The sequence below is a fragment of the Pezoporus wallicus genome, unplaced genomic scaffold, assembly GCF_028554395.1.
Source record: "Pezoporus wallicus isolate ANWC-B61680 ecotype Strahan unplaced genomic scaffold, APGP_CSIRO_Pwel_v1 contig_7237, whole genome shotgun sequence".
Classification (NCBI taxonomy): Eukaryota; Metazoa; Chordata; class Aves; order Psittaciformes; family Psittacidae; genus Pezoporus; species Pezoporus wallicus.
Genome location: NW_026635802.1, coordinates 971,107 through 1,035,724, shown reverse-complemented (window position 1 = coordinate 1,035,724; position 64,618 = coordinate 971,107). Strand labels below are relative to the sequence as shown.

The 64,618-nt window shown below is 37.9% G+C and overlaps 1 protein-coding gene across 1 annotated transcript; it reads right to left on the bottom strand.

Moving 5' to 3' along the window:
- Positions 1-5,991: 5,991 nt before the first annotated feature.
- On the bottom strand, positions 5,992-40,677 carry LOC130593273 (sodium channel protein type 5 subunit alpha-like). The gene is made up of 27 exons (XM_057398300.1): positions 40,423-40,677; positions 39,301-39,419; positions 38,185-38,292; positions 36,496-36,624; positions 35,624-35,715; positions 34,747-34,968; positions 32,456-32,513; positions 31,622-31,763; positions 30,928-31,125; positions 29,791-29,967; positions 28,850-29,251; positions 28,037-28,166; positions 25,931-26,169; positions 25,391-25,591; positions 24,251-24,604; positions 22,111-22,548; positions 21,013-21,159; positions 19,823-19,943; positions 16,215-16,369; positions 15,347-15,520; positions 14,977-15,084; positions 13,073-13,351; positions 12,080-12,133; positions 10,559-10,700; positions 9,880-9,980; positions 9,207-9,477; positions 5,992-7,789 (listed from the first exon to the last, which is right to left on the bottom strand). The coding sequence occupies exons 1-27, from the start codon at positions 40,675-40,677 to the stop codon at positions 6,591-6,593; spliced, it is 6,015 nt and encodes a 2,004-aa protein (XP_057254283.1). The 3' UTR covers positions 5,992-6,590.
- Between the last annotated feature and the right edge of the window lie 23,941 nt (positions 40,678-64,618).

Here is a 64,618-nt window from a genome sequence, read left to right as displayed (position 1 = left end):
TGACATCTTCCATTTTAATTAAACATTTTGATCCTTCAGTTAATAACAACAGTGCACAATATGATACCTGACCCACTGAAACATTAAAACTGTTAATGACATATGTAAGGGGTAACAGACCCCTAAGTCACTGTGCTGTACAGGTGGAGCTGTACAAGGGCACACTGATGAGGTAGCCCTACAGCTGGGTATCAATGGAAATGCTGTCATTGCATCATACATGACCTGGCATCCTTTCATAATCCAGCTGCCTCACAGTGTCACTTCTCAGTCAGTCTGCTGTGGCAGAGCATTGCTCCTGTGTTGAAACCTGCAATGTAATCCAGAGTAAAGGTTGCAGTTTACACTAAGAAATTTTAAAATATAACTTGAGCCTCACTGAGGTAAAAGATCTGCCAAAATCATAAACCCGAGGCAAGAGCCACATCATGCATGGTACCGAGAAATGAACTCAAGACCTCAATGCCCCAGAGACTCACAACCAGCACTGGGTTTACCCATTGAGAAGTGCCAAGCCAGAACAAGGGAACAGACCTATTCAAGACCTTCCCACCTGGGGGAGGGTTGGGTAGGGTGTAGAAGCAACTCTAAGCAAGTGCTCCCTGCATCAGGATAGATGCTTCCTTCCCAGAATAAATGTTTATTTTAGAAGAAAAAATATAAAGCAAGCCAAACTTTTCCAGGCTACTAATCTTATGAAAAAAAAGATGCTGACTGACCTTTCTCCCTTTAGAAAGTGAAAAATACACATTATTTTGACAAGCAAGCCCAGCTGCCTCTCCTCAACATACTGCCAGACATGCATTTTCTCACTGGGCCAGATTCAGCCTGACCCCTCTCATGGCACAAGGTCATCTCCTTTCCCCAAGGAGTTTGACACCTGAATAAAACCTCAAGGTGACCCCATGGCTTACCAGAGTAGATGCGTCACCTCATGCAGATCCTCCCACCCACAGAAGCTCATACCTTATCAGAAATCACCCAGTCATATTAAATTCATCCAAGTCTTCCTACAGCTGTTAGTCCTGAAACCACTTATTTTACCCCTGCCTCACCCCCAAAACAATACCAAGCTCTCCCATACCTCACCTTGACAGATCTCAAACATCCTCCTCCCACCTATTCACCCCTATCCCAAGCTATCATCTCCTGCCTTATATCACTCTTTTTATTATCTACCTTTTATATCTCGCAGCTGGGTCCTGGTGGCTGAATGGGTTAACCCTTTCCCTGCCACATCCAGGAAAGCTCCTGACAGTCAGTGTTTCAGCCCCCAGGAGAAGGAAAATTGGCTGCATACCATCAGGGCTATAATGACAGGTTACAGCTGTGGCAGTGCTGGGTCAGCTATACGAATATGTGGAAAACAGCCAAAAGATTATTTGATTGATGGTAAAAATGCCTGTGTGAAAGGCTTTAAGAGGTCATTCCACATCATTAAAATAATAAACAGAGAGATGATAGCGAATAAGTGCTTTCATTGAATGAAAATAACAAGTACTAAATATTTTTTTAATGTAGCATTAAAGGTATACCAAGGACTAGTGGCTTGGAGCTGAAATCAAGCTAATTTAAATGAGAAGGTAGGCTTGTGATTTTAAGTGTAAGCCTATTTAACTGTGAAACAAAGCACCAGGGGGCAGATATTCTTTGTGGTGTATATACATATATATAACATAGCAAACTGCACTAAGGTCGCTCAGTTGATCTGTGCTCACACTATCCAAAAGCAGACCCTCTGGATCTCCTTTTCATATCAGCTCGCACAAACCTTAGCTCAGTACTTGTCCAACAACCTTCTGCATTTATTTTCCTGCAATTATACTAACACTTGTCCTGCACATGACTTGTGAACATGCCAGCCTGCTCTGCTATATGCTATACCTCCTGCAAAAGTTACTTTGCATTTGTTGCTGGAAAATATCCTTCTGTCTTCTGGCACTGCTGTCCCAGCACATGATGTCTTAGTTAGGGACAACTGACTTAGTTGACTGGATGAGACAAGCAAACACGTTTTGGATGATTGGATCTTGCTGTTTTGGAACAACCTGTACTTTGAGACCAATACAGTATGGATGACCAATTTTCTATGTGCATTTTCCAGCTTTTCTCTGTTCCAGAGCTCTGGCTTATAGCCATTGGGTCATGGAAAGCTTTCACAGGGAAAACTGCACCCCTCCTATACATTTGGGAGGAAGGGTCATGGTTGATGCAGGCTGTATTCAAAATAAGCATTGTTTAGTACTCTAGTTTAACCCTCACTGACATTTATTCCCTTTTAGGAACAGTCATGTCTCTCCTCTTGACTTTCATTTTGCAGGATTAAACAAGCTAGGATTCCAGGCCTCTTCCTAAAGCCCTTCTAATCCTCTATCTTAGAAGCTCTTTAATTTCTTGAGCATCAGTAACCAGTGCATATATAGGTGCAGAGGCAACCTCACCCATGTCTTCCCATTACATTAGCATATCCTGTCCTCCATGGATTATGTCTCAGTTGGTAGATCTTCCCTCACAATTCTCTATTTCATGATTGCATCACACTACACATCACAACCATTCTGTTTCAGTAGTTTATCCTCGTCTTCACAGTGCTTTGCTGGAGCCCAGTAGAGGGCTTTCTTCTCAGCCCTATTACATTTTGTTTGTCAGAGTACCACTAGAGAAGATCAACTATATTCTTCTTTCTTAGTAAATAGATTTCAAACCTATTTCATTCACTTTTACACTTTCTTTCAAGTCTCTCATTATTTCCCTTCAAAATCAGTTCTGCAGCCCTGCAACATACTTAGTTCAGATTAGCAAACCTCTGATTCCTTGAATGGCTTGTTACTGCCTTTGCAAATAAAAATATTTTGTTTGGGTTAGCTTTTATGGAGTGTTTTTTCCCTCCTGCTACCTTCCCTAATTTAACAGTGTTATAAAACCTCATACCTGTCCTATTTTATGCCAATCCCACATCTTCTTTATTTTAACTTCTACTTTCTTATATAGTCAATGAGTTATTTATTATTGTTCCAGCTTCCTACTCATGGTCTAATTCTCTTTTACCCTGGAAATTTTCACTCATTTTGTTTTCTGACCTTTAAACTACAGCTTTCTTTCCTCACAACCCTTTCACTCATTCCCTCTAAGCTCTCTTCTTTCTGCTAAAACTCCTTCTTAAATTATTTGTTTAGGTTTCAATCTCTATAGTTGAGATAGAGGTCCCAACTTTTTTTTTTTTATGCTTCCATTATGTAATTTGGATCTAAAACCACTAGGAGGAAGCATTCAACAAGTTTCACTGTCCTGCTGCAGATCCCAGTCTTAGTTTTGCTAAATTCAAAGGGTTTGAGCAGGAGCCAAGGGGCCTGCTGCATCACAGATCCCCTCGAAAGAGCCATGGCACATAAGCCCTTGAAGAATGTTTAACTATTCACCTTTCAGTCAGAATGGTTCCTTTGCTCCTTATGCAAAGCGGCTTCACAATTCCATCCTCTGAAGAACAGAAGCCACTTCTAATTTCCAGGGTAATGTATGCACTTAAGGTAGTTAAATGAAGCATGCTACAGTTGTCCTGGTATTCTCATGTACTTCACTGGTATATTTATTGTGCTACATCACTATCAAGGGAATAAACAGAAATACATTGCTGATCTGGTGTTTCTCATGCCTTGTCAAAGGGAAAAGCTCTCACCCCTCATGTTTTTATTGTCTCTATTCATAATGTCTTCAAAAAATGAGTAATTTGGGGTAAAATTTGTAATACAGAGATTATGGAAGAGGTAAATGTTGAAGAGACCAAGCTGTTAATGCAACACTCTCAGAATAGTGGCTAAAAGGGGGCAAGCATGTAAGGTGTCATTCTTATGTGTGAACGGAAAGACAGCAGTGCATCTGGAAAAAAGACTGTATTCCACATCCCAAGAAACTAGGGTTTTAATATGGACATCTGTAGTAACCAAGATTAAGAATGTTCAGATAAGATGCAGAAGGACTAAAGTACATGGCAAGAGACTTGCCTTCCCCCAAACATATCACCTTTACTGAGAAGGGCTTCTGAAGAAGGTAAAACTCACTCTAAGAGGCAACTGCAATTTCTTGCACCAATAAACAGCTCGCTAGGGTAGAAAATGATCATTTGCACCCAATCTCCTATGCTGGACCTCTGACTCAGCTTCAGGGTGGCCTTCCCAGGCAGATGGACTTCAGTGAAGCTTCTGTATGCGGCTATCAATAAACCATTCTTATCATTAAAAATACCCCTTCCTGGCACACAGACTGACAAGGATGAGTTGCACCACCTTTAAGTATGGATGTGTTTAAACATATAATCTCCTGAGCGGGTGTCAGGGCTGTCCAGTGCACACTCAAATTGATGGGAACATCATTACTGCTTCTTGATGGGTTCTCTACATTGTGGGAATCAGACATTGAACAGGCAGGACTGGGAAACAGCATCTCACAAGCGCCATGTTGTCAGCTCCTGAACTGTGGTGGGTCACAAACTGGACAAGTGGTTTAAAAATAATTTTAGTCAAAAAAAAATTTAATTAATTTTTTTGTAGCTGTTATTTTTATTTTTTTTGTCATGAATGAACAGAGTTCCCTGGATTCCAATAGCACAGAGCTTTTGACTTCTCTGATAAAATACAAATTCACAGTGCACCTCTTTTAAAATATGAGGGAGTCAAAACTAGTTAAAGATTCTATGATGTCATGAATGGCTAGGAGAAGCTAAGTGAATACCACAGAGGAAATTAAAAGATGCTATAAATATTTATTTGTATTCAGTGTTCAGACAATATTAACTGAAAACAGAGTCTCAGTAATAGGTGTAATTTACCTTTCATAGTAAAAGAGAATTTCCATCCAGAAAGCACACAATCTGAAGAGGTGAAAAAGACACAAGAAGGAAATGATACAAGACAGGACATGTAACTGCCACAATAGAAAAGGGGTGTTGAAGAGAGTAGGCAACTTGCTGCAGGTTGCAAACTGTACAACAGGTCCTACTCAGTTACAAAACCTGGTTTCCTTTCTGGCAGAAATCAGTGCAGAAGGAAAAGCTCACTTGAGCCTTTCCAGAACCTGCCAAACCCAACAGTCAACACACAGCTATAACATTGCAACTAGGTTGTGTGTAATGTGTTTGAAGTTTAAGAAATTAAAATGTCATGAGTAATTAATGACTATGTCTAATGCATGACAAAGGATAGCAGTCATTACACAGCAAAGTGCATCAGCTGGAAGCATCTCCAAAGTACATGTACAAAGGACAAAAAACAACACTGTTTGGGTGTGTGTTTTTCTGAGAATCCCAAGCCAGTTAAGGACATGAAGAAAGATAAAGAACTTCATAAGGAAAATGTGGTAAGGATCATGAGAGACCATGTGCACACAGAGTTTCAGACGTAGAATTTGTGATTGCATTCTTAGTCTTCTGTTAACCCACAGGCCCAAATGCTTCAACCCAGAATTCCTGTTTGTCCATATTCCTCGCTCTTTGGTTTCTTCTCATCTTTGAAAGAGAGAGAAAACTGGTCCTCCCATCAGAGAAATACAGGCTGAAGGGGGAAGGCCTCCTACCACCAATGGAGCACGTCCACCTTAGGTTAAAGTTTCATCCCATGGCCAGGGATGATGCTCACCACCATGAAGCAGCTCATATGGGGCCCATATAGCACTCCCCAGCCTGGGTTACTGAAACCTAAGGGAGCAGTTGAAGCAATACTGCCAATTTCCACCCAATTTAAATGCTTACTTGTGTCTCTCTTCAACCACCACAGTGGCAGGAATGAACTTGAGCATGATACTTAACCATTCTGTGAAGTCTGACAAAAGGATGTAACAAACACAGTTCGTTATAGAGTGCCTTCACTTTGCTGACAAAGGAAACCAGGTTAAAAAAGTAAACCTCACAGACAAAATATGAGGCAAGGTTTTACTCGGTTCAGTAAAACTTCTGTAATACTAAGAGTTGTATTTATTATTTCATTAAGCTGCAGCAACACAACTACAATAGCATACATGCCATGACTTATTCTGTGAATTGATCATAATGGAAGAAGTCCACTACACTGTGGCATACCCGTTGCTCATGCAGTGGCTATGTTTGAGGTACATCTGTACCCAAACATTAAAAAAAGGAAAATCATCAGCCATTTGCTTAACAGGCTCATAATAACAGTATCAGTTAGGAATGGACTAAGGGTAAAATCTAACTCCTTTCCCTTCAGCAATTTATCTTAACACTAACATTCTTTTTCTGTTCTCCAGCAGATGCATTGGTGCTTGGGCTTTTCTCTGCTTCTTACTCCAGGGGTAACGTCAGCAGATGTGAATCCACCACAGCACTCAGGCACTGTGGGACCTGCTTTGCAGTGGGGTGCCCTCCACCAAACAGATCCCAAACCTTTCTCTACATATGTAAACACAGAGCAAAGCTGAACACAGCAGAGCAAAAGGCTACAATTTATCTGATACCCTAGTTAACCAATCATGATCAAAAGACTTTGTTTAACAGGGAAACTGCCTCAGCTGACAAGTATTTACAATATCAGCCTCTGTGAACGTTTTAAAATATTCTTAGTAACATAGTCACTGACAAACTATTTAATGTCTGGAGATTGTTGATTACCTGTAATTTCTCCATTCTCAATCACGAGATTGCTACTATTGGCTCTTGTGACACTGTCATATGATGGAGGGAAGGATGCTGAGGACAAAGTTTCAGACTTGTCAGGACTCCTACCATAGTTTTCACCCATCATACATGCAATAAGTCCTTCTCTTTCTGGAGCAGCATCTCCAAGCGTATCAATACTGCAAGTTCTGCGATGGTACAGATAAGAAGCCTGCTTTATAGAGCGCAGGAGCAAATGACTCCTGTAGGCACGCTGGATGACAGTGGCAGATGCTTCTTCTTGTCTATGTCTGAGCGTAGTAGAGATTGGCTCATAGGATTTTTTTGATGGATTGGCAGACATGAACTTCTCTTCCATTTGTACTTTTAGAGTATCCAGCTCCCCAGAATCTCCTAACACTCGTTTGGTAAAAGCAAACAAAATGTCCAAGCAGTGGATCCTGTCTCCACTGACCATAGGCAGATCCATTGCTATGAGTTCAACTTTATTTGGTTTTGGTACCCGTAAAGGTTCAGCCAGAGCATCTGCAAAGTCTGAAAGAGCAGAGAAAGTTATAAACTGAGTCGCCTCAGGATCAAACTTCTCCCAGATTTCATAAAAGATGTCAAAGTCATCTTCCCCTAAAGGCTCTGTACTTTCCTCTGTAGCAGCATTGAAGTTCTCCAGAATAACAGCTATATACATGTTTACAACAATAAGAAATGATACAATGATGTAACTTACAAAATAAATAATACCTATGGCAGGTTTACCACATTCGCCTATAGTACCATTTATATTTGGATCACAGAATGGTGGCCCAGTGTTTAAAATAGGACTGAGAAGACCATCCCAGCCAGCTGACGTGGTGATTTGGAAGAGACAAAGCATGCTGTTAGCGAAAGTTTGGAAGTTGAATATATCGTCAATGCCGTCTTCCATCTTCACATAGGCAAAGTTAGCCATGCCAAAAATGGCATAAATAAACATGACCAGAAAAAGCAAGAGGCCAATGTTGAACAGAGCAGGTAGGGACATCATTAATGCAAAGAGCAGTGTTCGAATTCCTTTGGCAGCCCGGATAAGTCTCAGTATCCGTCCAATGCGAGCCAAGCGAATGACCCTGAAGAGCGTAGGTGGTAAGAAATGTTCAAATGCTTTACCAATGCCAGAAAGCAGTAAGGCTAAAATGGAAAGGATAACAGCTAGTTAGAATTCGCATTTCAGCCTGACTAGTAAGTAGGATGAAATTACAATATCTGTGCAGTTGAAAAAATATCTGATGCATGTGTGCTGAGACCCTAACAGAACAACCTTTAATAGAAGTTAGATTCAAAAAAATAGCTGTAGAAAGCAGCAGTTATGAACTGCATTCCTCAGCCACCAGAATATAGCACCTGTTGCACTAAGGATGGTAAGCACATTTCCATATACAATTTCAAATATCCAAATCAGTCAACACTCAATGACTGATGGTTTTCTTTGACACTCATTGCATGAATACTTCAGCAGGTGCAAGTTATGCACTTACCTTTAAATTTGACTTCAAATACTGACATTACGAAGCTAAACTGAGAAAACAAGACATAATAATAATGTCATGGTCACCATTTAGATGATATAGTCAAGATATGCATAAACAAACCCAGCAATGGACACTGAAGTTGTGCATGCCTCTCGACAATTACTTTTGGTTCATTAGGGACATAGCTACACAAGGATATTGTTTTGTCTTTAGTTTGCATGAAAAATGACAGACCTAGTAGCACTAGAAGAGGTTTGATTTTTCTAGGTTTTGATGTGTTGGATACATCTTTCTGGATTTCCATTCCAGGAACTTAATTTCTCAAGGAAGAGACATACTCTCTTTGGAATCTTGCTTACTCAAAACATAAGTCATACTAAAAAAACAAAATATTTTTCTTCTCCTAAATGCCTTCTGCTATTTTGGCAATACAGGAGTTAGGAGTTGTTACATTGGCAGAAATCTCAAATTCGCCACAGCTCTTTACCCCATTCTTCCACTGCAATCACTTCAAATTGAACCTGTGATACATTTGAGTTGTTCTTTTCTGTTCTGTTACACAGTGTAAACCCTTATTCTCAATCAGCCATGCCTGAGTTTCCAGAAATGGAATTCTATCATCTATAATTTGATTCCAGTCTATTCTCTATATACCTCAATTGTTTATTACAAACACAGATGACAAAACCCAGTAATTTTTGTCTGATCAAAGATTTTCTTAGCTCGCATTAAACCTGTAACAATGGAAATTATCACATAATGTGGTACTGGTATGATCAGTTATTCATTCTCCCTTTCAGAATAGGAAAAAGCAACCTAAAGAACCACTATGAAAGATTTTACATAACACAAGTTCTTTTAATTGTTAATACTTCTATTAAAAGAAAATAGAAGAAATTTTGAAAAAAAATTCTTATTATTTGAATATAATAATGGTGGGTTTCTTAGTCCTTTTTCCTCAAGAATTATGATTTCCATTGCAACATCCATTTGCAGTTGATAAGTTTTTAGTAATTTTTCTCTGAAAAGAATGACAATTGATTTAGCAAATAATTTGCCAAACAGATTTTACTTACCAACAAGTGACATGATCACAACAACTAAATCAAATATGTTCCAGGCATTTGAGAAATAGTACTGCCTCAGAGCCACCAATTTCAGTACACATTCTGCAGTAAAAATGGCAACGAAGAGTATATTGATTTTGTTAAGGATGTTAGTCTTTGTTTCACTTTGCTCATAGGTTTCCACCATCATGGTGATCATGTTAAGGCAGATGAGAATCATGATGACAATATCAAAGGCTTGATGTGTTACAATGTCAAACAGGAAACCTTGGTACCTGTTCTAAAGAAAAAAGAAATACATTGGGCATCAGATATGAAAGTAGGGAGTATTCACCTGTACATGTTTTATGTTGCAAAGCCACTCAACTATAATGAAGTCAGAGAAATTTAAGGCAGAACATAAAAATGACATTAAAAATCCCTTCCTCTCTTGAAATTTAACCAGTTCCAAGGTAAATGTAAAACCCAACATTATTTATGCAGACAACTTAATAAATATTTAACTTGTAAAATCTTTAAGTGCAACTTTTTGGTATGAAATTTACTTTTGAGCACTGTCTGAGTATCAGTATACAGACTGTATAAATAATTCATATGCAGTATATGAACACACACACTTTTAAGTGAATTAAATAGCGCTTTTGCAATCCATTTTTCTTTTGAAGGATTCAGACAATCTTACCAGTGGTCTTGGAATGGGTTTTTGTGGTTTCTTGGATCCCAGCTTTTTCATTGCATTGTAATATTTTTTCTGTTCTTCAGTCATAAAGATATCTTCCCCACCTAAGTATTTAAAGAAATGTCACTGTTAACTTAGTATGAAAGCAGCACAATGGTAGTTGCAAAATCTGAAATGCTGGAAACTAACATTCCTTCCTTTGTCATGTGTTGCTAGTACTAGCCTTTTCCATAATGTGTAACTGTGCCCAAAAAAACAGTGTCACAAACCATACATTCACAGAGCAGAAGTCCTGGGGTGACACACGCCTAGCTCAGGAAGCATGAAATCAAAGTACCTACTGAAGAGAGGAACAAATTTTTCCCTGGCTTCGCACATCCTGGTCTTGTTGAATATCCAGACTATTCATCAGAGTATCTGTACCAGATCACGTTCAAAAAGAGTTTCCTGGCATGCTCAGTTCCCTAAAATGAGCAAAATTTTAAAGGGCTGCAAAGAAGATGCCATTGCCTTCAAAACCCTGGGAAAGAGATAGGTGTTCTGATTATAGCAGAAAAGAATGGAGGCAGAAGCACACCCTGGGTGTTACTTCTGCCGACTTAATTACTAATGCTCAGACCATGTTCTCTTAAGACAGTGTTGCTCAAGATATAGTAGTTGCCTGGGAGCACAAGCAGTATACTTATCTTTTTTTTTTGTTGGTTGAAGTTGTCAATAATAACACCCACAAAGAGATTCAGGGTAAAAAAAGATCCAAAGATGATAAAGATCACAAAGTAGAGATACATAAATAGACTGTGCTCCATTTTTGGCTGCTCATTTTTCTGCAAAAATAAGAAGCAACATGAAAAATCACCAATAACAATATGGGCCCAATTCAGAATAATCTTCATATTGCAGATCTTCCCACAAATAGATCCCAGAATTACAGACCTACTGCTAGTTTTGACAAAATTGGTATAGTTTAAAACTACCAGTAGTGCATAACACAAGATTTTGTATGTATATGACACTTTTGGAAGGCAAACAAAATGGAAGAAAGTAACATTCTTATTGTGACTACATGATGCATCAGAATTCTATGCTCTCGTACACACATTATTGCTCAGATGCCTTTGTGGGTTGGGTGGGTTTTTTTTCATTTTCAAACCTGACTTAAAACCCTACAGTTTGCAATTGATTGAGACCCTAATAAAGTGAATAGAAACTGTTACTGAATTGGACATTCTTGACATGGTTTTCACAATCATTTCAGAAGAATCAGTTCAGCTTCTTCAGTAATAAGAGCTGTAAATTGCTCAGTGCTTGAAAAGTCAAGCAAACTATTTAGAAGTCTAATTCCAAGCTGTTGCCATTAAAAATCTTGGCAAGAAGTTTTTCAAATCAAAACACAAAAATCCACTGAAATACACACAAAATTCATGTATGGTTACTTTTAATATTACTTGACCCCTTTGAACTCATGATCAAATTAAGATAGCCTCTTCATTTCAAATTCTTTGCCTCCAAAGACATACCCCTTTGTTCTGCATAACATTGGATGATACATTTAATAAGACAGCATATGTGACTGACAATATAAAAAAATGACAAAATAGTACTCCTGATGCTTGACAATGTATTTTAAATGGTTGCTTAGCCACAATAACTCAATTCTTGGTGAAGATTGGTTTTACATTTTGAAGTGGACTATATTACATCAAAACATTCAGGTTTACTCCGCATTTGATTTTCATAAAAGAAGATGTGTAAAGGCAAGTGCTTTCATGTGAGTGGGAACTTTCAACTCCCCTGTTAGCTGATGGGCATCCAGTTATTAGTAGAGCCAACACAGTATGAAGAGGTGTTCAGCTGAGCAATATAGATATCCAACGTGAGCAGAAATACTGCCTAGGTCCCTCTGAGCATATTGACTAGATCTTCATCACTGATAGAGGGCATTTGGAGGTGAACTCAATTGGAAACCTTACACTGTGGTTAACTGTATTTAGGTTGGTGAGTGGATCTGGAGTTGAATTCCTCTCCCTATTACAATAGATTAGCTGTAATGAGTCATTGACAGATTAAATGTTTACATCAGATCACAAAACTAATTACTGGAAAAAACTGGCACAAGCAGCAGAAGTAAAAGTACAGAAATTATAATGCTTTTGCAGAAAGCAGTAGCATTGACAAAAAATATAGTTTAACTATAATGACTGACCTCTCGTGAATCTACTGCTGCATACATTATTTCCATCCAACCTTTAAATGTTGCCTAGAATGAGAGATTATAGAAAACATGTTGAACTTTCAGGGTAAAAGTCTTCACATAATTTGCAATATCTGAATGACACAGATTGGAGTAAGCACATGGTATGGTCAAAACCCTTCATTAGCATGGTCTATTAAAGGCTTTAACAACCCTCATGGCTAAACAATCTGTATTTTGGCAAATCAGGTCAGTATTTGCCCCATATTTCCTTCTGAGATAGACTCTAGCTCTCAGGTTTGTGAACTTGCTGTGGAATCAAACAGCACATGTATACCAGATGCTTACTTTATCACCTGGAAATTCTTAGAATCATAGAATCGTTAGGGTTGGAAAGGACCTTAAGATCATCTAGTTCCAACACCCCTGCCATGGGCAGGGACACCTTACACTAAAGCATATCACCCAAGGCCTCGTCCAACCTAGCCTTGAACATTGCCAGGGTTGGAGCATTCACAACTTCCCTGGTCAGCCCATTCCAGTGCCTCACCACCCTAACAGGAAAGAATTTTCTCCTTATATCCAACCTGAACTTCCCCTGTTTAAGTTTTCACCCGTTACCCCTTGTCCTATCACTACAGTCTCTAACTAAGAGTCCCTCTCCAGCATCCCTATAAGCCCCCTTCAGATACTGGAAGGCTGCTATGGGGTCTCCATGGAGCCTTCTCTTCTCCAGGCTGAACAGCCCCAACTTCCTCAGCCTGTCTTCATATGGGAGGTGCTCCAGTCGCCTGATCATCCTCGTGGCCCTTAGTGGGGTTTAATTTGTCCCCCTTTTTCTATTTGTGTGTACACACAGTACTAGCATTTGAACAGCCAGATACAAGGGAAGAGCCAGCTGTACAATACCACTCTCTTCCATCACCCGTAGATGTAAGTTAGGAGTTGACAGGAGGTCAAGCCCACACGGCATGGTGCTGGCTAGTGAAGGCAAGCAGCACTTACCACCTGAAGAAGAGCCAGGTAGCCAGAGCCAACATCATCAAAGTTGACTTTAACATTGACCCAGAATATTTTTCCTGTGTTATTATACATTCTACAGTCTGTTATGTCATTGATTGAATTATTTAATTCTGAATCTTCTTCTGTCAGATTGACACATTTCCCAAACTTCCCAGCAAAAAGGGTCACTCCCATGATGCTAAAGATGAGCCAGAAGATGAGGCAGACAAGCAGAACATTCATGATGGAAGGGATAGCTCCCAAGAGGGCATTGACAACCACCTTGGATGAAATAGGAGAGGAAAAATACACTTAAACAAAGATGGGCTCAAGAATCTGCTCAATGCAGTAAGCAGTCGCTTAGTCATCTCAGCAAACAGAAACCTAATGTTTTCCATATAAATACTAACCACAGTTGTCAGGGGTACCTTGAACGAAGATGCAGACCTCTATAGTATATTATAGGCTTTCAAAAGAATAGTTGAAATAATTTGGTCTGCTGCAAGCCACTACCACATACGTATAATACAGTGTGAGACCACCCCCTCTTAATGCCTTTCCCTTGGGTTTGGAATGGGGGATGCTTTGTTTGTTTTAAGCTTTCAAACATAAATTTTCTGAACTATTCATCCATAGGCACTGATGCAGAGGACTGTATTATTAAGACTGTACAAAGCAGTTTTTAAAAGTTCCAGTAATAACTATCTGTTAGTATTTGCTCAATCTATTATTTTTAGTGGATTATGATTGTGTTTGGAGTGCGTAACCATGAGCTAGGTACTTTTTCTGTGCTAGGTGCTGTACAATCATAAAAAATGTCTATATAGGTTTTAAGTGCATGCTAAGACGTAACAGACTGCTTCATTAAGTGGGGTAGTGTAAGGAAACCATGAGAATATGGTGGAGGCAGTCAACTCAGCTGTCAGGTAGCAATTGATCAACTCGATGGACAAGAAGAAAAATGAAAAAGCTTTGTGAATCCTTTTGGGCACCAGAAAGTATGATGGCACCCGTTTCAAAATCAACTCCCAATATGGAAATTTTGATACATTGTTAATTAATTTAATGCAATTTTTTCTCTGCCTTCACAGTGATAGGATCGCAATTGGAGGGCTTTCAGTCTCACTTCCAGGAGATATTCAAGAGCCATCTGTATTGCTGCATTACCATACAAGTGTGTGACAGTGATGCCATAGATATTTCTATCACCTGTTTTTGCATGCCAGAGTATATCCCATAGACCAGACTTCTGACAAAATGCCACTGTGATTATCATACTGTTTCACACTGCATTGTACAGTTATGCTTTGCATATGGCTTAGTTGAAACTTTCTCTGCAGTTGCTTAATGGTAGATTTGCAATTACATGTTATTAATGTCCAGCAGCTTCACATTGTTCCAGGTGTTCCTTTGATAGAAAAAGGCAGCAAATATTCTACAGACACCCTTGCATTTTGAAAGAAGTCTCTTTAGAACAATAATCTGAGCTAAGTATTTCTTAATAGTCTAAATTTTTTGTAAATCAATACAGTGAAAACTTGTGGAAGGGAGGTGATTCTTTCCTCTAAATTAGCTTGTCATCAGACTTTGAAAATGAGAATTGTGCTCACAGTTCTTATTCTCTCTTTTATTTTTGGCTACCTCAGTAAGACAGAAACACAAGAATGACTGAGCAGCAATGGAACAAAGTTCTGCCTAGTCTATTTTTAGTTTCAATGGCCCTTAGTATCTATCACTAGAGGAAAGTGTAAGTAGCAGCCAAGTACAGAGGAACCTTTTATAAATTCATTTCATAGGTTCTAAACTGAACTTGGGATAGACGTGAACTTCATAAAGACACAGTCATGAGTTATGAACCTGTTACATGCTTATTATACTGACAAGCTTTAATTTGTATTCAGTCTTACCCTCATGCCTTCAAATCGAGATAATGCTCTTAAGGGTCTCAGAGCTCGGAGAGTCCTAAGAGATTTCATGGGGCCTAATGAGCTGCTTAAGAGGTCTGTTAAAGAGACCTGAAAAGGAAGACAAAAGAAAGCATTAGCAATGTCCTGACACCTGTTTCCTTTATTCCTGTTTAAAAAACAAAACCCAACAAACAAAAACAAAAACCCAAAACCAAATCTCCCCATATTTTCAGCATCCAGAGTGCAATATCCTGAAACCACCATTAAAGGAGGCAGGAATGTTGTCTTAACTTTGTATCCAGAAAATAATCAGCAATTCTACTACATCCAGCATCACAACCTCTGTAGAAACACCGAAGGCAGAACTTACTCCTACAATAAGGAAGTCCAGCCAGCACCAGGCATTGGTGAAATACTTCTTGAAGCCATAAGCCACCCATTTCAGAAGCATCTCCAGAAAAAAGATGAAAGTGAATATTTTGTCAAGAAATGACAACATAGTTTTGATGCTTTTTCTCTCATTTATATGTATGTCTTCAAATGCCTGAAATTGTAACATAGAGATAAATGGTAAAAGTCAGAGATGAGCTTTATAAAATGGAAGTCTAGCATTATTAAGAACCTTTCATCATTCAGTAAGTGTCTTACACAAATCTAAATGCAATCCTTTACTCAAATCTATGTCAGCTGGTAAACCTGAAATTCTCCCTGTCCCTTCTCTTTCTTTTTCTCTATATACTAAAGCCTTGTACACCTCTATAGTACAGCCTATAGTACAGCATGATGTGGGGACATGCACACTGGAATCCTAGGAGTAAAATATATGCCTTCTGGGAAATTTATTTCAAGACTTTTAAACACTGAAGATAACTAGGTATTATTTTTTCTAACTGTTAAGAGTCATTTATTTCTTTTAATGATATAAAAACTCCTTTATAATTCACAAATGAGAAATAACTTCCTGAAAAATATCCAGTATACAACTAGAATAGAAACAGTTTCAGAGATTTATATATTTTTGGCTTTGCTCATGCTCTCTTATAATTTTTCATAATATGAATAATACATTTGCAATAATTACAATAGTGAATAAATGACTGCTATGTGAAGCCTCTTCTTTTTTTTCCCTGATGAGTTCAAAGATATTTGCTGTGTTTTCTGCTGAAAACTACTTCTCTGTGTGCAAATTAATGTTAAAAATGCCTCTAAATAAGTACATGAAACTGTGCTATACTAACCAGGGCTCCACTGCTCAAAAGAATCATGAATATGATAAAAGATTCAAACCAGGAATGTTCAACAATCTGGTAGCAGGTTTTTCTGAGATTCCACCATGTTTCTCCTCCAGACTTTATGGTACTGCCCACATAACAACGAAAGTATCGAACACAACCTAAAGTGAAAGACAACGATGAAAGTAAGGAAGGAATCTGCATGCATGTGAAGGGGTGCCCCAGAAACATTTGGGGGCAGGGAGGAGTCAACAGACACATTATCTGCATCACTGTTGGTCATTTTCCCTGTTCTACCATGAGAAATAAAAAAGGAAACATCTACTTTTTTTTTTGCCTTGTAACTCCTATTTACATAAAGTAGGTGGAGCCCTTTTCGACAACTTCCCATTATGTCATATTCTAGCTGATATATAGGCTCCCTAAGAGGACACATCTCCTTTCAGGCCCACCAGATTACTTTTTATATCAGACAATGACACCGGGGCCACTTGACATTCCCTGACAATCTCATTACAAAATCCTTATAAATTACTTACTAATTTTGCCAAGAATTAACTCACCTTGGCTAACATTTTCCTTCCTGTATGCTCTATACTAATTCATGTTTTCATTGTGGTGAAAAAAGTCAGAAGGCATCTGTCGTTTCCAAGCATGAAAAAAATAATGCATATATGTGTCATTTGTATATGATATCTTATACACATTGCATAGTATCATACATATAACTCATATATACAACAGGATATAACGTGTAAAAAACATCTAATAGTTTTTCTTTTAATAATCCCAGTTTTCCCAGTATTGTGCAAGATGAGGCAGGGATTGCACAAGATGAGAACTTTTTTTCTTGTGCAGACATCTGTGTTAGGTACAGCTCTGCTGCACCATCAGTTAAGTTTTCTGATAGTTTGGCCGCAGCAGGCACATTCCAGTCTGGGACTACAGAGCACAAAACATTTCACAAATCTTCTCTGAAGCAGGGAAAAAAAAAAACAAAACCAACCAACCAAAAAAGGAACAAAAATGTTCATTTCTTTTGTTCTAAGGGCTGTACTGGCAAAAAAAAAAAATGCCATTGATAAGGAGTTTTGAAAAAAAAAAACCCTTGTAGCTCAGAAACCTGGCATGTGTATTATTAATGCAATACTTCTGTTTTTTTCAGGAGAAATCTAACTGCAATGTAGGAATAGTGTATCTCCCTTACAATTTATGAAGAATAACACAACAGTAAAAATATGTATTAGTACACAGAGGATACTTTGCATTCAGGGACATCACCTCTCTAGCTTCAAATAATTTCTACATGCTTCACTGTTATTGATTTAATCCTAAAACTGTGCATTAGAAATTTCATTGACCCAGAAAGTGCACTGTTTAAAAAAGGCCAGCTCTGCAGAACAGGGCAAGGAGGTGAGGGGATGGGAGCAATTACAACCAGATTGGATTTATCCATGTTTTCACCAGATAAAATATCCAGGAAGTGGTGCTTAAATGGGAAAGTGGTGATGAAGGAAAGGCTTTGCCTTTGGGAGCGGAGGAGGAAAACAAGCTCAGAGAGCTGTGGGACCTGCTGCTGGGCTCCACACATGCAAGTCTGAGAAGTCCCTCCTGATCAATTTGTGGTACAGGGAAGCTTGAATGGACAGAAAACAACAGAATCAAAGAAAACTCGGGGGATGGGTAGAAATGGAGATGGAGCAAAGAGCAAGTTGTAGCACCAGGAAGAATTTTACTACGGTTATAATTCATTTAGTATAACACATGTGGAAGAAATGAGCCTATAAACTGACTTGATATAGTTTATTCTTTTGCAACTAATACTGAAAGTGCAGTGATTACTGCTGGCCTTCAGCAGTGATGGTTATTAGGGGAAAATCTCAAGAGCTATGTCTTTGCATCTTATGAAAACAACGTGTTGTTACACATAGAATCTTAGAATAGTTAGGGTTGGAAAGGACCTTAAGATCATCTAGTTCCAACCCCCCTGCCATGACCAGGGACACCTCACACTAAACCACGTCACCCAAAGCTCTGTCCAACCTGGCCTTGAGCACCGCCAGGGATGGAGCATTCACAGCTTCCCTGGGCAACCCATTCCAGTGCCTCACCACCCTAACAGTAAAGAACTTCTTCCTTATATCCAGTCTAAACTTCCCCTGTTTAAGTTTAAATCCATTACCCCTTGTCCTATCACTACAGTCTCTAATGAAGAGTCCCTCCCCAGCATTCCTACAGGCCCCCTTCAGATACTGGAAGGCTGCTATGAGGTCTTCACGCAGCCTTCTCTTCTCCAGGCTGAACAGCCCCAACTCTCTAACATGTTAGGGCAGGAAGAATTCAAAAAGGTACAGAACAAATTGTGAAACTATTTCTAAAGCTAGATGTTGTATGATGATTTGAGAAGGGATTCCCAGGTTATCATCTTACAGAAATTCCACTTCATCCTAGAAGCTTTTCTCTGCTTATTTCGTGCCTTTGTTTGCTACAGAGATAGTTCACAAAGCGCTATTTGAGGAATAAACATTCATACAGTTGCAAAGTTGTGATGGTTAGAGACCCTTTTTTGTGTTTGTCTCAAAGCATCTCAAAAGACAGCAGGAACTGTCAGTGTGTTATCGAGGGGCAAACGGCCGGCGTCAGAGCACTGATCCTGCTCCACCAAGGTGAGGGGTGCTTTCCTGTGTTTTCTGCCCCGAGGCCGTGAAGATTAATTGCCGGGGCAACAAACTGCCCGGAGAGAGAGACATAGATACAGCGGCACCTGCCAGGGCACAACGTGAATGGGGTCTGGGGTTTACCTGATACCCCTGCGGATGAGTCTCATCCGCGGGAGGAGTCCGAGAGGGCCGGACCCTATAAAAAAGCAGATGACCTTCAGCCAGGTGGTGCATCCCTCCACCCTGGATCCCAGCAGACTCACTGACCGCAAGGATCACAAGGACTCCAGGGACCACAGCTGAAAGAATTTCCACTTGCTGACCAAGAAGACGTGGCTGGATCCACAGGGTGGTGATCCTGTTTCTCTGTTTATTTTCCTTCCTCCTTTTTTCCTTCTGCTTCAGGTATTATATAAGACCCTGCCACCTCCTGACAGTTTTAGGGACGTTCACAATAAAATTGTTTTGGTTTTCAACCTCCAGAGCTCCCATGTTTTCTTCGGTGAACCGTGCTGAGTATAGCAAAAGAACACCTCCCCACACACGCGGACAGGACAACAGTACAAACAAATCTGATGTGCAAAGTGGTCATTGCCAGGTGAGACCCAATCACATACACTTTCATGTTAAACTCCAGAAGTGACTTGGATTCTGTCCAATAGAGTGAAATTTGCCTTACCTCACTATAATAATCTCCTTTTTGGGGATTGGATCTATGCCATTCCCCAGGTACCAGTTAGGAGCAGTTGGCATTACGGGGAAGGGAGGTTATTTTTCAGGTATCACGGTCTCTCCATTGACTAGAGAGGCAGAAAGATTTGGACTATTTATTCAGTTTCCAGATACCTAATATTAGCTGAAAATACCCAGACCCTACTGACTTGGTATCACTAGAGAAACAAGTTGGGTTTTGACTCGTCTCACTTCCCAGTAGTGAAGCCATGAGAGCCTTACCTTCTGGAAAACAGTCTTCTGGAGTCTTGAAGTCTTCAGCAAACTCTGGAATCTGTTTCAAAAGATCTTCAGGATTTGTCAGATCCACTGTGCTTCCTTCAGAAGAGCTGACACTGTTAAACTATGGAACAAAATAAGATCAGGTTTTGATTCTTTCTGCATTCAGCTCCAAATAAATAAATTTATCCACGAAAAAATAAATTTCAAAATTAAAACTTTGCTATGTACTAATATTTCAAATAGTGTGGCTAATTGAACAAACTTAGTGATCTTAAAAGTTTATGAACTTAGAATTGCCAATAGAGGCCAAATATAATTGCAATATCTTTCTACGTGGACCAGATGTAACCGTTACTTAATAAACTGGTAGATTGGAGATGTTTTAAATTGCTTATGATCATATATAGTCCTCAAAGCAAGATAAACTACTTGAGTTAAAACCATGAAATAATACAAAGATACATTCAAACAGGAGGAGATAAATATGTCAGGTTCTGAATACCCATAGCAGAATTTATGAAGTAGAAATTGGAATCGTGTATTCTCCAGTTACAAAGCTTTTTGCTATCCCATTACACCACACATAATGTATGATGAGTCAGCAGTTTCTTACAAATTACTTCCTCTATGCTTTTCTTTTATGTTTGCATATTGGTGTTTGTTACTTTTTTAATGTATTCTTTATTCAAAATTATTCAAAAAGTATTTTTAATTAAAAACTACTACCTTTAATGTCATAGTGAGAATATAATTTCACGTACAACTTTTCTTGAAATCAAGATACTTAGGACACAGGCAGACATGATGGAATTTCCTACTTGGAAGCATTTCTCTTTCAATATCAGTTTGGATTTTTCCCCTCCTCTTGTTTTTTTGTGGACTCAGGTTTCAATAAATGGAAAGTAGCAGAGAGTATTTAATAAATTATTTATGTGAATCAAATTATTTTGACATTTTTTCCCTATTAAACATTGTTTCCTATACATACTTCTTAAATATCAATACCTAGAAACAAGCACAGCTTTGATTTTATTCGCAGAATTATGACTGTCATTAATCAGCCAAACCGACTACTGCAAGCTCAGAGTTGCTTTTGCCACTGAATCCCACTCCAGAAAATTCTTGGACAGAAACGTACCTGTTCTGGGCCAGAGTTGGAAAGTAAATGCCAGAGGAAAAAAAATTGTTACCTCTTTTTCTTCTGGTGATGACAATTCAAACTTCCTATCCTTTCCTAAGTAAAGCACACTGAATTCTTCAGAGGAAAATCCTGATCCTTTACTCCAGCTGCTTGAATTTTTAGCTCTTTCTCCCCTTTGCCTCAGGTGATTTTCATCCTGAAAATAATCTGTGGATTAGAAGGGGTTTCTTTTTCCTTTTTATGAGGTGGACAAGTTGGAAGGGAAAGAAAGATGAGATATACATTTCATTTAAAGTAGGACTCTCCTGACAAAATCATAAGATACAATCTTTTTGATTTTCTGATTTTACCTAAAGATAGAGAGAGGGGAATTTTTCTCAGCAGACATGTGGCAAACTAATGAATTCCAGTGAACTAGCCAAAAGTTAAGTGAGAACTTTTCGTAAGAATTAAGACTGGCACATAAGGTAGAAAATCTTGAAACTAAACTGGCAACTTTCTATGGCTAAAATAGAACTGAAAAATTAAGAGAACACAAAGACATAGGATAACATATGCTAGCATGTAAAAAACATTACCTTAATAAAGCCAATCCACACTTATGCCTTCTAATTTTTTCTAATAATCACTACATACTATACACAGCAAGGACAAGTACAGAAAATGGACCAGAGCTATAAATTTGTATTATCAGCCTGTGACAATGTTCTTTATGCAGAACATGCATTTTTGCTCTGTTATATAAATAATTCCAAAATAGTTGGCATTATTCACATAATGGGGGGGGGGGTGTTACATAATAATTCCAAGTTCACCACAGACTGCCACAATTATCTGTGGGCAATCTATGAGCTATACAATTACATGTGCGTTACACAGCAGGTCAGCTAGGAATTCCTGCAGCAAACCCAACAATTTATGGTCTTTCTTTTAAGACCATGAAAGAATTCTGATTTTAAAAGGCTCCAAGTAATAATTTACCCTCACTTTAAACATTGTACTCTTGGTTCTAGTTCAAAATTTGGTAACTCTGGAAATAGATCAACATATGCCACCCTGCTCTGCTAGAGACAGTCTTCCACCCTACGTGCATCCGTCAACATACATATGATGCTACTGTTCCACTGTAAATGAAGAAATTTATTACCTGTTTGCTGTATTCTGTGTCTGTAAATGTGCTCAGCTTATCATCATCTTCAAAATCCTCACTTGTATTCTCTGCCTCAGCAATAGGGACGCAAACAAATACATTGGGATTGGTAACAAAATCTTCAAGACCTAAGCATTTGTCCCCATTTTTCTCAGCCCATTCATTATTGTAATTCTCTTTACAATTTTTTATTTCTTCACACTTGAACCCAAGTTTGTTCTGCGCAGTCAGTTTGATTTTCTTCCTGTGAGCTTTCTTTATATGCTTGAGCTTTCCACAAAAGGTATCCCATGTAACACTCTTCACAAAGTGAAATCCCTTGTGAATCCGAGCAAAGGCAATACGAAGGTTGTTCATCTCTCCATCATCCTCTGCTGTCTGAAGACAGTCAGCACTGAAGGAATTCAGCAGTAGTGCAATGAAAAGGTTGAGAACCTGAAAGTCATTGAAATAACCAAGTTAAAAGTCACAAGGGTAGAATTTGGAAAACTAAATTCTAGCAGATATTATCAAAGTTCAGCCTTACTAAGCAATCCAAACAATGTAATAACACAATTACTATGACTGATCAAGTTGTGGTTGATTAAGCAAAATTCTCCCTCAGGAATTTTAATGTTCCCATGATCCTTTCCCCCCCCCAGAAGTTATTTAAATTAGTAGCTAAAACAGATTGGTGTATGCCAAATGCATTAGTTGGCCAAAACAACTTTTCAAAGGTTACAGTAGTAACAAAGATTATGGTCATGGCTTGTCAGTTTAATAATGACTCTTCCTTCTTCAAACTAGAATTAAATCAGGCCTCTCTGGAGCTGCTTTCAAAATCCTGTGAGATCAGATTCAGGCCCAGCAATTCAATTAAATCTGCAACATTGTCACAAAAGTCAAAATCAAAAGAAGCTCAAAGTGAGGTTTCCACCCTACTTTTGAGTAATTTTTTAAATGGAAGAAGTTATAAACCTAAACAAATTTTTTTCTTTTTTTTTTTTTTTTAAGGGAATGGGAGGATTTAGATATTTTTGTAGTTGTTTCAGTTGTTTCAGTTTTGGGTGGGATCTGTGTGTCTTAAACTTTATTGTGTCAGAAGGGCAGATAAAACACCTGAGTCATCCAGGGACTATAGTCAGTAGAGAACATTCACCCTCCAGAGATTAGTTCACCCCATCTGTCTTAGTTACTGACTGTAGGTTGGAATAAATCTCACTCTTAGACACGCCTCTTGTTTACTTTCATAATAAGAAAGCCTAGACAAAGAATGTAGGCTAGACACTTAACTATTTGACAGTTAACATTATGTGATATGAATATAAGTCACAGCATTTCATCACTGAAATCAATCACAGAGGTGTAGAACTGGTGGAACTTCAAACCAGGGGATTTGGGATTCAGCCATAGAACAGCTATTTCCCATAAAGGGCTGCCTAAAATTAATTCTCTTAAATTAATCATGTAAATTAAGGGAAAATTGATAAATGAATGATACTAAGAATGACATGAGAAACAAAGATTTTTTAATGATTTGGGCACTAAGAAAGGACAGACCAGGACCAGGAAGTCAGTCTGCCTCTTATGCCCCAGCATGGGTGTGTAAGAGTGTGTAGTGTATGCCATAGCAGGATCTAGCTTTTGGATATAAATATACTTAGAGATAATTAAATAAAATCTTGATTTCAGTGCTAGGAGTATAGATTCTGCCACTTGCTGATAAAGAACTCAGTACTTGCATGAGCTCTTAAAAGAAAAGAAAAAATTAAAAATTGATTTTTTGATTTACAGAAGGACTTAACATTTAGCTTCATTAATTCAAGCAGATAAGCCATAAGCCTTACTGATTATTTACATCCAAATCCCAAGATGTGAAGAAAAATAGTTGCCTGCATTACATTTACTGCAAAGATATTCCTCATCACATTGCCACATGAAAAGGTCAGGTGATGCTGTGTGCAAAGCACACGAAATGTGAAAATATGGTTAGTGGTTCAAAGGCAACAGGCAAGAGGCTTTTGCAGACCATAACATACACAAGTATTTTTTCCACCTGTGTTTAGGGAAACTGGCTCTTGTTGGGCAGGGAGGGGATAGCAATTTAGTAGATTCGACTATAGACAGGATGAAGAGAAGAAAATACTGGAAAACTCACCACTAAATTTCCTATCACCATGACCAGCAGAAAGACAAGAAGGCACAGTGGTGGTTCAGCAACCACCATGCAGTCCCACATGGTCTCAATCCATTCTCCACATAGAATTCGGAAAACAACGAGGAATGAGTGGAAAAAGTCCATCATGTGCCAGCGTGGCTTGCCATATTTGTTTATTTTATGGCTGTTCTCCAGATAGCTTCTCCCAAAAAGTTGCACCCCTACTATAGCAAAAATGAAAACGATGATTGCCAGGACGAGGGTCAGATTACTCAGTGCTCCCAGGGAGTTACCAATTATTTTAATTAGAGTGTTTAAGGTTGGCCAGGACTTTGCCAGTTTGAAGACCCTCAGCTGCGTAGCAACATAAAACATAGTGTTAGACATCAGTAGAGGTAACCCATCTTTGCACCATTCAAATCCTGCAAAAAACACTTTAGATATTCTGAACTATTCCAGCATGCAATATTTGCAGCACTGTGACACTAAAACTTTTTAAAAAGTATTCATAGGTTTGTCTTGTTGGCTTTCTTTAATTGAGAAACATTGCAAACATAAACTAACCACCTCGTAAAGGACCAGTTTAACCAGAGTCCCTGATTAGTCTTTGGCCCGCACAGGTAGGTATCCATAAAATGCACCTGATGTAGATTATGGTGCCTAACTTGGGTGTATCACAAAGGACCAAAGCTGAGAGACCAACTACTGTATTATTATAAAAGGACCCTATATTTTGGTACAGCAACATAAATCAGTCCATGGTATATTATATGAATTCCTTATCCTTTCATATCTATTTTTAAGTATAGGTGTTTTTCTGTATTTGTACTCTTGACACTTTTTTCCTAAGTTTCCTGTGCTGGTTTTTATATTTTTGATACAAGTTTTGTAACATGACTACTCTGGAATATTTTTTCCTCTGCATATTTCTTGGAATGTTCGACAGAAATATGTCATTTAAGCTCTGGCTTTAATATCACAAGTAGTTTAAGAGTGTGCTTCTTATTCCTACAGCCAAGAGGAAGAAAAAATATTAAAAGTAATAATATATTTCCTGCACCCTAACAGCAGAAAACAGAAGCATTCTCTGCTATATTCACAACGTAAAGTTTTATGCAACTGATTAAGTGTGAAGCTTACCAGTCTGAAGGATCTTAAAACTGACAGGGTTCCTCCTTTTCGCCTTTCTTTCTTGCTTCTTTGTTTGGGTAAACTCAGTTCAATTAAACTCAAAGTGACAATTATACTGTCAAAAATATTCCAGGGCTGTTGAAAGTAGTAATAGGGATCTAAAGCAATGATTTTTAAAATCATTTCTGCAGTGAAGATTCCTGTAAAAACCTGTGGCAAAGAAACAGTAGCATCAGCCTAAAACGTAGCCATGAATTTATCTTACTCTTAGATCACGTTTCTACAAGTAGCATTCATGGACAGGTCAACAAGACACATTTTTATGGACTTCTAATACACTTTCAATTAAAACGGGAGGATTGATTTCTTCCTTCTCAGGAGTGTGTTAGAAGTATATTGATAAAATCTGGGTATTGTATATATTAGATATTCAGAGTTTATAAATGCAGAGTTTGCTAATCTTTAATTTTTACAGTTACTCTCTCTGTCTCAAGTGACCCATCAATCAACCCTTGGTGTAAAATGTCACATAGCTGAGAGTTTGCTTACCAAGTTGCCTACATTTAGCATTGATTTAAAATTATCTGACATATTATTGTGCTCCAGTGCCATGAACAAAGTGTTCATCACAATGCAAACAGTGATGGTGAGATCGATAAAGGGATCCTTTATGAAAGCAGCCACTTTTGTCTTGATTCTCACCCAAAGTGGGCAGCAGTCCCAAATTAGATACTTTAAAGCAAAATTATTCAGGCAGGGTGGGCATCTCCGCCGAGATTCTTCAAGTTCTAAATGCAAAAGAAAACCCCACTATAATTAGTTATAACTGAACAAGATGGTGAAATTACTACTTCAAGTATTCAAAAAACCAGAGAAGAAAAAGGAAACCTCACATCTCACACGAGCCCCCAAACTTCCCTCCACTTCCTACCATTCATGTAGTCCCTACATCAGCTAATAAACATGAAGATAAAATTCAGAGAAAATTTGATTCAAAATGCATTAATGTAAATATACTTTGTAAGACTTTTGACCAGGTTTTATTTGGCTTAAACCTGTATTACAATCATCTGACTAAATTCACATATATGATGCAGGGGCCAAACCACAGTCTGCAGAGGCACTTTTCATGTTATCCTTCCATAGATGCCTAGGACAGTGGTTGTATCACAGCCATCATCTTTTTGTCTCCTCTCTCAACAGAGTCTATAGCAGCCACAGGAATTCTGATAATAGCTGAGGCAAATGCAAACTACAGTGCCTAAAATTTGACCTTAGGCTACTTCTACTGGAAAGGTCATGTCTATAGTTTCTCGGTTGATACAAGTTGCCACACTTAGCCATTTTCTGTAATTAAAATATGGGACAGAAGCTGTTCTGGCTTTATCAATTTTGGTCAAATATAACCCTCATAGCCTTGAGGAGTCCTTCAAAATACTTTTGACTCTGCTGAAGTCCCATGCAAATTCATTGACAAACTGGAGCTTCAAGATAAATACAAGCGCAGTAGGTATTAGTAATAACCTGGTGTTCAGAGATCTGAACATTTTTTAGACATCAGATGAGCTGGATCTGAGTCATATCTTTTTCTTAGATGGACCTGTCCTTGCTTCTTCCCACTGTTTAGTTTTCACTTTTTCCCCTCCAGGCTCAAGTCTCAGATCCCACCCTACAGTGCTTATTCTAGTGTGACCATCTTGACCCAATCTCACTCCTGGACTAGCATTTGTCCTCTGATTTTCTAGATCAAGTGGTTTCCTCTTTATGTATACAGTGTGTATCCAGCAAAACTGGTGTTCAGATCCTATCAAAGACCTATCAGATACCTGTTGCTAAGTTAATCCACAGCCACACAGAGATACAAGTTTTGTTCCATCCCATTTCACAACTGAAAGTGTGCAACAAAACCCTGATCACCACAAAGCAAGGCTCCACTGGATGCATTGCAACTGTGATTGTCCCAAGAACAAAAAAAAAACCTAAAAATTTTATAAAAGGGACATCCCTGCCACAACAGATCCAACATTCACCCCACCACTGCTAAATCCCGTACTTGTGGTCTAAGAACTGGTGATAGAGCTCCTCAACAGGGACAAAACAAAACAAGATTGACTTTCTCATCCTGAACAACTTGGGCTGAAATTTTTCAGTAAGATCTGCAAAAAAAACTATCAAAGTGATAAAACATCCTAAAATAAATCATATGTAATGTTAAAGGAATAAAATAGGGGGGTTAATTATTGAAAATCTAGGAACTGCCACAACTGATTTTGCTTGCATAATCTTATTATTGGATTCTGCATGCCTATGGCTCTGCGAGTGGCATATCATAAATCACAGGGTCAGGTGGAGGAAACAGTACCTCAATCCTGCACCTCAGATGCTAGAGAAACTCTTTCCACCCACTCTCCCTCCAATCCCCTTCACTGTCTGTCGTACAAAACAAGATCTTACAATAGGCAAAGAATGTGTTCCGCTACACGACTGTGTGATAATGCTTTTTTTTCCTTTTTTACAAAAGAGCCATATTAACCATGAAACTCCTAACTACACACCTACAAATCTCTGTTAACCTTTAAGAAATGTATTGACATTTTGGTCTTTCATGCTAGCATTACCTTAGGATTGAAATAAGCATAATGAGGAACCACTTACCCTCCAAGACACTGGTAATTATGCTAACTGCACTTGCTGCCCTTTGTCTCTGAAGTGCCTCGTTAAAGTACTCCACTGACAGATGAGGAGGCAAATGCATCATGCTGCTCTCATCATTTACAGCTGGCTGCTTAAAGAAGTAAACATGATTAGGGAGATACTACTGGAATAAAATTAAGTAGGATGTGATGATGGGTAACTATGGAAGTTAATAGAAGCAATGACACACAGCCAAATAAATGCACCTTTTTGCAAGACGTAATAGTTGTTAAGGATGAAAGTCTTACTTTTCAGTAGTAACGCTAGAGTAAATAGATCCTGCAAGCATGTAATAGCAACAGGGCAAACACAAACACTGGAAATAAGTCCATGAGGGGAAATAGCCCTTGGAAATATTCCAGTGTTTAATGAACAAGGAGACAGATGAGAGATAAACTGGTAGAAAAGCATCTCTACCCACCTGGGGAATTTACAAAGTTTCTGCATAATGTTAAAAGTTCTATGAAGGAGAAAGAAATCACAGGTACAGCTCAAAACACTCCCCCTGGGCAGGGAATGGGATAAAAAAACTCACTGGTGATTTGTAACTCTAGTACTGGGAACCTTCAAAACTATGTTAACATAAATTGTGAATAGCAGAAGAATAAGGTTTATAACAGAAATGCTGAAGTCTGGTTTTCAAGAACTTTCTACATCAGTGTACTTTATTCCATATCACAGTTTGCTATCACACTGAAACTCTTAAGAAAAAACTGGCACTTACAGAGAAACCATATTATAAAGTATTTATTGAAAATAATATATTTTCCTTACCGGTTCCCCCTTTCCTGGGTCTTCCATTACCGGTGGAAGCATTACTCCTTCGGAAGACACTGGATCTAGGCTGTGCACCTTGCTGCCTCCTCCTCCCATCATTGAAATCACACCATTGCAGTCATCCATGTTAGCCCACTTGCTGCTGTGCACGCAATTTGGCGTAGCAGGGTGAGAGCTTTGGCTTATTTGACTTTGCACACTGGATCGTCTTCCCATCTGTGTGACTGACAGCGACCGACACTGGATTTTGTGTTCCCCAGCACTGCGGTTTTCCTCATCACTGAAATCTGTTCTGGAATCAACTTCTAAAGCAGGTATTTGGAAATTAAACACGCTGCCATGGCTAAGCCTGCGTTTTGCCTGATGTGCATTGGGACCGTACACCAGTCCAAGGAAAGACTAAAAGACAAGGAAAAGCAATATAGAGAGAACAGCATAATATCACAGAGAAAATTCGGGGAAGCAATAAATGTTTAGAGTTTCATAGCAGTTCCTATCAACCACTGCAAGTCCAAAATTCTTATTTGATTCAGATTTTTTCATGGAGGTTTATGCTTAGATTTTAAACATCAGATAATAAAATCCTATCAGCAGTAGCAGCTATTTTTGTGATAAGCTTTACTATTTATGTTTTAAGTGAGAAATTTTAAATGATGGCACGGAAGTTAAATTCTGATAGTCATTCACCATTTTTGTTTCCCAGTGGTATAGAAAATGTATTTTAACTGTTATTATAACTTCCTTTCTGTCCTTCATTTATAGTATTTCCTTCTTTTTCAAATTAATTCTTACATTGAATTCTTCCTTATTTATTTTAAAGATTTAAGAGTGATTTTTGTAAGATTTTGTAATGGGATTTGGTTTGTGCTTTCAAGCAATTTATTTTAGTAATGAAATTGGAAAAGCTGTGAGGATCTCAGATTCAGACAATAGATTACCAACTTGCGTTGACTATCCGTGGACTGTGACTTGGGGAATTGTTCTTCATTTTCTTCTATCCCCAAGGACTGATTTCTCTTTTTCCTATTGCTTCTTTCTTTGATTTCTTTGGGAGACAGAGAAGAGGCTTCAAAGGAGCTAATTGACAGGACATCAATTCCTTTAATAGCCAGTGACTGAAATTAAAACAAAAACATGGGTGATGTTTTTGCTGGGTACTTTTAATATAAGCAGAAAGAAAACACTTCTGTGCTCTTTATTATTTCCTTTTAACAATTTGTGTTTCACAAAAACTAGTTAAAAATCTTCCATTTTTAAAATCTCCATAAAAAGAAAGAGAAGAGAATTTCCCCAACATATGGAGCGCTGAACAATATGCTATTTGCAGTATGTTACATGATCATGCGTATTGAACCTGCCAGGGACAAAATAATCACATTATAGCTCTTATTCTTCCACATGGCAGATTTGCTTACAACAAAAATTATTCCATTTGAAAATGATGTTGTAGAATATATCCTTTTCCCCAAATTAATGCTCAAAGAGTATTAAAATTCTGTCTCTTCACCGGGGATCCTTGGGATTGTATTTACACTATGGCTGACTTTCATTCCTATACTGAACTTACGACAAAGTTGTCAAAACACAGAAGTTTCTGTTCTAGAAGCTTCTAAGCCATTGAAGTTACCAAGACACTTTCATTCAACTATGACAGGTTTTGGCTCAGATGCTAATGGAGTTAACAGAATTACTGTGTATTTCTCTGCTCAGCAGCCCACAGTGACAAAATTGAATAAAAAGTAAAAACAACTACATTTTCTTTTAGAAGCTGCTAGTTAATTTTATAGTATAATTTTATACTTTTTACAGATTTTAAAATACTATTTTTTTACAGTTACAGCAACCTTTAATACTCATTATCCACAATAAAAGTTACTGTTTCACAGGAAAAATACACAGCTGAACATGGAATTACTCCTGTAACTCTAGGAATCACTACTTTAAGTAAGTAATCACTTGCTCCTGCTCCCATGAGTGATTGCTTTATACAGCTGTACACAAGGAGTTATGCTTTCCCTTATGTGACTGATGCCAGGACACTGAGACAAATGCTTGCAAGGGAATAATTTACATACCTCCTGCTCCTTCTGTAATAATTCCATGGCTTCACGAAATTTCCTTTCCTTTGCCTCCGTTTCAGCAATGGTGGCCTTATTCTGCTCTTCATATGCCATCGTTACTACAGCCAGAATCAAGTTGACTAGATAAAATGAGCCCAGAAAGATGACCAGCATGAAGAAGAGTATATACACCTTCCCAGCAGCTCTGAGGGTCTGTAAGCAACACATCCCAGAGATAAAAGCTACCATAAAAAATAACAAAAAGTCTTTCAATGTGTCCCTGAAGTTCTACTGAATCACTCAGCTTCCTAGACATAATGGTTTAGGAGACTTGAATGGAAATAATGCCTTCCTTGGTCCTTCTTCTCCCTCTTTCTCCCTCTTCCTGTACCATCGCCTATGAATAACTGATCATATACCCCATAAGGACTACTAGGGAGGCATTGCTATATTTTTGAAGGACAATACAAGACACTTTTGGTACTTTTTAAGTCCCTAAACAAGCAGGGTGATAGGTCTATTGCTGGGAAGCACTCCAGCATCCCTTTTCTAGGAGGCACAGCTCGTGGAAAGGGAAAAGGGAGGATGTGTGTTTGATGACTTGCAGCTATTGCTTTTCTCTGAGGTTTCTTGCTCTTTCTACACATTTTCTGCTTTGGCTCTTGCTCGTCCTGGAAAACCAGTTCTAAATTATGCACAAAGCTGGTACCTGCTGGTACAGACGCTCCCAGTAGTCCTGGGTCATCAGGCGGAACAAAGAAAGAAAAGCCCAGCCAAAGGAATCAAAACTAGTGAAACCGTAATCAGGATTTGGCCCAATTTTCAAGCATATATAGTCTGGAGGACAGACCCTAGAAGTAAAAATAAAAAGGGGAGCTCTTTTAAGCATGCAGATTCCAAGGAGAACTTCAGCTTATGTGAGAGTTCTGATGATTATTCAGCTCTGCATTTCATTAGATTGCAAACCCATTGTCTACTCCGGGTAGTATTGTCTGGAAAGTGGGATGGAAAAAGCAACACCTGTAACCCAGCAGCAGAGGAAGAGAGGCTGGAGTAGACCACCAGCCCAGGACAACTTTCTCATACCCTGCCCTTCACAGCAAAGTAGACACATTCCCTCCTTCCCCAAACCTGCCCTCCAAAGTCCACGTTTTGTTTTTCCAGTTTAACACTCATGACCATTCACGGAGAGGAGCATGTCTGTCCTGTGCTATATATGAGATCTTTCATGTTTTCAGTTCTCTTGTACATCCATGGGGAAGAGAAAGACAATGCTCCTGGAAAGGCTCAAAGGAATTTAGAAGAAGTAATAATGTAGAATAAATAAAAATTTAGAATAAATAAATAATTCAGAATAAGCCAACTGCAGGCTCATACTTCATTCCTTACGAGTTATCTGACTGTTTATTATATTGTCGTCTGTGCTCATGTTGCTGCATTTAAGGAAACCTTGGAATTTCTGCTTATGCCTCATATGACTGAGCAAGTATAGAAGCACTAAGGCAGACAAAACTTCCAAAGAAGAAATATTAAGTGTACTTACCCAGCACCAGGGCCACATAGCAAAATATCTGAGGTGCCCTCTTTCTTAGCAAAGTATGCTATAAAAAAGGGGGGAAAAGTTAAAAAGAAATCACTTTTTAGCCTGAATCTTCTATCCTTTAATGTGAGTAGTGACAAGTAATCAGTGACCTCTAAGTGTATTGCGCACACACATGAACAGGTTTCCCACACTCACAGTGACTGCACCAGATTGCAAGATGTCCTCATTTATAAACACGTGTATGCACATATTTCAGAGTGCAGGCAGTCCTTAAAACAGAATGTAAAAAAATTATCACTTTGGCTACATCTGCATAAAGGAACCGAAGAATTGGAGGGCACAGGCACAAGCACAGTCCCAGGTTTGGTAATAGCACAAACTCTTTTGGGTTAGTAGCAATTAGCCCTCTTCCAGGGCAGTGTACAAACATAATATGGGATAGCATAGACCACTTCTAATAAGCAATAAAAAATCAAAGCTCTGTTCTGAGAAGGAAGAACATGGATACACACCATGTCATGGCACCGCTCAGCTGAACCAAACAGCAGGTCCTAACCCTGCTTAGCTGAGAAATAGAGATTTCTTCATTAGGATGCTCTAGTAGTCTTTTTGACCTCTTCCCCTACTTCTCTTAGCATCAGTTACCCTGCTGCCTGAGGTAGTACTGGACTGAAAGTAATAGCTTTAGTGTTATTAGCTCTTTAGCCCCATTAAGGTGTGGGGTTATTATCCCAGATGCAAGGGAGGTCTCATGTCTTCCTGGTGTTTCACAAACCTCAGCTGTGCTCACCAGGTAAGTTGGCATGATTCAGAGCCAAGAGTAATCTTCAGCATCAGCTGTACCATACCATGAGAATACACCATAAAGAAATGAGTCATTATCTCAGCTACTTTCCTCCCAAATTTTGTTCAGTTTTGTTCCTGCCAACTGACAAAAAAGGTGTTTTAAGAAGATTCAGTGATTGAGCTTCAGAGAATCATAAGAACATGTAGTTCTCCAGGTAGGAGATGGGAACTTCCCACAAAATCAAGATCAAAGCAGCCCATTAAAAAAAAAAACAAAACAAAAAATTTTATTCAAAACTGGGCTTATAGGGCTGTAAAGTCCTAAATCCTGTGGGAAAGTCACCTAGCTTTCATTAAAACTATCTGGGCTCTCCTATTCTTTTTACCATCATTGCAAATCACCCTGAATACAAGATGCATTTTGTTTCCTGTTTCTTCAACTAAATGCTAAAGAAACTTAGCATTTTTTGCCAAATTTTGTCACACACGTGGTCTCCTTTTTGCTATTCCAGCCACCACCTGGTTTCTTTTGAAGTTTGCTTTCAATTATGATTTTTACAACATTCTGTATATGTAAATGACTTTGTTCTTCGGTACACTTTTTGGTAGAAACAAGAGTTTCTTGCAAAAGGTTTTTCCTCAGAAATCTTTCATACAAAGTCTCTCCCTCTGGACTACGAAGTTATTAAAGAAATCCTGTCTGAACAAATCTTTCACACAGATTGAGTACAAACAGCAATCCTGTGTGGCTTTTTTATGTATTTCAGCATTTCCCCTGCGATAATGCTTCTCTCCTTGCATAACTACTGCTATGTCTGAACTTGCTGGTAGAGATTTTCTTCAGTGATGAAGGTTTCTTCATATTTTTGGTATAGACATTGTTTAATTTGTTTTTTTTTCATGTATATTGAAGCTTTTCCTTTAGCACAAGGATTTTTCTTACTGAATTGCACCTTATAGTTGCTGTTCCTCTGAAGATGGTTTGGCGCATTTTCAGTTCTCTGCTCTATGCTTCCATCACCAGCCTTAGTTGTATACATGAAAGATGTATATTGTAGATATATAAGACATAAAAAGAAAATACATAGGATGTAAAGAAGAATGTAACTTTGACTTTTAAGAAAATTCCTCTGTTTCAAACTGAGAACTAATTCACTAGGCAGCAAAATGAAGATGTGCAGGCTCTTCAGCATGTAGCAGAAGGTGAACTTTGGGGAATTACAGCAGAGAGTGAGCTAATGCATTTTTCAGTTATTGCCATATCGTTCTGGGAAACAGAGCTGGACATTACTGGAAAATTTGGGAGTGCTATTTCTTACAATGAAGGGAAAGGATGCACTCCTGGATGCCTGCAAACTGCTCTGGCAATTTGAAGACCATAATCAGGTGGTTACTCACCAAAATATCAGCTATCAAAACATCAATATAATTTACAACAGTGGTTATACATGGATTCATAAGTGTCTCTATCATAATCTAAAAAAGAATTAAGGATGAAAAGTTACCTGTATCATTAGCAAACATCTCATAGGATTCCCATGTTTTGTTAAGGACATAAGGTATTTTACTGAACTCTGTAGAGTTCCTGATACACTTTTGTCTCAGATTGCCCTTAAAAAGCTGGAGGCCAATGAGAGCAAAGACACTCAGGCAGAAAACAGTCAGGATCATCACATTGGCAAGTTTCTTAACAGACTGAATAAGTGCCCCCACAATGATCTTGAGTCCTAGGAAGACAATAAATGAAGAAAAATCGGCATGAAAAACTGAGATTCTTACATCATGCTCGATTAAAGATAAAACAGCATATAGCAATCAAAGTAACAAAATTACTGGAGAATATATGGCAAATATATTTGCGATGCAAGTGTAGTTTAGATGACAGATTAATATTAAATACATTTTTTTTCCCTCATTTGATTGACCATAAAATTTCCATGTGTGCCTTTAATCCCTATAAAATATTTAGGTATGGGTGAGGAACCCAAAACAGTCCAGTTTTTCTTATCCAGACTGATTAATATACATAATTCAAAAGAAATCTAAAAAAGGAAATTTCTAACACTGGTAATCTGTGAAGAAACTGGAAACACTGGAAACAAGAATGAATATGATCAAAAGGATCTGAAAGAAAAGACAGAGAAAACCCACTGTTTCTTAATTTGTATTTCATCATGAAAAAGAATCTACTGGCTTTATAACTAAGGGAAAAGTGCAAAGGAAACGGTTTTCTCAGGGTTGATGTAATATGGTTAACAGTAAAGGCTGGTCAAATGAAAAAAAATAATTAAAAAAAAAAAGGAAAGGCAATCCAAACATTTTGATAGGAGCAAAGAATCAGTTGTGAGTAGCAGCAAATATTCAGCAAATAGAGTTTCTTACCTGGAACTACTGAAATGGTTTTTAAAGCTCTCAGAACCCTGAAAGTCCGAAGAACTGACACACTCCCCAGGTTACTAAATGCTCCCACATACCTGTAAAGTCAGGACATTATATGTCAAGTAGCTGAAGTCGAGTAAACCAGGCAATTATTTTACAGTGGTCATTCTGAACTGTCAATCCTTCTGAGCATATTTTAAGCATTAATAAACTACGTATCTAGGATTTGTCTGAAGACCTATAAAATAGAAATCCATTTCTTGATTATTAGAGTTTCCTTATGAGGTAGCTCTTGGCTTGTGCACAACTCCTTTTGTGTCAGAATCTTAACTATCATGCATTTGAAATATAAACAAAGATAACCCTTAAAATAGTTCATTTCAGGTGGAAACACTGGCTGAATTGGTTTGATCTCCCATCTGTAGGAGCACCTAACCAGTACAAAAGCTTTCTAATTACCACAAACTGAAGCTCAAACTATGATTTATGGAGGCAAAAAGCAAAAATTTAATCCAGTATCGTGGTGTCTATGCATATTACTTTATTATCTAACTTACACTTCCATTCACAGGATTAGTATGTTTGTATTTGACAGCCTAGCTATTATATTTCTCTGATTGAAATGTAACCATTCCTGTACACTCACCACAGGGTATATCTTACTCTAAACAGTTCTACTCCCATCTTGAAAGACTAACGCATTATTATACAGTGACTAATAAAACAAGGAGAAGAGTCAATGTCCTAGATAGTTTCAGATGCAATTAGGACCCACAGGTTTTTGTATTTCAGATAGTCTTTTGCACCATACTGATAAGACTTTTCAAACAGAACACTTCAAACAGGTAATCCATATTCTATATATTCCTACTTACGCCATGACAATAACACTGAAATCCAACCAGTTCCAGGGATCTCGAAGGAAAGTGAATTCATTTAGACAGAATCCTCTTGCCAATATTTTTATCAATGATTCAAAAGTGTAAATGCCAGTGAAAGTAAATCTAAGGAAAGGAGAAAAGTGCCAAAGGAAAACAGCAATATTAGCAATTAACAGAAGAGACGGTCAGACTATTGTCTAAACCAAAACCCAAGCCAATGCTGCAGAGAAGTGATGGAAAGGTGGCTGTTGGTTTGAATATATTCTATCAGCATCTGATTACCATGGACTTTGAGACAGCAGCTGATGGTAATCTGTACATGGCTATTACTGTGAATGCCTGTAACCTGTTTTTTTGACGTTCCGTAATTTTTTTTCAAACTCCTTCATGTGAATCCCCATAATTTACTCTTAGCTATTTGCTAAAATAAAAACTCTTGCTAACAAAACTCTTAGCTACTTGCTAAAATAAAGATCAAAACTTGCTGTCTTTCTCCGGTTTCTAGTGGCCAAGTGGATGTATGATATGTTGTGTATTATTTACTTTGGGCACACAGCATCCACTTCTGTGCAGAATGCTCAAAACACTTAGATAAATATAAGAGTACAGGATTTTCAATTTAAGATGGCAATTATTCTTATTAATGGAAAATTATCAGTAAAAGCTCTTCTGTACTTACTGAGTGCACTTCTCATTTCAGCAAGGCAGCAATCTCCCTACAGAATTCAAAAGGCATTCATTTGGTAGTCAGCAAATGCACTAAAGAAATTATTTGGATGTAGTGCTTCCCTTTTCATTTAGAAAGAAGTATTCTGAAATTATTATTGAAATGCATTTGAGCAGTAGTTTTGATGCCAACAGTGGCTGCAACTCTAATCTTTAATGCTTTCATAGGTAGTGAGATACCACAGCATCTTCTGGAGGTACATATATCAATTCCATGCTTGCAGAGGATTTGGCATTCCCAACTGTTTCAGTGTCATATAACATGAGATAGGAACAATTTCAGACCTGTTTTTAAAACTAAATATTTTGGAACCTTGTCTTTTGCATTAGGTGTTAGAATTATTATCTTCTAACATTTTTATGCCAAATAGAAAAAATGAGAGCTGAAATATAATTTTAAAAAAGTAAAAACATGTGATTATCCAGCTTAAGTGTTACTACAAAGGCACGGGATTTATTGTGGATTAATATTGCAAGTGTTGGCAGTGCTGAAGATAAGAGCTTTACTTCCTAACAGTGTCCTGAAGGCCAGGAGCTTTTGGCAGAATGTTTTATTAGAGCAAAACTTTATTACAAAACAATATTATTAACAAGATTCTTAAGAGAAAGCAGCTCTTTATGTGCTTCATCAACAATGGGAAATGTATCTGGATAAAGAGCAAATAATTAGTGAATAACTTCTGGAAATGGGATAACAAACTGGAGCAGTAGGGCAGACATGAAGCTAGTTCAACATTGGAACTTTGTCTACACTTAACTTTCTCCTACAACACCACAATTATCACAGATATTGAGTTTAAAGAGAAAAGTACTCCCTCAAAGAAAAACATATGTCTTAAGCAACTTTCCTTCTAAATCCCCCACCAACTATCTTGAGTGAAGGTGGCAAGATAAATCTCAATAATTCAATATAAGTACAGAATTAAAAGGCATACATACCCACAGACAGATACTTACTCAACGTACTTGTTCCATGAAGGAGACGGAGAAGCTTTAGAGGACTCAGTCAGAGCCATGAATACACAATTAGTTAAAATAGTGCACATGATAAACAAAGTGAATAATGTAAGTCATGGGAGTGAAGGCAAAGAATATGACATTGATTCAGAAACATAACTAAGTATTCTATCAGTCATAGGCATAATATCTGGTTCTGAGTTTAGGGCTCTCCATCCCCACAAAAAATCTTCTGGCTTTAGCTTCAAGCATTGTCAAATTGTCATAAACCCTGGAGCTGGACCACGAGTCTTGAAATGATAATATCAGCCAACTTGCTGCCTAGGGAAGGTCTCAAATGAGAGGCATCACTCCTCCAGGGATGTCTGTCAATGATACTATGGCAACTTTAGACCCACTGCAGCTAACTCAGCACCACAGAGTCAGGAGACGGCTGGAAACCTAAAATTCTCACAGGGATACAGCAACCTGCACTGTGCCTGATTCAGCCCCAAGCAACAGCCCTGGTCTCATTCCCCAGTGCCAAGCTGCAGCTATACACTAGTGATTCCTTGCTCCCTAAATTTGATGTATGAAGTGGGGTCTATATTACCTTTATGTTTCAAGAGCATTCCCTGCAACAGCACCCCTGGAAATTTTCACTTTCATATACCCAAGATAAATTTTTTCAATCCAATTTCTTAAAGCAACTAAATTTGCATAATTTTTCTTTTCTTAAACTGGCCAATGGTTAATCAGCTTTGGTACATGAGTTAAATTCCTACAGTTTGGGTAAATGGAAGATGAGAGAGTAGATAGGGATCTTGTTCATCTTCTCACTGAGAAAGGCTTTAGCATGAGGTACTTGTTAATGGGACATCAGGAAATCAACATCAGGGATCATTCTCAGAACACATACCTGTAGAAAAATCAGGCTTCCATACTCCCAGTACTCGCTATTTATTTCTGAGTAGCACAAAGGCAACAAGTCAATAATAGTTTCTAAGGTAATTCAGAATTAGAAATCATCTGGAGTGAGTAAAAGACTAAATTGATCCGATGCTCCGAAATACATAAGCACGGGATGGCATAGGGGTTTTTAATCAGGAAGAGGAAATGAAGCCAACAAAAGGATATGAATGCACTAAAATTTTAATTGCTGTTCTTCGAATTGGATGGAAAGGACTGAGGATCCACAAGGCACTTGTAGCAGTAAATCTGAAGATTGTTTTCTGCTTGTTTAGCACTATGAAGATCTTAAAAAAAAATATAAAGAAACATGAAGATTTCAGGAAGTTGAACATAGAGCATACTTTTGTGCCATATTCTGTTGCACCAGTGATGAGCAAGAGCTTGATTTTAACTTTAATGTTTGTTGACTGTTTCTGATACTTTGTGATATTTGCTATCCTTTCATCAAAGTGATGAAAGATTTAATACCCATTAACTGTGAAGCTGTAAAAAGAAATAACTCAGCAGGAAATGTTTTTATAAACCTTAGGACTTGCACAGAGTTGTGCACAGAACTAATCTTGCTTATGACTATTCTCTCAAACAGAACCTCCCATTGAGTCAAGATAAACAGAGGTGGAAGGAAGAACTGCAGACTTTAACATTACTGTTGTTGACAGTGATCCTCTAGCTGTAAGACTGTAGAAATTAGTTCAAAGTATTACCAAGCATAATTAAGCAACTAAGCAATAAGCATAATTTACAATGGATTAGTCCCCATTTTCTCTGTTCTTTATTGAAAATTTAATCCTTCAATATTTCATAACTAGAATATCGAGTTTGAATAAGTAGGTTTTAAGGATTCATCAGCAAATGTTTTAAAACGTTTTTAATATATAGGTGATCATTTATTGTACATGTAAGTGGAGCATAACCATTGAGATGGAAAGGAACATAGTTTCACATCATGACATTTAAGAAAATTTACTAAATTATCATAATTTCTTGTAGATTTGACTCAGCCCACCCTTTTCTTCCTTTATGTGCTTTATTTTTTCTGCTTCCATTCTGATTCAAATGTTAATCAAGTTCACACTATTTAATTCCTATGATTCAAAATTAAGCTTTTGTAAAGAAGATTACAGCATGTCATTCAGCTGTGCCAACTGCACGCATTATTATAATCTAGAAAGGGATGATAATTTTTCCAAAGGGATGTAAGCAAAACAGTTTAATAGATCATTCATATAAACCCTTCTTAGCAACACGGTAAGACAAACAAATCAAAGCATCGTGGTTGGCTCTAACCTTACGATCTTTGTAGTAAGGGTCAAGATCCTCCAATGGCTCCCCAATGAGCTCTGGAGGAGGATTTCCATAAAGAGCTGGTAACTTCTGGAAAGCTTTTAGGTCAAGTTGAGGACGTGGCTTCTCCTCAGGTTTCTGGTCTACAGTGTTTCTTCTACAACTCTTCTTAGCAGCAATCCTCTTTTTGATGGCAGCCAAAGATTCGGAAGTGAACTCACGGAAGTTGTTGGTACCAGGTAGTAAGAACTCGGCCATTTTTCATTCTTCTCTTCCTGTCACTAATTCTGTTCAAATAATAGAAACAAGTAGAAAGAAATTCAGATAACTCCAAAATAGGTAAGTTAAGAGAATTAAACAACTGGTTGCCCATGTGTGGCTAGTAACATAAATTTCTGAGCCATCAGCTTCTAAAAAGAAAAAAGAAATAAATGATCAATAGCTATTTCAGTGAGATGCCTGGGTTGTGGGCAGACCTCTGTAAACTTCAGAGTACCTTATTTAAGGTTCCTGTTTTCCTGAATGCTCTTGAGTTGTTGTTCAGAAAAAAAAACTAAGGTACTGATTTAACACAATATTTGGAAACAGGACAACAAATTCCAAACTGCAGCAACATTGAATATGTGGAAGGTGTGTCAGCAACAGAAGGACCAGGTATTAAATTAACTACTGCAGAGTAAACACTCAGGGCGATAACGCAACCTGGTGGTGTTAGCAGGAATGTGCTTCATTCAAACATCAGATTTAACTCATGATCTATAGAGTCAGTACTGACTGACACAGTGGTCAGAAATGCTTGATCTGCTAAGTATCAAGCTTTAATTTTATGCCCATTTGTCAGAACAACAAAAGTGAGATTATACTAGAAAAATACTTTGCATTATTTAATGGAGAATTTTGGTCAGGTATCGGACAGTATCCATGTAACTAAAAGCAACCTGAGTCCATACTTGCAGTATAGTGAATCCAACCTTCTACCTTAACACGGAAAAACTTCAAAGCAAGCCCATGAAATGCACATATATTGACAGTGAAAAAACTGAAAATGATACACAGAGTAAGATGATCCAGACCTGTATCCTTGTGCTAAACTCACTCAGAAGCTCTATAAGGAGATTTCTCTAAAATATTTCCTTTGATTATGACCTCTAGGAAGATACTGTTGATTCAGTACAGTCACTGAGCTACTGAGCCAGAGGAATCCCACCTGCACACTGGGACTGAACCCATCTGGTAGAGGACTTTACCCAGGGTGGATCACTGTTGAGTATGGGTAGATTGCATTAGAAGCACAAGACCAGGTCCTTCCATCCAGAAGCTGCCACCACCACTTCAGCATGTCCTTCAGAGTTCACACCATAACTAGCAGTCAGATCTTGGAAAGTTTAGGACATCTCTGCACGACAACTGCCCAATGACCTGTTCTTGCACCTTTCCTTTCCAGGCATTATATGCAATAACCCAAGAAGACGCAAAATCTGAATCAAGAGGCTTTGTTTTACTGAAAATAATTTTACCATGTGTGCTGACTCCCTGTATCTTCCCCTTGCCATGATGTGCCATTTCCCTTCTCCCCAGATACAACATGATTTGAGTTGTCCTCACACTGCTGAACTTTATGAAACTATTGCTGTGAGAATAACAGCTGAAGTTCAGTGATAAAACTAACTGCACTGGGATCTCCGCATTTTTGCAGTCTGCCTGATTCTCCTATTAAATAAGCACATAAAATTAGAAATATGAAAAGTTACCCTTGCTTCCCGCATAAATTAGCAACATTTATGGAACAGAAATAGGTATTCAAGCAAGAATATTAATTATTTTACTTTTTTTCAAGGTCAAGCTAACAGTTTGGAAGCTGTGCACGGTATTATAGCAAAGAGGAAAACAGTAACATCCACTCGCAAGTTTTCAAGTCTTCAGCTGGCCAAAGTGATATTTGCTTTGTTGACGCTCAGGGTAATTTAGATGTTGTGGTATCAGTAATGAGAGCTGTGAATGATGCATGAAATGACACAATTTCTGTGAATGCACAGAGGGAATACAATAATTATTCTGCTGTGTGCCAAATCATTTAAACATACCCATGCTGCCAACACAGCACTTCCATAAAAGTCTACCTGATCTCAAAGTTCACCATTACAATTCTGGCTTTGTTGCAGATATCTTTGTGGGTTTATCTTCTCTCTTCCATGAAACAATCTTTCAAATCCCAGAAAAGAAACTTTCGTTGTGACACTGTTCTCCCTTAAAACTACTAGAAGGCAGAGCAAAATTTGGGAAGACAAGGAGTGCTGGCTGAAACCAAGGATGGGGAAATAAAAGGAAGCATGAAGGCACACAATTTGCATGTTCTTGACTGAAGCTGGGGACCAGGCAGGGGAGTCTTTCCTGGTGGTTTTAAAAATTGCTCCATAGGTGAAAAAACATTAAGGAAAGAAAACACAGTGTTGTGCTTGCTGTGTCACCCATCAGTGGCAAAATGTCCTATGCTAGAAGGTGCAAGTCATGGAATAGAAGGCTACAATACACTTTTAATTCATCAGCAATTCTGAGCTACTCAGCCTAGTCCTGAATAAAGTCTAATCATTATTAAAAATAAAGTAATCCAGAAAAGTGTTCCTGATTCATGAAAGCATCTTTAAAAATAGCCCCAAAGTAATTTCTGTTACTCATACTCTCAGGGAGGATAGCATGCAAAGTACAGCTGAGATGTATTTAGTTTTTTATATGACCAGGGCTGGATTTAGCAATTGGACCAAAAGAAGTTAAAAGTGTTAATGTAAAACCATTTTTGCCTTCTGTGTCACAGAAACAACAAAGTACTATTTTGTCCTTTTCTCTAGATTTGAAATATCTAACAAATAGATTGACATTTAATATCCCTTCAAAATGAAAGGTTTTCTTAGCCTTTGACTGAGGACTAAAGAATGCTGAATTAAATCATCATGATCGAAGAATAATAATAATAAAATCCAAAAAGTATTTAGGATTTGTTCTTTTAGCTGTCAAATGTATTTCCTATGAATTATTTGTCGAATATCAAAATGTGTAACTAGATGGCTTTCTAAAGTAAGGCTGCTTTCTTCCAAATGTGTTTTCCTCTTTAGGAATATTCATCGTGACAGACTGGGAAATAAGGTTATTGTCAAAGATGTTTTCTCTCCTTTTCTTGTTACTGCAATCACCCAATTCAATCCTCAGTTAATGAATAAAAGTTGTTCTCAATTATTTGATTTCCTAGCTTCATGAACTGTTATGAAGAGAGGTGGGAATTTGTTGACATTTACTGTGATCACCATGACCAAGGTAATTAGAATGATCTGAGTGGCCAGGATTAACTTATTACTTTTTTTTTCTCTTTAGCTTGGATGATTGTAATTCTTGTCTGCAAAAACTGTCCCTTTGGTTTAACAGGGCTTTCATAATATGCACAGAAATTATCTCTTAAATAACTGGATAAACAGTTGTTTGAAGACAGTAAATGAAAAGCCTCATCCTTTTGAAACAGCTGAAATGTTATGAATGTCTTCAGTGTAGTTGATTTTTTGTACACATTTGCATCTTCTTCAGTGATAATATCCCATAGCAAAGTTAGGGACTCTAGACTGATCCAGCTACTTATAACTCCACTAATTAGTTTGGGAGCCAAATCCATCAATATAAACTTCAGAAAAACTTGCTTAACTGCACCACCCAAAGTTACTATGGTATACTTGGGCTGTGTTGCACCTTTCTACGTCTAAATTACCAATGTAAGACAAACCTTTCTAGAACTAAATGAGAAAAGATTGAGTTAACAGCAACTTAAAGCTTCTGTATAACTGTTCTATACTTTCCTCAAAAACATCTCTGTATTTTAAGGCAGATAATTAAACAAAAAAACCTGACATTATGTTAATGATCTTTAAAACTTGCATGAAAATAACTTTGGTACATTAATGAATGTACATTTTTATCACAGAATAATTCAGGTTGAAAGGAACTTAGGAGGTCTCTTGTTTAACGCACACCTCAGAATGGGTCAGTGATGAGGTCAGGGCTTTATCCAGGAAAATCTCCAAGGACAGAGACTGCACAACATCTTTGAGCAACAGTACTTGTCTGTCTCAATCCATTTGGACTCCTTGACTTTTTCAACTCATGTCCCTTTCCTCTTGTCTTCCAAACATGCAGCACTGTAATAATAAAAAATAAAATGTTGCATTAAATTGAAAGCTACAAGGCAACCCCTCCTCCCCAAAATGTCTATATAAGGAAGACATATATTATACCTACTTCAGCTCATTTAGTCTACCTATTTATAGCAGCTCACAAGAAACATCTTACAGGTCTGAATAACACCATCCAGTGTAGTGCCATTGAGATTGCCACGGAAGACAATGATCAGCGTATTTGCTCACTAGTTTCCCACCTTTAGAACACCACATCGTACCTGAATTGTGCTGTGGCACCATCCTTTGAATATTCCAGGTTCAACCCCAAAACTTGCCTACCTTCCCTAGACAGCACGTCTGAGAGTTCCAATTGTCTGAGCCTCTCAGCACGGTATCTGAATGAGATGGCAACAGCGGGTATAGCTAGTTTATGCTCTCTTTGCAATCAACAAAACTGAGGACATAGACCAGACAAGCTAATGATCAGTAAACACAGAGATTAAGACACAATGAAGAGTGCTGAAAAATGCAACTGATTTTTATCATTGCCTATAGAAGGAAACTTAGCATGAGATAAATCCCACCTTTTCAATCTGGGATTCACAGTTTACAGCTTCAGAGTGCTGGGGAATGAAGGCAGCTAACTGTAGATTTGTAGCAACTGGAAATTGACAAAACAGTTTACAAAGACCTGATACATCCTGTTAGCATTCATCCAGAAAGCTCCTTTGGGTGGGATTCATCTCACCTCACTGCAGACATCTCAGAGTTAGATGGCTACATCTCTACCAACCCTCCAACTGCCTGCTTTTCACATTCTTTCAGGATGAAACGAATCACACCTCAGAGTTCCAGCTGACTACAACTGACCACCTGAGATACCCCAAGTTAGGTGAGACAAATTCAACTCTGCATCCATTAGGCCTACTCTTCTTGATCCCTCAACTAAGGAACAACTGCTAAACTTCTAAAGATTAATAATACAGTCAGGGGTAGAACTGGGCAAACACCATTAGTCACCAGCAGACTGTGAACACATAAAAATTGTAGGATTGCCTTATATTACATTGCTTCCTTAATGACTACTTACAGGACAACCCTTCTTAGCAATTAGTGAAGTGTTAAGTCACATTTTCTTTTGCATAGCAAAGGTGGACTAATTTTCAGCTACTTTGCTATCATAAATTATTTAAATCTGTGCAGAGATTACTTTCTGAAAGTGCTTGAGCAGTCAATTGACAAGTTGTCAAATGGCCAATTGTAAGCACTGAGTAAGTTAAGAAATTCTGTGGCAGCACAGAAATCTGAGAGAAAAAAGATGAAAAGCTTTTAATGACCACAGATTAATCTATTGCTGAAGGATTTAGTATGATAGATATAACCAGCATAGTTATTAGCATAAGCTCATCAACTTTAACTGATAGCTTTGGTGTGCCCAAAGAAATAGCCAAACCATGGAAACAAACTGTTGGTCAACAAGAAAAGCAAAAGTGTTCTGAGGTGGCCACAAGAAGATTGTGAACACCAACAGTAAATGCAACAACAGTACAGGTTGAATTGAGTAATCATCAACAAGCATTCCCTACCTACCCCTGCAGCTAAGGATAGTGTAGGTAGTCAGAGGACAAAGACAGACTGATGGGAAACTCCATGACCCAGCATCAGGATTCTGGACCACCTCTCCAACCACTGAAGAGCCCAGGGAGCAGAGAAGACCCCAAGGAACCCCACAACCCAGGACTATGCATGGCACAGCTGGAACTGCCCTACAGGAAAGTCACAACATTAATAAAATTTCATATATATGTGATCAAAATGTGTTGATACCAGAGCCCATTGATCCTCCACACTATGGTGACAATTGCAGAGACCTGAGATAATAATCTCCTTCCTATGCTGTTACCAACAGCGTTGACCAGTTGCTGAACACAGATGACAGGGCAACAAAACTCAGGTGTGGAGTTTTAGAAAAACAAATAAATTAGACATGTTAGGGCTTAGACCTCTCCTTAACTTAATGCTACATTTACTAGAAACCCTACGCTAAATGGAATATATATTGATTTAGAAGTGCCCTATCAAGAAATATCAGCTGGTCTGAGAGCAGATTTAAGATGGATGGCCAGACAGTGTGAGTTTCTTATTTTTCAGGCCCAACGTGGGGAAGAAAAGGAGCAAAAGGAGGAGGAAGTGTAATTCATTCATTTCAGCAATCTGGATAGGCTAGATCCTGCCAAAAGGGTAACAGTGTAAGGAAGGAACACTGTGCTGCAGGTCACATTTAGCAGACAGTAGAGGGAAAAGTTGTGATTTTTAGCCACACACTTCTCTATAGTGCTATACTGAACCATCTGCAGATTTTATGTATATTCAAATTCTGCAACAAACAGAGGGTATTTGAATTCTCTTCGCCTTTAAGTAATAAGAGCTAAGCTCTCAACACCTCAGATTTACAAGAGGCTAAAGGCACTTAAGTAAGAGTTGCTGCAACTGTATTCATATGACATTACTAAATGGTAACTTGGGGGGGGGTGTGTATTTGAGATTTAGGGCTCTAAAGGCAAGCCTGCCAGTATGTGAGATTTTTTTCTTGCTACGTGCAAGCAGTGTTTCAAATATGGCTAATATGATTAACGGTTCTATAAACTTTTAGCTCATATTAATATGGCTCTATTAGAAAAAATGAAAGCTATAGAAACTCAGAAATACATGCATTGGATTTTGGACAGACACCATTAACAGAAAAAGCACTAAAAAGTATCACAGATTTGCCACTTTGTATTTCTGAAGATTGGTTTCATCATGTACATTTTGATACAGAAAAGTCTCTTAGCAGCTGAATGTATGCTTTAGAGGACAAAACTTTACACAGAACATGAGAAATATATTTTTCCCAAGATCATAAGAAAAGTCAAATGGTCAATGAAATAAAACCTGGAAAAAACACCTCAAACCCCAAACAAAAAACCAATACACCCTCCTGTTGATAAAAAACATTGAGGAAAGTTTTGACATTTAAGTTCTTAGATAAACAAAGCTAAACTATCTTGAGTATACAGTCTAAATCTTAACTTTGATTGCCAGAAGTTTAGTGATCACACAAATTGCATGAAATATACAAATTGCAGTCTTTTGTCTGCCACACTTTTCTGCACAGAAATAGTTTTCTAAATAAATCAAAATGTATCTAATCAGAAGTCAGTTCTGAGCAACCCATTCGCATTAGGTATGTCACTTACTAATGTCATTTAATAATGACTTAACTAATGTCACTATTTAGGTTTCTCACTTTTCATTATGACCTTCACCTTTTTCCTTTTTCATCCAGAAGGAAATCCAAATTTCAAAGAATTTTTCCCCATTGATGTGGAAAAGTTTCAGGTCAAGTGAAATAATTACAAAGAAAATAAAAATGTAGTACAGCAAAAAAATCAAAACCTAAGAAACAAGGTAAAGGAACAGTACCAGTATCATGGGAAGAACCTCAGAGCACCTGTTTCTGTTAGGGCTCTGTATAAATTACCTTCCCAGTTTATCCTCCTTATCATCTTAATGAAGCACCTTTGCCTAGTGTACAGCTCTATTCCACTCAAAATTTAATTTCTTTAGGGGTTTACCTGTTGTCTCTGTGGTGATCTGAACACACTTAAGCTACTGCCAGCATATAAAATCTGTTGCAGCTTCTTCCACTGCAAACCTGAAACCTTTAATCTCTTTTGCTCCATCAAGCAGATTTATTTCTGTGGGTTTTAAAAGACTGTCTTTTCTATTGTCGATTTACCACCTAATAGCCAAATTCTCCTCTTGATAACATCATTCATTAATTTACTTTGCCATCAGTATTCACTTAGTTTATTTGCCCCACGCTTTATCTCGATAAAAGCATTCACCAAACACAGTCCAGCATATTCCACAAATAAAATGGATTTCATTACTTAAAAAATGCATTTAAAATAAGATCCATTCTTCTTAAGTCTCAAAAGCTAAATGTTTATCTGTATCAGAACAATGTTACTAAGCATAAACCTATGCAAGAGAGTAACGTTATAAAACTTAAGGTTACTAATTTTTTCCTATCTTTACTTTGAAATACGTATTGTAAGTAAAGAATTTGAACATTCTATATAAAATATATATCTGCCAATTTCATGCACAGAAGAAAAACTTCCTTATAGATGTATTCACTCTTCTGTGTATTATTTTTGACCCTACTAGTTAACTCATTTCAGCAAAATAATGTAAAAAACATAGTGGAAACTCCTGTGCAAACATATTGCACTAGAGGGAATAATAATTTATTCCCCCCCCCACTTCCATTTTCTTTTACATGCCACTCACCTAGAAAAAAAAGTTCCTGATCAGGTTCTTCAGTGTTTTTAAAGCAAATAAAAGGTCACTGAATCCTACAGAAAACCCTACCATAAACCACCATTTTTCTTAAAGCAAGTGCAACAAACCACAGGACTTACATTATTTACCGTTCCCTCTAAGTGAAGATTTGAGGAGTCACTTCTTTCTGTGCAAGAGAAACATATCTCAGCCCATTTACCTCCCAAGAAACAGTTGGATAAAATTCCTCACTGTCTTCATTATTTCTATCTCCCCTTTCAGCAATCTCTTGCCAGCCTGGCAATTCACTTCCTTCAGGAGCTGTGTTATTTGTACATGGGGGGTGTTGAAGGAGGCGTCTGTTTAGCTATCAGAGTAACTGATGTGATCATACAAGGTCTCATGGGAACGGCTGTAACCTCAGTAAGCAAAACCGCAGAGGCTCCAAGCTGAACATTTCCTTCAGATATTGTTCCACCCCTGGACTTCTGAGCGCCTTTCACAGAGAAACAGGAGTGCAGCAGAACAAAGCAGTTGGGAAACAGGGGCTAAAATGGTTTTGCCAGCTTCACAGTGAGAGCTTCTCTGAACTATAACAGTTTTTTTACAAAAGGCATTGGCCTTTACATTTTATTTAAATATTCCAGTTTCAGTTGTCTGCTTTGGTAAAGTCAGAAAATGTATGATGCTGAATCTATAAAGTGAACTGAAAGACTATGGCTGAAGCTAATGCATTAAAAATGTGAGCACTGCTTTGACCCATAAGATCTGGGTGCTGGATCCTTACTCTCAACTAAAGCTGCTATTGTAGATACTGATTGGTTTAGTACCCATACTAAATAAAAGGAGGGTCAATAAAACATTGTTTTTTTATTCCATTTGTATTTTGTCCTTGGCGAGTTTGGTTGAGGTAGAAGAGAATCTTTCAAGGGAATTACTCTTGCAACATATTGAGGCAAATGCTATTATATTCTTGTTGAATTTGGGCTGGTTGCCAATCTCCAATCTTTAAAGTTACCTTTTATCAAAGTATGTGGGACTGTGAGAAATGGGGGGAAGAAGTCATGATAGTACACCAGCTCTCTAGGTTTGATGTGTTGGTGGAACATCGCCATCTTATGGCAAACGCTTTGGTTCATTAAGCTGTAAATTTAATGAGCGTTGTTGTAGGAAGCTAAACTATGTCATGGACAGTTTGCAAAGGGTGCCTCACAGAAGATTGAATTTCATGGAAAGAAGCACATCTGTAATGATCAGGGGGGCTATCCACAAATGAATTAGGAAAATTCATTGCCGGTTAAACCAAATAAAAGATTTATTAATCCATCCGACTTCACAACTATCAACACTATCAAGCTTTAACGTAACATCACGTACAGAAAGGAGCATGCTCACACGAGTTACATGAGTCTCAGACTTCATGACACAAATTAGATTCATCTCTTGTCCCTGCAAGCTGTCAGAGTTTTTATATAACTTTAAAACCAATTTACATTAATTTTATGAAGTTTGAACTGTTTACAGCTTCACTTAGGTGTCCGTGAAGGTGGGTAAAGTTCACCTCCTTCGTATAAGTAACTGCACCTTGTATTCATATGGAAGGAATAGGCAAAAAATAAAGGTAGATTTTAAAATACATTTACACTCCTGAAGAAATATATGGATGCCCAATAGGATTTTCAGTGTCTGAATGACATTGCAATCAATGAGACTTAAACTTCTAAACACTTTTAAGAATGCCACTCTCAAGCTGCTCTAACATCATTTAGGTAGATAGCATTTGCATCCACCTCCAGGGCTAATTTACTTGCATTTCACTCAGAGTTATAGACGAAAAGCAGACCTGAAACAGCAGCTAGTCTTGGCTTCCTCCATATTAGCTATTCTCTCCTTTGAGGGAAAGATAATCTGCAGTTTCTAGAGGCAAGATGGAGTTACTGTCATCTATAAGTGAAGAAAGCAGGAATGGCATCTCATGTTTATTTCAGACTTTCCCTGGTCCTTGTGCTAGCCTTGAGATGGGCAAGTTACTTACCAGCTCTGGCCCAGACTGAGTCAGAGACAAGCTTAGCTCTCATTTATTAAAAATATCCCAAGGTATTTTCAAAGGGAACTTCCTTCTACAGGTTGCATTCAGTGTATATTCCGTGTGTGTACCAAAATATCCAAACCCATTGACTACCTGTGACAAAGAGACAACTAAATCAGCTCTGTCAACCAGCTTTAGCCCAATGGTTGCTTGACAAATCAGGTGTCTCGCATCACTGTGCTGCAAAGTGGCTTCAGGTCATAACTCCCTGTGTAGCCTGCAAAGTGTAGCACATACATGAAAAACATATTGAATGTTGAATCGTAGTGGCCAAACAAAATGCACATTTAGCTCAAGGGCTGTTTAGTTCAAGGACAGCTGTCTCGGCTCCGTAGGCTGTGCTGATGAAATCTCGTGTCAGGATAAACAGGCATTTAAACATGTCCCACCTCCTTTTAAATGTGTGGGGAGAAAATAGAGATTCGCTGCTGGGCAGGGAAGGGTGAGGCACTTTTGGCACTGACTTTTCCTCCTCTATCCAAAATGAAATCCTTATTTTGCCCATTGTACTCATGGCAAGGCTTTTTGAGTCCCCTCTGCTCCATCAGTAGGAAAAGTTAAGAACCTCAGCAAATTCAAGTCAATCAAAGCAGTTGGAGGGGAATAAATCTCAAGCTAAAAGAAAGTTGAAAAAGTGGAAATGTAAATGCTGCCATGACAAAATCTCAACCTTGCTAAATGAAGAAGAGCCAAAAAGCATTCCCCATTTGTAAAGAAAATACATGGAAACAGTCTATTAAAAATAAATAAATAAATAAATGAAAATCAAGGTGTTTAGAGAGAAAACTTCTTGAGGTATTTAAAAAGCTGATCAATATCTGCATTTGCAAATGACACAGAAACAGCTTAATGGAAGCAGGTAAATATTTGGTATTAATGGATATTTGAACTTAAGAAAAATTAATACTTAAAGACAAGTGAAACATACACATGTGAAGTATGTTTGCTGTTAAAAAAGAAGAATATTCATTAAATGTAAAGTAGTTTAATCTACAACAAAGCTGAACAGTCAACTTAAAGTGAGATTCAAATTGCCTTTTAGTTTTACCCTCCACAGCATAGCAATAACTTTGGGGTAGGGAACGGTTACTTAAAAATAAGACAAAATAATTAAACTTCTTAATTCTTTAAAAAATAACCACCAACTTATTTCTGCATATTTCCTGAAGGTGCTGTAAATGGTATGTGTGTACATACCTGTTATGATAAATTATGCTATTTTATAGCAATTTCAGAAACAGTTGGGTGGAAGGTAGATTGTGAAAAGCTATGTATCAGTTACAGGAATCAGTCAGTATCTATCCAGCTTTCACATAGATTTCATTGCTATAGTAACAGGGACACGAAAACAACTACAATGGCAGTTTTAATAGGAAGAAAGCAGATGAGTTGCAGAAGTGCAATCATTTTTGAATATATTTCTGGAACCTCCGAACATCACCCAATTTATTAAAGATTAATTTCTGGTCCTTTCTGAGAAATTGGATATTATTACAAAAATCTTATCTGTAAATTCCTTTTGCATTTTACTATCATGTTTTAAGGATACAGTGTTGATTTTCATTTTGTAACCCATTTAATTTCAGAAACATGCATCAATCAGAAACCTTTCAACTGCACAATGTGGGAGAAAGGAGATGACCAAATAGAAAGTGTTAATATCTAATGTGTGAAATACATATGAATACTTCATCTGGTAAAGGAAAACAAGTCAGTGTTCTGATAGCTTTTCATTACTGTTGCTAACTATATCTCATACCGAAATTCTTTGACAGATTTCAGATATGCAATACAGAATCATATACTCATTAATCAAAAGCAAACTTACATACTCTGAGCATCATACCTATAACTGAATTACGAACAATAACTTTCTGATTGCAAGCATTGTGATTTCTAATGCCAACCAACACAGACTGGAAAAAAAATAATTTTTCAAATTCTTTGTATGTACTGGTTCAGCATAACAACTTCAGTTAAGTTAGAATAGCTTAACTGATACCGTTTTAAACAGATAAGGACCACACTTTCTCTTTCCCATAAAGAAATCACCATGATGAGATTCATATCACCACATTTCCAGTTTTTCATGGATGTGATGTTGATTTTATTCTGTCAATGAAATTATGGTATGGAAATGAACCCTCATAATGCTTGTTTATGTTCATCTGTACAATGTTTCTGTGACTTTACAAAACCAGAAGCTTTTCAATGTTGGGTGGGGTTTTTTTATATAACACTTCTCTAATACAATGGAGACTGAGAGCTTCTGGTCAAGAGGGGAAATCCTCATAAACTGCTGTTTATGGGATGAGTATTAGCATATGTGGGATTTGTAGCCCAGTCTGAAACCAAGGAAATGATGCTGCAGAGAGCTTTCAGTGATTTATGAAGGCCCTTTACTGCACAGAGATTAAAATAGCTTTTAAAATATATTACATTGCTGTTTTATTTTGAAAGAATAGCTGAAGCCGTTTTCTGGTTCACATAATAGGGAAGTCTAAATGGTATAAAGTAGTTAATTGGCATTTTTGTCAAAATAAAGACCCAGTATAAAGGAATCTCATTTCCTTTCATCAGAGAACAAAATTATATTAAAAAACATCATGATGATGTAAAATTCAGACTCTCTTGAATGGATAATTGGTATTACAGAGTAACAGGAAATTGGTTTCTTAGTAAGTATGTATTAAAATCATTCTATTACATACAGCAATCTTCAGCTCTTTAAATGGTCCAATGCACATCTCAATCAGGAAAATTTGCTTATCATCTACTCAGATGGAAAAATATGGATTGCTCTTTTCTCTCTCCTCACTGGTCTATCAAAATAATACTAAGAGAATAAGGGTAGTGAAGTAGATCAAGTTAGAAAATTAATATTCCTAACACTATTTCATCAAGCAGCATTAAGTAGGTCTCAAGATTTTCCTAGCTGTATCAGACACTGGATATTTATTCTTTGAGAAGGTTTTTTTCCCCATTATATCTCTATCATTATTATGAAAAATCAAAACACAAAAACCTGATTACCTGATGTAAATCAGAGGCAACTTTAGTTTTTTGAAGATATTATGCATTGGAATGAAGGTCCAGACTGTTAAGAATAAACTATAGCCTTCAGGAGCAGGGAGTTTTAAGGACCTACATACATTACAAGATATTTAATACATAATAATATGATTGACTAAAGCTTCTGTTTGGCAGAGTATGGTGATTTAGAGACTGCATTATTCATCAGATTGGAAGAGCTGAAAAAAAATGAGTGTCATATATTGCTTAGAAAATGAGGTACTCTTCTGATCCTTTACAAGAGGATCTAAGCTGAACAATCCTCAACATCTTGTTCTGCCAGCCTCTGCGCTTTGAACTACAACCTTTATTCTTTCCACCTTCTCTGGAACAGAGGAGCTTGTCACTGCCTGCTATTTTCAAGTTTGTTGCACGAATTTTCAGTTTTTCCTTTGAAATCTTGCTAATGTAATTCTGCATCTATCATGTTTCTGTGAGGTCTTTCTTCAGTATCTCTGCCTCTCCTTTTGTGGTTTTCTGTCCAATGATGGCTTCATTGGGCCTTGTAGTCTGTGGTAGAAGGGAACTAAGCATATAGTACTTTTTTTTTCCCAGTTTTTGTACATTTTCAGTTGGCCTTTAAACTTATGTTACAGAAGGAGTGTGAGAAAAGCAAACTTCATGGTCAGGGTATTGATTCATTACCACAAGTCTTTCCAACCAAGTACCTCAAGAGAGTTTAAGATCCTTAATCCTCCCAATTTGAATTGAGTATGTTCATTCTAGGAGGGGTGTCTAAGTTTTCTGACTGAGGACCTGGTCTTTTACATGGTCTACCATTAAATCTGGGAACAGCAGCAGAAATTATCTGGGGAAGGAAGAGAAGTTTTGCACACAAGGAGCCACATTAATCACAGGGTAACTATATAGGCACTTGTAAATCGAGAAATTGTTATGTTCTTCGAGCCAAAAAGTAATTTAATTTGCTGATATTAAAAAGGAATTAATTACCTTTTTTAATATGTGGAAATGCTTGCTTTTTTTCTGCTTTTTTTTTTTTGAAAGTTAGGCTCATTTGGAAATTAAGACATTTTAAATATCAGGTATCAAGAATTTTCTTTAAAGAACAACAGGAAATGACTAATGCAAATATACAGTAAACCCATTTGGTCATTTACACAGAGGAATCTTCCTCCAGCTCTTTAATGGACTAATGCATGCTGTATTGTAATGGGACTAATTTGCTCAACACCTACTTAAGGAGAAGATGCAGGGGTGCCTGATTTTTCTCCTCTCTTGGGTCTGAAAAAGCAATATATTGCGTCCATGAAAGCATCTGTGACACTTTGACAGATACAATGAGCTGCAGCCAATGCATAATTGGACAATGCTAAGAGAAATGTCTGAAATTGCCTCTCAGAAGACATGCTTTAAATGTCTATCTAATTACAAACAGAATGGGAAAAAAAAAAACAAACAAAAAAGGAAAGCTAGGATTTGTTTCACCACTCATCTCACTCTCATCTTTTAAAGCTAAAACTAGAGCTTTGAATTTGTGGAAATAGGGATGCGCAATTGGAAGGTATCCTGCTGTTGAAACACATTATGTTATAAACATCTGTGCTTTGCCAGCCGCAAGTATTTTTGTGTCAAATTAGTGCAAAGGCCAGAGGAAGTAAAAATCTGAAATCAGTGTCTCACCTGTGTTAGTCACCCCAGTATTTCTTGCAACATGTGATCTCTATTAACCTCCAAAAGAGAAAATTCAAGCAATCTGCCTACAGTAGTCAGCACCTGTGGTAACATATCATAAACACACAAGTGTATTTACACATATAAATGCATAAATTTGGTGGGTTTTCCCCAAGTGAATCATATGTCCTCCAGCTGGGGCCACACTTTTGTGTTATTTTATAAGCACTTTCATTCTTAGTCACTTATAAAAATATAAAGGTTTTCTAGGTACCGGACATGAAACACAGTGCCCAGGATTTTAGAGATTGGTTTAATTTTCATATTTTAGCCACAATGTTTTTATCATTCAGCTTCCTGCAACACATAGAATATAGAATCATAGAATGGTTAGGGTTGGAAAGGACCTCTAGTTCCAACCCCCCTGCCATGGGCAGGGACACCTCACACTAAACCATTTCACCCAAGGCCTCGTCCAACCTGGTCTTGAACAATGCCAGGGATGGAGCATTCACAACCTCCCTGGGAAACCCATTCCAGTGCCTCACCACCCTAACAGGAAAGAATTTCCTCCTTATATCCAATCTAAACTTCCCCTGTTTAAGTTTTAACCTGTTACCCCTTGTCCTGTCACTACAGTCCCCAATGAAGAGTCCCTCCCCAGCATATGATATGAAGAAATCAGTGTTGAAAAGGAAAAAAGTGGGAAGAGAAAAGGTGAGAGGGAAAAAGAAGGAAGTGCTTGTATTAATCCGCACATTTCATACAGAATCTGAGTCAGTTACTGAAACAGGATTTGGCTTCCTTTTTCAGTGAGGCTTTTGACATTAAAGATCTTTTCCTTTAAAAGCAAAATCAACAGTTCATAATACCAGAACTGATGCATTGGGTAAGGATTCCTTTTTAGAGTAGCAAAATCCAACATTTTCCACACACAACAAAAACAAAAAAAACCAAAACAAAACAAAACAAAAACCAAAACCAAATCCTTTATAGCAACCATTACCTTTGTACATGAAAAACTTGTTCATGAGATGTTTGGCGGATAAACACTCTTGGGCTTAAAATTCAAGCAAAAGTTGAAGGGATAGCACTAATAGCTGGGTTTGATTGCAGCCAAAAAATGAAAACTTTTGGGATTTACAAGAACATGCAAGCATGCTTACAATTTTCACTTCCAAGACTGGGCAACCATAGGACTGTCTTTATCAGTTAGGATACCCATATACATACCACAACTCATTCAACTGCTAACTGTTCAGTAAGGGCAGACCTTCTTATAAGATTTCTGGTGATTTATTACTTTTCCTGAAGTCAGCCAGGGACTTTCTCTATATCGTGTTAAAGAACTTAGTAATTCAACTTTGTATTTAGTAGGACAGGCATCAGCAAAAGGCCAGCAGCATGATGAACCCAGTAAATATCTTCAGGCTTTTCAACATCATAGAAATATGGAAAGACAAAAAGCTTAGAAGAAGGAAGAAATGACATTTACCTATGTAGAGAAGCAGGTTTACTGTATCACCTTCAGAAAGCCAGGAAGTGTCTTGTGAGGAAATGCTTATTACTCCACAGATATTTCAGTGATCCTTTTTGCGTAAATCTCTGAAATATGGGCACTATCTAAGCAGTGATCACAAAGACAGATTTTAACCTTTGCATTTGCCTGTGAGAAAAGGCTCATTGGACAGTGTGCACTGTTAAAACACAAGCAGGGCAGTAATGTGGCACTTGGAATTGAAAGCCTCTGCCAATCAAGCGCATTGTGTTCTCCTTTGCTACAGCTGTATGTAGTATTCAAATCCACTAATTGGCATCATCAGACCAGGAATTATGGAGACAGATTTCACTTTATTTCTTATATATTATTCATGGCATGCTATGAAACATTATGAAGTTAATTTAATTGCACTGCAATTAAAATACCTTTTTCTGTATACATAGATAAACATACAAAATTTATAACCATAAATGAAGATGGCTGTTGTTGTTTCTATTATCATTAACATGAATTAATAGGTTCTAAAATCGTATTTTTCTTTTACTATTGCCCCATCTTTAACAAAGGAAAAAATCGCTTTTCTCTAAATATGTGCTTATTTATACTCATGGATAGAGAAAATTGCAGAAAGAATGGCCATGCCAGGTTGGCAGAGTCTGACACTACCTGACCAGATTTTTTCAGACTCTTTCAGATACATGAGGAGGAATACGCATTTAATATCACATTTACTTGTTTGAAGATATCTAATGCAATATGGAATTTTTGTTTTAGCAGAATGACACATAATATGCTAAAATTACAATACAAATGTAACGGTATACTCAGCAAAAATTAGCAGCTGCAATATACAAGTCAATCACACTACCGATTTGATCTCCATTACCCTCTATATAATATGCCCACCATCATGATGCTAGGCATCCCCAGGGACCAGGGAGAAGGGCTGAAGCAGACTGCTTTCTAAGCAGATTGCTCTCTTTAAATTCTTTGCTTAGTTACTTTTCTTAGCTTTTATACTCTCTATTGGGCCAACCTATACACACATTCCTCCCATACTGTTCTCATTAGCTCAAGGAAACATTCTCTTTTAATGAACTTAGGGAGAAATATTTGCACAGCTGATCTACTCAACTGTTGATATAGTCTGTTGATCCACTCAACTGTTGATGGCTGTTTATCTAAAACAAAGGCTACCCTCCAGGCTCATTTGTGTTGAGATAAATTTGCTTTCTTTGCAGCACTTGTAGTCAGTCACACCATACATTATTCCCTGAGCTTCTTGGGCATATCACCCCTGCCCATCTCCTTTCTCCATTCCAGGGCAGTCATATAGGAAGAAAATGCTTTTGCCCTGAACTGAAAACGGGCCCAACTGCTTTAGGCAATATCAGTTTAACAAAAAAGATTCTCTTCTGGCAGTCAGGTAGATCTATGCATGTCACCATGCACCTAATGAGACCATACAATATAATGAAACAAAATAACTCTGAGATAATTTTAATTTTAAAAAACAACTTCTATTTTATTTGATACTGTATTCAGCTCTGTCCTGGGTTCAGCAATAGCAGTCATTTTTCTCCTTTGTAGTAGCTGGCGCAGTGCTGTGGTTTTGACTTTCAGCCTGGGAACAGCACTGATAACACTGATGTTTTTAGTTGCTGCTCAGTAATGTTTAGTCTGACCAAGGACTTTGTGAGTCTCATGCTCTGCCAGGGAGGAGGGGAAGCTGGAAGGAAGCAGAGACAGGACACCTGACCCAAACTAGCCAAAGAGGTATTCCATACCACAGCATGTCATGCCCAGGATGTAAAACTGGGGGCAGTTACCTAGAAGGGCTAGATCACTGTCGGGGTTGGGCTGGGTATCGGTTGGTGGGTGGTTGTATTCTCTTCCCTTGTTATTTCCCTTACCATTATTATTATCGGTGGTATCAGCAGTGATTTGTGTTATACCTTAGTTACTGGGCTGTTCTGATCTCAACCCGTGGGAGTTACATTTTTTCAATTCTCCTCCCCATCCTTCTTGGGGGGGGGGGGGGGGGGAGGAAGGGTGGGGGGGAGTGAGAGAGAGAGCTGTGTGGCTGACTGAGTTTAAACCAAGCTGAAGTAGAATGTCAGTTTAAGCACGTAAAGCATTTATCAGTTTAAGCATGTTTCAGACTGAAATTGCAGGCTGTAAACTGGTAAGAACATATAGGGCAAATGTACTTTTAGATTTAGTATTCTCAAATAAATACCAACAAGTCACATAAGCAGCAGAATTAGCAAACTCTAGTTTTCCCTATGACTTTGTATTTTGCTGGTGGACTCACAGGTGTAGGAGAAAGCGTGGCTTGCACTGACTTCATCCATGCTTGTACATTAATACTCTCTTTTTCCTATCTGGATTTTTTGGGTGTTTGCCATCCAGATTATTTACTGTTTCTTAAGGGATGAGCTGCCTACTCAGAGGAAAGTAGGAGACCTTAATTGTTACCCATTATATTTGATGTTCTCACTGCCATCAGATATTCTAACTTTTGCGCAGCTGGCAGACAAAACAATTTACATAAGGAAGTTGAAGATAAGTAGGGTGGACATAATGGACATAGGCACAAGTATTGTATGAAATGAGATGTCAGACAGACTGAGAAATGAGTGATGGGCACTACATATGTGTAGGGAGCAACTGAATGTCATTCTCCAAGGTGCTGTGGTGGGGTCTTGCTGTTATTTGGATTAAAAATTACTGTTATTTCATTGAAAAGTGGAAGAAATTTTCTATAGATACTGTTCAGAAGGCAGGGGGGAAGCAGCAGCTGGAGGTATTTTTTGTGAATTTCTTTGTACAGATTTTGCAGGATCTGTCTTATTACACGAACACAGATTTCTGGCTGCAGCAGTTACAAGCTTCACAACACATTAAGTGAAGAACAAAAGGGTGACTTTTTATTTGCCTCATTATGTCTGTGTTATTATTCCAGCCATACCCCCACAAAAAAATAGATAAGTGAAGCACTCGTGCGAAACCTTTGCTGATAAATTCTGCAGAGAATGTTAAGACTGGTAGCCTAGTAGGACCGCTATTAAAATACTGTCTCCAGTTCTAGTCTCTTCCTTTCAAGAAGAGTATGAATATACAAAAGAAAATTCACATAAAAGTTGATCTTTCCAGTGACTACTCTAATTTATCACTGGGGACAAATTCTACCCAGTGTTTGGGTATCAAGCTGGGGTGGCTCTTGTCTTAAGTCTGTCCTATGAATCTCTAACATTTGAATACTCTTGCATAGCCCATCTTGCCTGGAACCTGGAGAGAAGAGGAAACTGCATTGCCCTCAATTTGCCCAGAACTCTAGCAGCTCTGATTGAGGTAATGACTATTATAAACATCAGCTTGGCCTGTCTTGTGTTAGCTCAATGAAATCATGAAGCAGATAACTGCAGTGGATTTGCCCAAATAGCTATATTTTTCTGAGGGGTTGCCAAAATACCACGATTGCTCTTCCAAAGTCTCTGTAGATCAATAAAACCACTTACAGAGTTGATGCCTTCACGTATTTTCTCTGGAACTGGCATAGCAAAGAGCCTAAACTTGTGCCACCACATTCAGCTCTGAAATCACTCAGTATCTTCCTCCAAATATTTATAATGGATGGAGTACTGAAGAAAATCTCAGGCAAAAAAAATTCTGACATGATCTGAAATGAAGTTACAGAGGACTCATTGTTTGGTTCCCAGGGTGGACAGATAAGAAATCATTTGTTAATTTGCAGTAAATTCTCTCCCTATCATACAAACAGGGTGGAACTGTATACCCAAAGTAATACTTATTGGTATAGAATCAGACTCTCATATAACAAAAATGGTGGTTGATTAATGGAAAAATGGTCCTCTTAGCCATGATATTTAAGTTTGAAAAGCATGTAGCTACTGTCCTGGAATCATAGAGTAAGTTACATTGGAAGGGACCCTGAAGTTCAACAAACACAACTCAAGGCAGATCCATCTTCCAAGGTATATTCAAGTCTGCAGCTAGATCAGGCTGGTCAGTGTCTTCTCCAGTCAAGTTCTTAATTTCTCCAAAGATAGAGATGCCACAACATCTCTTGGTCATTTGTTCCAAAGTTTATCCATCGTCACTGGGGATTTTTTTCCCTAATGTCTAATCAGAACTTGCCTTGTTGGAACTTGTGCCTGTGGACTCCTATCTGTACCACTGTGTACATCTAAGTTCGGCTTTTACTTCTCTAGAACTACCCATTGAGTAGTTGAAGTCAAAAGTAAGATCCACACTTTCACCTTTTGTTTTTTATACTGAACGAACCAGTCTTTCAGCTTTTCCTTGTATGTCACATGATCCAGCATCTTGATGGCCCTCCACTGGACTTGCTCTAATATGTCTCTTCTTTTGAGAAACCCAAAACTAGACAATATTCTAGTTGCATTAATTTGATTATTAGTCATTTATGACTACCACATGGTAGTAAAGCACTGAAAAGCTGTGGCTGAGCTAGTAAAATCTGAGATAAACTGGGTCAGTACATGCTCATTTAAAGCAAAACTTAGACTAATTTGTTGCCAGACTGGGGATGAAGTAGGAATTTTCCTTCTGTTCAAAGTATCGGAAATATTGAATATTTTGCCTTCCAGTGTAGCCTGATCAAAGTTTGCTGGGAACCATTTATGTATTTCTTAGCAATATAGACCTCTAAGATACTGGTAAAGGCTTTTTTATATGATATAGTTTTCACTTCTGGAACTAAAATCTCTCAGTTGTTATGTGGGTAGGGAAAGTATAATGGATGCTCCTTTCAACCTTCTTAGATTCAGTAGGCAATATGTGATTGCCAGAGTTCTCTGAAGTGTATATTTAAAGTACCAGATAGTCTGTTCTTCTCCAAAGTTTACCTCTTCTCCCCATCCATAGCTATTCTCTTTTTCTGAACTACTATTTCCTGTTAAAGGTTTCTTTTGTACCAGCTGCTTCTAAACAATCAATCTGACCTTTTAGTTGCACCATTTCTTGTTCTTCTCATCTCTCATTTCTATCCCTCTTTTGCTAGAAATTGATGACACTTAGGGTTACCAAAGGGAAATGGTTTTACGCTGTTATTTGGCTAGTTACCACAATCTCTGGCATTTTTTTCCCTTTACCTTGAATCTGTGATGAGATACTGTTATAAGTGATAGTTCTTCCACACAATTATCTACACGTAAGAGCCAAGTTAGTTAACATGCACATAGGTTTTGGCTTTCATAGGCAGTCATTGCATAGGCTTCCACCCACAGACTTAACAAACAGCACATTAATCTTATGTTAACACTAAAAAAGAAAAAGATTCGGAAAACCATAGAGAAGGTTCACTGGCATGAGACCTGTTCAAAACATGGTAATCCTACCTGTCAGGACAGCATATGCTTGCTGAATTAGGTTGCAATACCTACAATATATCTGTTCAGTTCTCCAATGTATGTCCAATGCAACTCCAAGGCAGAACAGGACCAGTAGCTGGAATGGATGTTAATGATCAGCAGATACTCTGGGATAGGGCGTAGGTGTTCATAATGAAGGCAGTCCATGTTCTGAGGAGCAGAAGAGATAGGCAGGTGCCAAGCCCATTTTACTGTTCATCTCTGTGAAGCAATTGGAAGAACCTTTCCTTGGCAGGTGAGGCAGAGAGACTTCAGAAAGTAATCCTTTAAAGTCTGCTGAAGCAAGCCTAAGTCAGACCTGCTATTAGCTGGTGGTAGTTAACAACAGCATCAAAGCACAATTCCTCCATCTTTGTAACTTTTTCTATAAATACTGAAAAATTTGTTCTACTCAGTTTCAGCATAATATGACAGACATCTTCTCCATCACTTCTAGCAATAATCCTGAGCTCTGCCTAAAGCTGCTACAGTTGTTGGGTGTGCTATTCTTATGGGAGCATTCACCCTAAATATGAGTTAGACAAGCGTATTTTGGCATGTCTTCTTGTATAACATAATTTACAGGGATTTCTCAGTTTGAGATAGAATGTTTACATTTGGCTTTGGAAAGTGACATTATAGATGACACACTTGTCAAGCACAATGACCTTTGGTAGTTTCAGGGAAAATATGCTGTGATGAGATTCTCTTTCTATTACATTTCTTTTCAAATAACAACATATGGGGCCTCTTTGTGTCCTGAAGAAACACTATGTGTAGTGCAAACATTGCAAGGCTAGCGGTAACTGAATAGCTCCAGAAAGCAAAAAGCATTTTCCACAAAACCTTTACTGAGCCTGTTTTCAGGGATACAGGACTACCACAAAGGTAGGAGAAAACTCTAAATGATCAGTGGTCAGTTGGTAACTATTTCTACACAGAAAAATGATAAATGGAAATGTGATAATAGAGTTCTGCCTCATCACTAAGGAGGCGATGTTGCTATGCATTACATTGCTGATTCTCGGGAATTCACTAGTAAATTTACACACACCATGTTTCCTAACTGGAGGGATCCAATATTCCTTTGGGTTTGCTCTGCTCTGATTTTAGTATCAAACTTCATAAACAGAAAGTAATATTCTTCCATTGTGTTCCAAGCATGCCTGAACACTTCTCATGAAGTTCACATGTCCAGGCAGCTTTACCTGGAGGAATTCACAAAAAATCCCACCTGTTCTTTGCTATTAACTCCTCACCGTACAGAGTCTTCATAAAGAAACTCTGTGCTACCTCAGCAGCTGAATTGCCTTTGGGACAATTCCAGCATGAAGAAGCCACAACAGCTGGATATCACCATTCTCTTTTCAACCCTGCAATAGCATTATAAGGCTATTTTAAGGCTTAAGCAATACTATAAAATTGTTCAGACTTCTAAATTTGCACTGTGGTGAATTCGGGTGCTTTTGTATATTTCTGAGGTAAAATAATCACAAAGGATGCATTCATTCCAGGCATGATTTAGTCCAAAATTGCTGTCCCTACAACGGACATAAAGTGTTCAGCTTTGAAGTATTTCTAATTATGGACCAGGGCATAGCCACTGCTGCTGCACTGAAACAACATAATTTTAAATTGCAAAGGTCAGATTAATAAAAAAGAAAGACATTTTGTTAGAGTATTATTAGTGTTTAAAATTCTCTCATACGGTTTTTCCAGTCTTTCCTTATTTTCCAATATGCAAGAGCAAAGCACTCTTATTTCTTTCCTAACAAACATTTCTTGCTATGGTGTTATAAAGGCATGCTGGAAACTACCCCACTGAAAGATCCAAGCACACAGGATTCTGCCAATCTGTCATATGTGAGAAACAGAACAGTCAGAAAACAAGCACCTACTGAGACCTGGGGCTAGACTGAAAGCCCAGGACAGGAAACCAGAGTTATGACACTGTTTCATAGAATCATAGAATCACAGAATAGTTTGTGTTGGAGGGGACATTAAAGATCACCCAGTTCCAACG

What these genes read in the sequence shown, in the direction of transcription:
- LOC130593273 (XM_057398300.1), bottom strand. Translation starts at nt 40,677, where the DNA reads ATGGCCGAGTTCTTACTACCTGGTACCAACAACTTCCGTGAGTTCACT. An exon ending in TTTTAAGATCCTTCAGACTG is followed by an intron (nt 24,605 to 25,390) that starts GTAAGCTTCACA and finishes GTTGCTACGCAG; the next exon opens with CTGAGGGTCTTCAAACTGGC. An exon ending in CTCGATTTGAAGGCATGAGG is followed by an intron (nt 13,352 to 14,976) that starts GTAAGACTGAAT and finishes ATTTCATCCAAG; the next exon opens with GTGGTTGTCAATGCCCTCTT.